This window comes from Chiroxiphia lanceolata, chromosome 17 (genome assembly GCF_009829145.1).
Source record: "Chiroxiphia lanceolata isolate bChiLan1 chromosome 17, bChiLan1.pri, whole genome shotgun sequence".
Lineage (NCBI taxonomy): Eukaryota > Metazoa > Chordata > Aves > Passeriformes > Pipridae > Chiroxiphia > Chiroxiphia lanceolata.
In genome coordinates this window covers 9743947-9814426 of record NC_045653.1, presented here as the reverse complement: position 1 = coordinate 9814426, position 70480 = coordinate 9743947, and the positions used below count along the sequence as shown (strand labels likewise).

Below are 70480 nucleotides of genomic sequence, written 5' to 3'. Positions count from 1 at the left end.
AGAAATGCCTCCTGGAAGGCATTTTTTTCTGTGAAAGAGAAGTTATGAGAGACTGAGCTTCCCCAAATCACAGATCCTTAAAGCCAGAGTCTGTGACTAACTTGAAGCATTTGTCCAACACTTCACTTTGCTTCAGGAGAAGGGAGCTCCTGTGGGAACCAGCCATCACCTCTGCAGATCCCTTGGGAGCTCCCCTGCACGCAGTGAGGCCGTGCCAGGCTCAGAGTGGGCAATCTGCAACATGCCAAATTTCCCCAGGGCAAGCCCTTCCCACGCTGGGAGCAGACACCCGTCCTTCCTGATGCCTGCACCGCTGGAGGTGCTCTGTGTGTGGATTCCAAAGAGCTTATCCAGACATACAGCACCCTTAGTACCTCCCAGAGAGATCCCACAAAGCACAAGGGCATGCTTTTCAAATTAAAGAATGTCATCATTTTAAAACCCAAATCCCTTCGGAGGAGGGAATCCTGAGCCCTGTGGGATGAGGGAGTGGCAGGCTGAAGCTGAGCGGAGTATTTTGGGCATTATGCATGTGAAGGTGGCACACAGCGAGGCTCAGGCACAGAGGCGATTGCTCTGCACTTTGCATATTCCCTCTGTGCACTGGGCTGGGATTTTTCATTTCATCCATAATTCATGTTTTGCTGCAGCGACTCTACAGAGGCAGCACAGGACCTCAGCCTCAGTGATAACAAGGGAAAGAGGGAGTTGCTTTTTGTTGCCAGACTGCAAACTGTAGAGCTTGGGTCCAGCCAGACACTCCACTTTATCCCAATTAACCTGTGGGCAAAGATGTGAATAGACAGTGAAACAAGGGTTTGCCCTTATATATAAGTGGCTGCAAACAGTCACTGCCAAGCCCACATGACCCCTGTCTGGGCTCTGTTTGCAGCCAGCAGAGCTGTGCCCAGCCCAGAAAAGGGCTGTTATTACTCCAGCCCTGGAGTAATAACATTTTTTCCCACGTGCACATGTGATCTCTAAACAAGCTCAGTTATTGATGCCCATGCACTGTTAGATTTTGGGGCCAGGGTGCTTTTCTTTTTCACCTGACCCCAGCAGTGCTGCAGGGGGAGAGTCCTTGCTGTCATTGTGGACAGGGAGGTCACTGTGCCACTCTGGCTGTACCACACACACAAAGCAGCCCACGCTCACTCCCAGAGCTATAAACCTTCCTCTGCAACCCTGCTGCCTTTCCTCTCCATAACACACAGACCAAGAAACCCAGTTTGTCAGAAATGAAAGTGTTTCGGGAGATTAAAATGTAAATGTTGCACTCGGCTTTTCAGAGGGGGTTTGATATTTTACTTGTGACTCTGAGAGGAAATAGATTTTTGATAACTCTGCGGAACTGCTGCTGCCCAGCCACTGCTGCAAACAGCCAAAACCTTAATAAATAAATCCTCTGTCAGCTGGCTTGGAAAACCAACTTGCTGGTGGTTTCAAGAAATATTGGGAATTTCAAAGCAGTCTTGCACAAGGAGACCTGTAATTACAGCAGCCTCTCCTACACTGCCTGAGTTTGAGAGGAGACGGGGAATGCAGTGTCATCTTTGACAGTGCTGGCAATAAACACTATATATGAATTTTTTACTATGTTTATTAACTTGAAAATCTGGGGAAGGGCCATGTCAGGTGTCATGCTTTGCACTAGGTATGGCCCACAAATGGGACACTGAAAGGGAATGTGAAAATAATTCAGCAAAAATTCCTGCCTGGCTTGGCTCTAATTTGCAACCTCATCTCCTTGGAAAACCTGCAAAAACATCTGCCTGAGCCCAAAACTAGGTCCCTCCCAAGGCAATCTTTTTTCTTAACTTTACATGGTACATCCAGGACTCTTTTCTCTGGATTCTCTGAGCCTGCAGAATCTTGCACCACCCTCAGCACTCACTGCCATGCACAGCTTTGGCTCTGTGCTAGCAGACACATGACACCATGGTCTGTGCATTATCCAGGCACCTTGTTGGTCCAGACTGCTGTAAACACTGGGAAAACTCAGGAAAAAAGTGATCAGGAGGAGTTTGCTGACTTTCTGCTGAACACCAAAGCTCTTGTCCACCCACCAGTGCAGCCAGAACTGAGTTGCTGGGATTTTTGCATCCCCAGTTAGCACCTATTTAAATAGTTGAACCTCAGTATAAGAAGTTCTTGGCTCAAGGCTCTCAGCTGAAAACTACGACCACATAAATATTCACAGCTTCATTACCAAAAACCATCATGAGTTTAAATTAACCTTTTTTTCCATAATACATGTAATAGCCTGAACATCACCACTGCACATGTAGGCCAGCAGTGCTCAGAAATGATCAGCAAGGCAAGAATCACTCATAGGATTAATTTGGAAAATAATTTCAAACAATTGAGAGCCATATGAAAATGAACAGACCACACATTAATAGAGCTTGAGCCTGCTCTGTAAACTTAGCTACTCACTTTTTATCCCTTAAGTAAACTAGGAAGAGTAATGTATTTATAGCCTCTTGACGTAAGTAGCCTCAGTGAAATATTGTATGTAATAAATATTCTGCCATCTCAGAGAGCCTATAGGACAAAGCGGTACCAAGGTACTGCAAAGGCAAACTGTATGTGGCTAACGAGTCTTGGTGAGCTGCCAGCCAGCTGAAAACACTGCAAATGAGAGAAAGCAATGAAAATATACACTTTATTAATATAGGAGAGAGTTTTATTAACACAACCGCAATGCGAGGGCAGTGGGTAAGGAATTTTGCCTTTCAGCTTTGCAGGGCGCCTTTAATCACTCCTTTCAACCATCACCTTGGAGTTTACTCAGCTTTATCCCAGTGTTTTGTTGTTTGTCAGTCATTTTCTCCACTGTTTTTTCTCCCCCCTTTCTGTTGCAAGGTTCATAAGATCTTGGCCCCCTTTCCCTGCCCCGCGCTGCCAGCACTGCTTTTTATCCAATTACAAATTACACAGTGCATCTGCATTGAAACAAAATGTGTTCATCACCAGTTTTAAATAAGGATGTCATTTGTAAATGCTTTATTCATAATTAATGGAATTATTACTGGGTGCAGCCACATTCTTCATCCATGTGCTGTAAGATATGTTGTAAAGTGCATTAGTAAAAAGCTTTATAGATGAGGATATGACAACCTGACTGTGAAGCACATTATGTGATGTACTGTGGCTGTTGCTGTAACAATCTTTATGCAAGATTTTAAGCTATCGGTCAGCCAGGGGCTGATTGATAGTGTAAATGTTAATAATTAATAATAGGATAATGTTGATAACTGTGATTCTATGATGAGTATGGATTTTTTTAGTTAGAATTATGCTAATATGCATTATTCACTGAATCATGAAATCACATTAGAGATGAGAAAGTCTCTCTGGCTTTCCCCATTCATATCACTGACAAGTCAATGCTGCTGTTTCCTAACATTTCCAAAGCAGCTCTTTCCATCTGCCTTCCTACATGAAATCTGTAAGTTAAAATGTATATTTTAAAACAAACTTAGAGCCCTGAACATGTGCTTACCAGAGTAACATGTGAAGTCATGGCCTTCAACAACCTTTTCGGGAAACCCCAGATCTGAGGGACCCTCTGCTAGGTTTACAAGAAAATAGTTCAAAATGAAGGAATTTCCACCACAGATTCTTTTCACTTTGGCACTGGAAGCCCCCAGCAATTTAAACCCCCCAGGCACTTACCTTGTACAGTGGGTACAGGAACATCCTCGAGCTGATGAGCGACAGGTAACATAAGTGAGGTGTGAAGATGGAGACACAGGAGAGCTGCAAGGCTCAGTAGTGATGTCATTTTTTTCAGCTGACATTATCGTTTTTTATTTACTAGACAGGATGAAAGCAGGCATTACGTCAGGCCGGGAGAAGTGAATGCCAGTTTGCTGCCGGGCACAGACTCCTCAGAGGATGTGATATGCCAATAGCAGCCTCAAAACCAGGATTCAGAAATGGATACAGTGTAATGGCCCCTGGGATATGCTGGGTTCCAAGGCTCCCAGCGGGGAAATCTCCCCTTCTCCACCCAGCAACATTGTCTCCATTGCCTGTCTCACGGCTGCCCTTGCAGGATCAGAGATTTAATTTTTCCTTCTCCAATTTCAAAGACTAAGATGCAGGAGAGCTCCTTCCTGGTACTCAGCTGCTTGTAGATAACCTAAGCCAAAGGCATCAAATATACTGAGCTCCCTGGCATTTTCCTGCCAGCACGGTGTCCAACGAGGAGGGGTGTGCTCCATGCACCCCCTTAATGACATTTTAATTCCTTCAACTGTGCTAACACCCACCCATCTCTCTGGCAGTGCAGGAACACAGCTTATGGACTAGTGTGAGAGCAATTTTTAGGGAGAAAGTGCTAGTTAGTGCAGGAATTTTCTTGTTAAGGAAATTATTATTGGTAGCTTTTTCTTAGAGAGATGCGAAAGCTCAGAGCTGATCACAGGTTGCCTTTCTTATCCCTCTTCCCTCCCCACCTCTCAGATTTTGTGTTTGGCTCTTCAACGTTTTTATTTCAGATAAATCCGCAAGCACATTTCCAGGTGGATGTCACCAGGATCCACTTCCTCCCGGCCCACAGACAGTCTGTCTCTTATCTCCCTTACATTAGTATCAATTATTTACAGCAGGAATGCTAAATCATGAAAACAAAGTTGCAGCAAAGCTCTGCCTTGGCTGAGTACCCCACACTGGTTGCAGCTTCCAGAGCCCCTGTGCTACTTGTGCTTGTCCTTGCAGAGCAACAGCCTTGATTTTTTTCCCCCTTTCACAGCCACAGAGAAGAGCAGTGTCTGGGCACCCACGGCCCATGTTGTTAAGGGGTATAAAAATCATAAAGGAGTGCATTGAGCAGCATGTCTGTAGGGAAAGCTTAGGTCTTGGTGCATAGGACTTGGAGCAGCACAGCGCTTGCCAGAAGGTTTCCTTTGATGCTTCTTTTCCCTCCTTCCAAAAACACTTCCTGACACTGGAAGGTAACATTTGGAGGAAGGATCATCTCCAGTCCGTGAAGCTGGTTGGTGATGGAGCTGACTCCCCAAAACAGGGTGCAACCAGTCTGCCTGGGGGCTCACCACCCTTTTGTTGTCATTTCCCTCCTTCTCCTTCCCATGGGTATAATCTCTCTCCTGGGACCCCATAATTTGGGGGGAAGAAGCTCCTCCCCCACTCGTGGCAGCTGGTGCCCCGAGCTTTGAACAGTTCTCACACTCACACACAGTCACTGATGAGCTCCTTCAATGATTGAGTGCATAAAGGCTTTTTTTTTTCTTTTTTGAGTAATAGTATTTAAATATGACTAACTAAAATCTCCGTTAAGTGAGGGTATTATACAGATTAGGACAGTATAAATAAAAGTTTCTGGGTTCTGTTCATGTCTGTGCTTTTTGGATACAGAACAGCAGAAGTACTTTACCCCTGTTGTTAAGTTCACTGCTAAGTGAGGTGATGCTTACACCCTTGACCTTGGAACACTGCCTACATTTACATTTCCAGTAATTCTCAATATTTTTCAGATAAATCCCTGCTTGCTCCAGAGAAGCTGTCCTTTCCTAGGTTTGGTTCAACTGCTTATCCAGCACATTCCCACTTTGTTCATTACAGCTCACAAAAGTGAAAAGAAACCCCCAAGAAAATAAAAAGAACAAATAAACCTTCTGAAACCTGGTTGTAGAGAATATTCAGAGAATGAGGAGATCCCCTGAGTAAAGACCGGAGCCAAAAGATGCTGAGCAAGCTGGTCTTGACCCACGGTGGGCTAGCAAGCTCCAAGTCTACAACACAGATCCTTAAAGGGATCCTTCAGCCACCAGTGGCCAGTGCAGCCCTGGAGGGGTGATTTTGGGCACCTTTGAGCCTCCCTGGCTGTGTGCAGTGGTTGTGGTCCATGTCGTGGTCATGACAAGGGGCTGAAGGGCAGGGCTTATCTTGGCTGGAGTTTTCTATCGCTCAGCAGACACTGCTGGAGATGGAAACCTTCAGCCAAGGCAAGTCCTGTGCCCAGCCCCAAATGAAGTGGGTTGATCCACCTTGGCTGGTGCTTTCCTGTTGTCCATGGGTGTGATTTTGGGCAGACACTTGTGGAGGAGAGGTATGAAAGGTAGGACAGAAGAAAAGGGAAGGGTGTTTTAATTCCAACTTGCTTTGAGTCACTTCATTAGCCCTGACCCCGTTTGACCCTTTTACTGTTATATCAGCCTAACTGTTTATTTTCCTCATAAAACTAAACCAAATCGATTACCTCTGTCTCAAAGCCCTTTATGTGTCTTGGCGCCCAGGAGCAGCCCTGCTGTTAGCAAAGGGCCTAATGCAAAGGAAATCTTTGGGAAACAGGGACAGTTTGGAGCAGACACCAAGCCAACCTCCCCATCTTCCTCCTTTTCCCTGATTAAGCTTCGTCTCTTGCATTTAAAAGAGAAACTCTATTTATTTTAAAAATATCTGTACAATGTTATCTCTATAAATGTGGTGTGTTTCTGTTGTATGCATCTATACAATCAATAAACTGTGTCTTGCTGGGGATTTAAATATTAGTCTTCAAAATCCAGGTCTAGAGCAGCAGATTTATTTGTATGAACACATGCCCTTTCCTGCTTAAGGAAGGATATTAATTATAGATGCAAACCCATAAATCTCCTGGCTTTAGGTGAGATATTTGCTGGATTATAAATATGAATTGGAGATGAGGGTCCTGCTCTTCCTATTATTACTATTATTATTACTTACTGGTTATTATTTTCTGCATGATCTGTATCTTCAGGTGGGTCAAACACCACTGGGGAATGGGGAGCTAAGCCTTCAAAGGGTGCACACATGTTGAATTCATTAAAAGGTTTTCTATCCCAGCCTTGCTCTCTGCTGCATTTCACAGTCGGGTGAGTCATTAAACACCCTGTTCAGGTCCTTTCCCCTCCTCTCCATCCTGCTTTTGGTACCTCATTTCATTGTACTGCTTTTGCCTGATCATATCAAGCTCTCTAATGTTTATTAATGATGTCCTGTGCATCCTATTGACAACATGCTATTGTTTCTGAGGTTCTGCTTCAACACCAATCTCGGAAAGCAGCCAAACCAGGAGACACTAGAGACCCCAATATCACCCAGAGCTTTGTCATAGGGGACAATTTTCTTCTCCCCCATTTATTATGGTAGATCTGGGAACATCAGTAATAAGCCACAAGGGCTTGATTGCCCAAGGAGCTGAGCACCCTGAATACCAAGTGGAGGATTTGCTTCAGGCGGGACGTGGGAGCTTTGATGTGACAATTGTGAACAGTCCTGATGCTGCTCAGCACCTCCCAGGGCAGGGCTGGGGGAACCTCACTACACATGGCCCCAGAGCTGGTGAACTGAGTGTCTCGAGTTAATTCAACATCAACTGAGACAGGAGTGCATTGCAGTGGATCTCACAGACTTTATCACATGCTCCAGAGCCAGGAATGCCAACTAAGGAGAGTTAAACTGAAGACATCACTGATGGCCTCAGGGCTCGCTGCAATTTGTCCCTGTTTCCCTGCTGATCTGCTACTCCAGCCATGCTGGTTGCTCTGTGGTCCATCAAGCTCCAAACCAAGCCAGATGACAAATGCAAAGGACTGGATGTTCACCAGCGTTAGCAGAAGCAAAAGGCACGGAGCTGCTCTGGTGTGCACCAGGAGGGATTCCTAAATGTAGCTCTGGCAGGTGCAGCACCACAGCAGGCTGCTGACCAGAAGAGAACACATAGTGGGACCTCAAAATAAAAACATGTAACACCCTACTCTGAAATTAATAGGCCCTTATATGCCAGGTCTGTAAAGACAGGGCTCTGTATAAGGTCTGCTTCTTTGAATTAGACTCCTGTGCTTAAATAAATTAAGTGAGCTGTCAGTATATTAAATGATTTAATGCCTTCTTCAGTTTTGCAGTGGAATCCTAATGAAAATACTCTTCAATATAAAATGCTGAATAAATTAAATGGTGAAGTATTTAAATAAATGGTCTGTTGTTACTGTGAACCACATTAAATTAGTGTTTGCCTCTATGGTAATGATGTTGCTTTAAAAGAGTTTCTGCTGGTTCAGGCTTTTTCTGACAAAACAGAATGTTGTGCTTAAGATGTTCAGTTCAAAAGCATCTGCACGGTTCCTGGGCCAAACCCCGAAATCAATGGAAATCTTGTTGGCTGGCTAACGTGGAGCTGGATTAAGTGGCATTTGGAGCAGAGGGTTCTTACAGGCTGAATTGGAACTACTGAAGAATTTGCTGGGTGATGCCCTCTGCCCCGAGCCGGAGGTGTAGAGGTGTGTCAGAGGCAGGTCAGCATCCTGCAGTGCTGCCTCCTCCCCACTCATTGGTAACCTGGATTATCAGCTGTGGCTCTCGGGTGCTGGTGACAGCAGCAGAGAGGTGGCAGGTGGTGGGGACAGCAGCAATGGCTTGAATCATGCCGGAGGTAAACCCAGCACAGCTGAGGACTCAAAGTCTTTGGTGGTGCTTTTGTGTGCAGACAGCTCCTTAGTGTGGGCAGAAGGGATGAGACATGGTCCCAGACTCCCAGATTACAGCTGGATATATTTTGCTATTGAAGAATCACTGTGATATCACGAATAAGCTGTGGAGGGGCTTAAAAGTCTCTCTTTCCTGATCTCATTACAAGTTAAGATAACAAATGGCCTCTCTTTTATATCCTTTATATAAGGTAAAGACCTACTTTTAAAGGTGAAGACCTCAGCAGGAGCTAAAGTCCCTTATATATATAAATCAATTATGAAGCAACTTTAGTTGTCTAGCTTTTGGATATAAGTTCTTATCTAATCACCTCCCCCAGTCACAGTATTTCTTTGGAAGGAAATTTTTTTATGACACTGTTTTCAGAGCTTTAAAACCCAGAAATAATGTCACAGTACCCAACCAAAAATAAGAAATAAATTCTATTTGTGTGTATATATATATATATATATATATATATATATATATACACACCTTTTTGTTCCCGAAGTACATCTGGATACACAGTAACACATCAGCTGAGCCTTGCAGACTAGTCCCAGATGGCTCCTGGAGCTTCCTGAGCGAGGAGTCTGCAGGCAGGACTCCTGCTGAAGAATTTCTGTGAAAGGAGAAATTTCAGCTTCCAAAGAAGAGAGCAGAGATGTGATGGAGCTTCTGAAGAAAATCCCACAAGATTGTGGCTCTCTCTCATTCTGTGATTTCCTGGGAGTAGGTGAGTCTGTTATCAAACTACACAGTTTTACTCACAGTTTTATCAACCTTTAAGGAATATGGATGTGTCATTTCCCTGAAAAGTCTATCAAACTACAGCAGCAGATGGGGATCAGCAGGATTTAACTGAACCACTGGAACGCAGGTCCTTCATGTACTTACTTTGAGCTGCTCTCTTTGGCACTGCCTTTTGGGGTTTTTTATAGCAGAGGGATGCAGGCTGGGTTTGTTTTATTGGGTTTCATAGTACTTTTCCAGCCTCTCCACTTGAAAAGATGAAGTACCAATAACACGGAGGTGTCTGTGTGTCTCTCCACCAAGGCCAGATCAATAACTCTGGGAAAAGGGAATGGTCCCATCAGTGCTTGAGGATGACAGCTTACATATTCATTATTAAGAAAATTAAAAACCCAAAAAGGACCACTCCATCCCTGTGGTGTGGGTGTTTGTATGTCAATTCACAGTGATCTTTTGTGCATCCAGGGAATGGCTTAAAAAAACCCCAAAAACCCCCCAAACATGAATTTGAAATATCCAGTGATGATGAAATCAGCTGTTGGGAAGTTTTCCTGATGTTACTTCTCCCAGTTATAAAGCAAAGCCCCTTCCCAGTTTGAATTTAACAGCATCAGCTTCCAGTCACCAGCTCTTTTTATCGCTCTGTCTGTTAGATTGAGGAGCACTCCCTTTCTGCATTCCTGTACCCTGTCTGAATACATCTGGGTTGTCATTAAGCCATCCCTTAACCTTCTCTTTGTTAAGCTAAGCGTATTGGGGTCCTTGAATCTGTCACTATAAGGCATGTTTTGCAACGCTTCAGTCATTCTTGTGTGCCCTCTCCCATTCATCACCATCCTTCTTGAGTCGCAGGCACCAGGAAATAGCTGCAGTGTCCCCCTAGATGTTACACCAGAGATATTTCACTCCACTATTTTATCAAGTTTCCAGCATTGTGCAAGAGGATCCCTCCTCCCCGCAGTGAAATCCTGGTTCCTAGAAGCGTGGCTTTGTGTGTGCCCACGTTAAACAGACCGGAGTTCGCTTCCATCTGGTTCACGGAAAGTGCATCCAACGTGCCAGCTGTGGTCCGGCTCCAAATCTCATCAGCAAACTTTGATTGTAATGAGTTTTGATTTTCTACCGTTTGCTAAAAATGATGAACCGAAACGCAGCCACTCGGGATGCTCCTCTGATATGTTTAAACATATCAGCAGGGTTTTCATCCGTTTAGCGCGTGCCGTGTTGATTTTACATTGTTTTAGCTTCCTAATAAATGAGACAACATTAAGTTAAATGCCTCGCAGAAGTCAAACGTAACAGTGTTGATGAAATGTACTAAATCAATCAAATCTATAATCACATTCTTGAAAAATTATATCAATTTCGTTTAATAAGATCTATTTTCCATTAACTCGTGTTGATTGTAATTAGTTATTCTCCTTAAATTGTTATTAATCAAGTCCCTTATCAGCTCTTCCATTATTTTTTTTTCACAAAATCAACATCAAACAATCAGATTTATAATTACGCAAGTCATCCTCCTCATCGACATTTATGCATTGGCACAAAGTCAACACTGCTTAGGTCTTCTGGAAAACTCTGTGCCGGCCTGGGGCGCTCCTGGGACGGATTTTAAAACTCACAGCACTGAATATTGAGAGCTGCCGATCAAAAAAAATCCGCTAGCTGCAGCAGCAGCTGTTTAACATCCTGAGTTGGAACAGAAGATATTCCACATCATCATATTACATGGCTATTCCACTTAGCATTTTTTCCCCCCAAAATAGAGAAATTAAATAGTCGGTGTCTGCCTTTTATGCATTCTTTTTTTAATGTCTGCTGTTCTGTCTAGACAACTACTTTTAGTCTCTTACATCTAAAGAGCACTTCCCTATTGCCCTCAGCCCTGCTAGCCACAGGTTTCACCTAACAGCCTTCTGCTTGGGGCTGGTTTATGTTCATTATCACTCGCTTTCCCTTCCTTCTTTTCTGCGAGTTTACCTACTCTCACTCCCCTTTGAGCTTCATTTTTTAGCCAGAATAACCTTCTCTTTCCCAACGTTGAAGTTTTACTAGATTTCCTAGAAGCCAGAGTGCCTTTAAACCAAGAGTTGTTAAATATCATTCACATTTTCTCTTTAAAATCCTCCAGGTGACCTGGCTTACAACACTGAAAAGCAAAGGGACCTACTGTCAGCTCAGGCTTTCTTCTGTCTGTGCCCAGCATGTATGATTGAAACAGGGTCACCTCTGTGCTGGCTCTAGCTGGTTTTTGGATCTGTGAACAGTTCTCCAGCTGTCAAGATGATCCTGTCGAGGATCCTCCTGGTTTTGGTTAGAAAATACTCTTCTACAACATTTAGAAAATCCCTAAAGCAGCAGCATGAGCACTGCAGCTCACATCATTCGAGTTGAGGTTCCCCAGGAGAGCAGAGGGAAATTTTCTTGAATATGATATGTGACTAAGGAGCTAGTAGTCCCTGTTTTCTAGTGAGGGCTGATTGCCTGGAGAAACACTTTCTTTTGGCTTTATTTATATTTGAGGTCACTTTCCCTTCAGTTTCTAGTGGTGCTTGGAACGCAGCAATGTCACTTCTGATATTGATTGTCCCTCCTGCACCTTCTTTGCCCACTCAATTCTTTCTAAATAGGTTAAAACTATTGATTTTAATATTCCAGGCACATGGATTTTTCTCCCTAAGTTTAAGTCATACTCTCCAGATAGAATTTGTACTCATAAATTAGTCACTCCCAGTTTTTTGTGTTGCTCAGACTCTGCACTGCTATACAGGCAATTAATGTCCCTCTCCTCACTTCCTTAAGTGTGTTCATTAGTTCTTTTCTCAGCTTCATTTCTTACTTGGGCAAGGGATGGGGATGGATGCTGAAAGATTTCTGTGCTTCTTCTTCACACTCTCCAGTGCCTGTTCCTGCTCACCCAGTACAAGTGTCTAGCTCAGGACAAGCTGTGCTGACCCCATAACACAGAATCATAGAATCACAGAGCCATAGAATCATAGAATCATTCATGTAGGAAAAGACCAAACCCCAGCAGTCCTCTAGATGTGGCTGCAGCTGCGCTCTGTGCCTGAGGATGTGCCTATCCCTGCTCTTGAAAATAGCCCCTCCATCTTCTTTGATCTGTCAGAGTATTTAGGGGCAAATCTCTAAGTGGAGAAGTGGTGAAGTACAGGAGAACAGGAAGTCTGTAAAATAAAAAAAGCTACAAAATGCCTCCTGGTTGCTCTGAATTACACATCCTTCCTGTTGGGAGATGTTCAAGGTTGTCTTTTTCTCTCCTCCTAGATGCTCTCCTTCCTTTTCTGGGATGCCTCTGCCATGTGTTTAGGGTTACTTTTCTTTCCCTTTCATTGCCTTTTGAACAATTTCTTTGCTGCCTCTTAAAATTCAGGACATGATGAGCGAGGTCCACCCTTGGCTGTGCAGTGTAGGAATGGGAAAGGGATATCTGGTCTGTAGCAGAGGTCAGTGCCTTCTGCAGGACAAGCATCACCCCAAACCCCTCGGGGTGGTTTCCTCGTTTGAGCCCAGGACAGATTGACAGTGTGGTGTCTGCAGGGACCCTGCACAGCCCCCTGTTCCTCTTCCATCATTTGTGCAGAGCCAGAAGCTTCACTGGGACAAAGTGGGCTTCCCTGCTTCCTGCCAAAAAACGTTGGAGCTGTTCTGAGTAAAACCCTGAGCTGCTCATTTCCTTAATGCAGTTGGTGCTCAGCTCCGTAATGAATTTCATTTATAAATTGTAGCTTCTACTTTTCTTTCTTTCTTTCTTTTTCTTTTTTTTCCCCCCCTGTTAAAATCTCTAAATTTCATTAGTTTGCACTTACAAAAATAAACCTGGCATCAAGTAGTGAGCTCTCCTTAGATTGTGTCATCAATTTACCCTGCTGCTGAAGCAGCCCCGTGTCACGTCTGGCACCGTGACAGCACCCAGCTTCAAAACTGCAGCTGCCTGCAGTCACCTGCCCTGCCTGGGAGGGGAGAGGAACTTTCATGGACTTTTCTGATCAGGAACTTTGGTTTCAAGGTTTCGGGGGGGGGGAAAAGAAAAAAAAAGGGGAAGTTGATTGTAAATTTAATTCCTGCATCTTAGTCATTTCTGAACCACGGGTCATTAACCACACATTAGTGCTGCCACCCATTTTTCATAGGAGCTGCACCAGCGACACGGAGCGTGGCTGCTGCATCCTGGAGCATCCTGCCTGTGGCCCGTGGGCTACTCAGGGTGGTGGAGGGCACCTATAGCCTAGATTTTCACCAGGCAAATCCCAGAGGAGAGCCAGAATGGTGGTAACCTTGAGTGCGAGTGTGACTGATAAATATCCTGGGAGTGGTGACTTCTCTGTATTTTATATTAAAACACTTCCTTGTCTTATAAAATATCATCTCCATTTCTTATTCTCTCCCAATCTCCTGTTCATTTTTAACCCTTCCAGCTAGCAAAGGTTAAACAGTTTCATGCTCCATCCCTAAGAGAAACAGAACTATTTGTTGCCAGAGCAAACTGAGGTTTTCTTTTAATCAAAAAAGTCACGCGTGTCCCACAGCATGAAAGATAAATCTATGAGCATGTGAAAGACCCATCCAGAGACATTCCCAACACTGACCAGAGCCACAACACCGGCGATGTCAGTCTGTCCAGGCTTGACAAACAGCCTGAGCAAGCTGGCTCCTTTAATAGGCTTCAGGGGTTTATTTATAGCCCCTTGGAATAAGTGCAGCTGATACTTAAGATCGGCGGATTTAATGACAGTGAGCTGGCGAAAGGCCAGGTCTGCAAATAGTGCCACTAAAAGTCTTCTCCACCATAAAATTTGTTTAATGTAAGGAATCATATCGTGCAGGGTTTTGTCTGCCATTTTTGTAATTAGCAGGAGAAATCTCCAGTTTGCTCCTAAGAGGAGCCAGCGCTTTCTGTGCCACGGCTGTCTTTGGGTGCTGGTTTGGATGTTTATGTCCGTGTTTGGAGGGACCTTTGTGCTCTGTGTCCCATGGGAAGGGGACCTTGCCCACCCCAGCTCTCCTCGCACTCCCCTGGAGATGTGGGGAAAAGAGAAGAGAATCAGGACATGTGCCACTGTTCCATGAGGCGGCTGATCAGGGAGGGATCACACCCTGAATGTGCCAAACCCCAGGATCAAATCCTGGCCAAGGTGCTGCCAGCCAGTGCAGCGACATTCCCCTGAGATTTGACCAAAAATCCATCAAACTAAACAAAAAAGCAGCTTCTGGGCTGGGCAGACCATAGTGGGGCAGTTTGTGATCACCAGACAGGCAAAATGCATTGAAACCACCCGTTTTGGTCTCACGTTGTTGATGTTTCATAACTTTGAGATGCTTTTCTCTGAAGAGTCACATTACAGTTTTGCAAGTATTCCCACTTTTTACAGACCTCTTGACCATGCGCAAAATCCCCAGCGAATTACTTCAAAATGAGTTATTCTATTCCCTTTTTTTCCTTCCTCTAATAGAACAGAAATGAGCTCGGGTGGTTTTGCTCACTAACCACAACAAATGACTCTAATAACCCATGGAGCAGTGTACCGTGCTGTATGGGTCAGCATCAGCCCTCCCAGCACATACCTGGGAACAGTCTTTGCAGGTGAGCATCTACCCTGGGGTTTGCAGAGGGACCCCAGACTGGTTTTGGGGAAGAAGAGAGACCTCTTCAGCCTGACCCACAGACCACTCCACTTCAGAAAAGGTTTTGGGCTGTTGCACAGGTTTTCCCTCTCTGAGGGAGCAGTGCCTTGAAAACACTCTTTTTAGGGTAATGAAAATCAAAGTATTGGAAACCCCATTAAGTTTTGAATTTAGTTGTATTTCAGGAGGTCTACACCCGTGATCTAGACACAGTGCAACAGCAAGCAGGTCACCTGCTTTCTCTTTGCTGAGGTCACCCATCCAGCACCCACCATCATCAGAAGGTCTTTTGCTCATCTGATTTTCTGAAGGGTCTCCTCCAGATGTGTCCTCTACCCTCACACCTCTGGAACAGCCATCACTGCTTGCTTGTGCAAGTACCTCTCTCCTGAGGTGCCCATGGGGCTGTGAGACAACCTGGAGAAAATGGGATTATTCCAGACATCTTTATGGGAACACCTTTCCCTGGTGTTTGCACTGCACATACCCTCTGGACCTCCTGCCATCTTACCTATATACAGATTTTGTCCAGCTCCCTCCCACTACAAAGATTAACCACTGCTGAGCCCCGGTCAGCTCCATAATTTAGGTTACCCATTTCTGTAATGGATTGAGTGCTTCACTGGCTGATATTTATAGGCACAGTCAGGATCCCAGATAAAATACTGTATCTTCCATTGAAGATGCAAGAGATGATTAGTGTCCTTTCCATGGGATATGGTTTAAAGTCGAGGGACTTCAGGAGCACACTAATGCCCCGCTGACCTGGGACCTACATTGGGAGGAAGATTTAAAATTAAAATAGCCAGAGAAAGAAAAATAATTGGGTGGATTGTGCTGAAAAAGGTGTTAGGTATGGCTGTTCACTTTGTCTTTTTTTAATTTTTAGGCTTTTCCTATCATATTTTCCCTCCAGGAGGATGAAATATTGTAAGAGCCAGGCACATGGTATCTCCTCTTCAGATACAGGCTAGAAGTGCACACACAGACATTTATTTACTGGAAGGAGGATAACTCCATCACGCAGAGATGTGAAAGTGTCTCCTTCAATTCCCTCTGCACACATGGGGCCTGGGAAGTCACAGGGGGAGCTGCCAGTGCTGGGGGGTTTCAATCACAGAGAAAATGAAGCTTTTGCTCTTACAAGACACCATGTGCCCCATTTCTGGGTAACAGCCGGGTGTGAAAGAGGCACCTTGTTGGCTACACATGTGTTTAGACCTGAATTTCAAGCTTTGTTAGTCTTAGGAGTCCCAGGAGGCTCCATCATGCTGCCTGGGGGGATTTGACCTTGGGAGAGGTTTGTGGTGCTGTGCAGGACAGCTGTGGGCTGGTGCTCACAAGGTCCCTGCCATGGCAGGATCCACAGATTTTGTGCCTTCCAGGATGCTCAGCCCCCCTCTGCATCATCCAGGGCACAGCTGTGGAATCCCCTCTGGGAGAGGTTAGTACTGCTCAGGAGCAGCTGCTTTCCAGACACACCTTGGAGCAATGCCCTGACACATCTGAGAAATGAACCCTCCCCTGGCCCTGTGCGGTCAGTGGGGTCAGGCAGCTTTGCTTTTCACTGAACACCTTCCTTCCAAATACATGTGAGAGGTGTCTGCAGTGATCTGATTATCCAGGGAGGCTGGCAGTTGTATTTTGAGTCCCAAAAAGGTCTTTCAAGATTCCAAAATGGGCTGCCAAAATCCTCCAAGAGACCTGACCCCTGAGCAACCACCGTGCAGCTGCTTCAGCAACCCTAATTTCAGCAACTCTCTCTCCTACTCTCAGAAAATACTACAAATCCAGAGGCTTTTCACAAAAGATGTATCAATTCAAGCGAGTTCTCTGTACAGTTCTCACCCATGATCCAAATCCAGTGTTCAGGAATGTGCTCTTCCCCCCCTGTACCGTGGGGTGATGCAAACCCACCCACAGTCACTCTAAACAAGGGGAGGAGCTCCCAAAAGGATTTCAGGATCTTTCTGGGGTGCAATGACTGACCCTGCACCCACGGAAGATGATGTTCCCTGTCCCTCTGTGCTGTCCTGCAGCTGATGTGCACCCAGCAGGGATCTCTGGAGCGTGGTTACTCCGTCACTCTGATACTTGCAGACTCACAGGGCGTTTTCAGTGACTGGGGGTTGTGCTGATGTTTAAAAATTGAAAGTATCTATTTAACGGAGGGCAGAGGGAGCAATCCAATGGAGCTCCTCACGGATCGACACAGGACCTGTGCCCAGGGGCTTATCCCTTCACAGACTCCAGTGCATCCTGTGTCCCGTGCAAAGCACCAATGCATCCTGAGCATCAGCCATAAATGGTCAGACGGAAATAAAACATCTGCAGATCAAAAGTAATTCTGCTACAAAATCTACAATTTCAAGCAGTGAAAGCACCGATCAGAGCATGTTGTATTTTGGTAGCGTACAAACCACGAGCAGAAGAGGGCATTTCACTCCATAAAGCTAAAAGTGTCAAAATAACCTGGATATTTCTGTTCCAAATTACTAATTGCAAATTATTCACCCAGTTCTCATAGAATGTCCTCTTTTTGCTGAACTAAACCCAACTGTATAATACCCTCTTAGCCTACTGGGCTTATCTCCAGATCTGAAAGCTGTTAAACTTCCTTGTCTCTCTTTTCTCTCTCATTTATTTTCCAGATGATAAATAAAAAAAAAAAAAAAAAAAAAATTAAAATCAGAATAAGAACAAAATTTTATTTACTGTATGGTTTGCTGGGGATGAGGAGAAGGATGGAGTACCTGAACTATTATCAAGAATGCCACTCAAATTACAATATCATTGTTTGAAAAAAAATTCTGGCAGCTAATTCTGATTGCAGTGCACATTTCTGTGCCTGTGACAAATGATTTCTAAAGTTAGACTCAAGGACACCAAGCTTCCAAGAGGTCACTCATCTATGGTGTTTATTTTATTTGCCATACCAAAAGAATTTTTTAAATAGTTAAATTAAGAAGAGGGAAAAGAAAAAGTGAAGAAACCAAAAATGATCTGAAAAAGATTGAAATGTTTTGTTTTAAAAGGAGTGATGCTCTGAGACATATAGTATGAAATACAGAAGGAGAAGCAGATTTGGGGCTAACCTGTGATATCACATTAGACTTTAAAGCTGTTCCAACAGACTAAGCATTTGAGAAAGAATTGGAGCTGTTGGTGATAAGTTGCTCCTCTTATCGGCAAACTGTCATCTGTCTTGAGTGAGAACATTTTGTCCACCCTACCAAAACAAGTCAGAAAAATTGGATAAAAACAAAAATATAAATCAGAAAGGTAGCTGGGAGCAGAACTGAAACGATGGCAATTTCCTGGCAAGGATCTGTGCACAGCTAAATGTCAGATGTGGCAGAAAGAATTATACTTTCGACTTGGGGTCGGGAATTATGTGTGAGCATGTGGTGGCCAGACCCCGGCCAGCGCAGCCACCACGGGACCTGTGTGGCCTCTGGTGACAGCAGTGGTGGCTCCATGGGCAGCTGTGCCCTGCGTGTCCTGGCTGCAGGTGGGCAAGGGGCACCCTAGCTCTGCCCCATCACGGGATGCTCTGCTCCTTCCCTGGGCACAGCCCAGCTCCACAGCATGACCTTCTCTATGATTTCGACAGGGTCTGCACTGCAGGATCAGCCCCTTCCTGCTCACAGCCAGGAGCAGGAGCCTGTGGTGCCAGCAGCATGCTGAGGGTCTCAAGCAATCTTTGTAACTGGAGCTAAATGTTGCTGGAGACGTCCTGCCCTGTGCCTGGCTCCCCACAGACACTTTTCCATGGCACAAGAGCTTCAGATAACCAGAAATAAAGTGCCTCCCAGGCTCCTTCTAGATTTTTTTTTTTTCAATTAAAATTCAAAATTTCCAATTTTAGTTTAGATTTTAATTTACTTTCTGAATCATAATTTCACTGAATTTCCAAAGCACACCTAGAGCTCCAGTCAGATGGAGAATGGTGGCACACCCTCTCCCCAGTGTGCACGTGTGCAGGGTCACGGGGACCGGCTGCACCTGAAATGCTGGGCTCCCTCTCTCTTCCATGTCTCCCTCTCAGGTCAGTGGAAAGCATCAGGATACAACCAGCTCCTTGGTACTGATAGCCATGGATAACCCCTCTGTCTGCCCTCCCCTCCTAAGCCTCGTGGAGACATTTAACTACACCCAAAATTCTTAGTGCTTCGTGGCCGCAGGCCAAGGAGACAGGGCATGGAGAGGTCACAAGTGCATGTGTGCCTTGGGAGCAGGAAAAAACATCCAGGGATATGGGCACGATATCACGGCAGCACCTTGGCATTTGAGCAGGAGGCAGAACAGGGTGTCCGTGACACCACCGGGGATGAGCTGAACTCCTCCTCTCCAGGGAGAAGCTCAGCAGCCCAGCAGGGCAGACATTGCTTTGGGGTCAGGGCACGCACCAAATTTAGGCAGGCCAGGGCAGTGCTGGTGGAAGGGAACCAAGGTGCCGCCTGCCAGCCCTGTCCCTGTGCTGCACCTGATGCTCCCAAGTGTTCTTCTCCTTCACTTCAACACATTTAACACAGTGTTCCCACTGCAGCAGCCAGGCTGATATCACTGGAGGCAAGACCTGAATCAGATCCTGAAAAAATCAGCTATTTAAATGCACCGTAGCCGCTGCACTCTGGGCGGCAGCTAAACCACAAGACACAAAATTGCGATTTGGAAGCAGAGGTACAAGGAGGGGAGGGTAGGAGACGTCCTTTTACAAATTCACCGAAAGGGAAAAGAGAGCTGTGGGGTGGAAAAGAGGTGTGTGGTCCTTCAGGCTGTGAGTGGTGGAGACGTGGCAATGTCAAAAGGCTTGTGCAGTCTGGGACAGGGAGCAGGACAGGGAAGAGACTGTTCTCTGCCCCTCGTAAATGAGCAGATGAAGGGGAGTCATTGGAAAGCTCCCCAAAAGCCTTTGTAGGTGAGGAAGGAGGAGCTAGAGTTGCTACAAAGTCTCACAGCCCTGAGCACTTCCCTCCCAGCCTGTCTCAAGGTCACTGCACCCCAGTACTCAGCAAATGCCTTCCCCAGCCCCTGGTGCTGCAGGAGTGGAGGACGCGATACCACGGGGGTTTGGGGGCTGTGTTATTGTGGGCTGCCCTGTTTTGATCTAGTTTTTTTTTTTAAATTTTTTTTTATTAATTTTGCGACAGTTTGGTCCTCAGGGCACTGCGAGTGCTTCTGTAAATCCAGATGAATGAGCTGAGCTTTTGCTTCAACCCAGCTGGCAGCAAAACATCCCAAGAAGGCTGGACTGCAGGGACTGCAAAGCCCTGGTGCAAGAGCTGACAGAGTGTCCCTCTCAGAAAAACTGAGCAGTTTGTAACAGGGGAACTGGAATAAGAAACAACAATTTATTCCCTTTTGGCAATATCCCAACTGCAGGACATGAGAGCTGCCCTTTAAGCAGGAGCTGCCGAGAGGTTGGTGCAAACTCCTCTCCTGAGGGTATCATTTAAAGCACGTTTTGTTGCAAGAAGAGGGTGACCCAGGCAAGGGTTAATCAGGGCTGTGCTGTGCACCTGGCACATATACACCACATTTGCAGCAGAGTGGGTGCATATCTATCTATATATATCGTATATAGATATTTATTTATCTATGGCATGCGGGCTGGGGAGCAGACAGGCTCTCCTCTCACCATGCTGGGGTGTGGAATGCCACACAAATTCTCTTTATCAGTTCTCTGGAAATCCTGGCAAGCCCAGGGGAGCCTGCAGTTGATCAGCACTGTGTACCACTGAGGGAGTTCTCTGCAGCGTTTTGGGACACCCTGGGGCAGCCTTCACTCAGACAACCACATCCTCCACAGCACCCCAGGGATGGCCGAGCACTCAACCCCTCCTGGGCTTCACCTGAGGGTCCTGGGTTTGCTGATGAGACCTTCCAGTTCCATTTAGAAGAATTTTATTGGCTTTTTCTTTTTTAATTGTAATGCCTTTAACATCATGGTTTGTATAAAAGAGCTGGAAGATCAGCCAGGTCACAGCCATCAGACACACAGGGCTGAACTTCTGCTTTGGCTGCTTTTGGTTGTGCTGTTTGTTTGCTTGCAGGGATTATCATCTTCCCTGCCTGTATTGTACCACTGACAATAAATTCAAAGCAACCAGGGTCCAAATTTTTGAAGAGGTTTCCCTAAGAGAATGTCAATTACTTTCCCTTCCAGCACTGCTAACATCCCCTGGCACTTACAAATCCCAGTTTTATTTTGAGAAATGCAGCCACTTGCTCTAATTATTTGTCCTGCACTCTAAGGCAAGCAAAAAAAAATTTAGTAGGTAAACTTGAAAATGCAAGGGGTTGATTTTATTTGGCATGGTTGTGACTCTGGGCATGGAGAAGTACACTCCCTAGCAAAGAGTCTGTGTGTATGCAATGGTTTGTGTAGGAAAGTATGGAAGGAATGGGAGAGCATTGTAGACTGACTCTGGAGGTCTCATTTTGGGTGAAATTCCCATTGGAGGCGGCTGGTATTGCTTTTGCTGCTGGGGGTTTGGACAGAGAAAATAGTGCCAGAGCCAGGGTTGGAATTTCTCCCTCTGCCCAGCACAGTCACTGCATTCCAGCCCACTGAGAGCCCTGTGCTTCCCTGTGCTGGTGGACCTGACACCACTGACTTAGGAAGGGGAAACTCAAGAGCCTTTGGGTCCAGAAGAGGATGGAAGAAAACTTTCCTTCTGCTGATCTGCTATCACCACAGGGACCAAGGGGTCCTCCTGGTGCTGGTGTGGAAACCCAAGACAATTCCTCAGGGAGGACCTGTCCTCCTCTGCCTTTGGGTGACATGTTACCCTCTCTTGTCCTCCAGGTGCTTCATATCATTCCATCCCCACCCCTTCCCTTCCCCATCTTTCTCTTTGTGGGCTGCCAGGCTCCTTTCACATTTAGATGCCAGTCTGTCCTTGCTCATTGCTATTCCCCACCCATCTTAGCTCAGCCTAGTTTCAAACACAAATACTTTGTCAAGGTGCCAGGATTCCCTGGTGGAGGTGAAGGTTGGCAGATCAATGCCATGAATGCATCCCAGAGGATGAGCATCTCTGTGCATCTTGTGCCCAGAGAGAGGGACCAGCCCTGGGGCTTGGAGGAGCTGAGGACCCTCTCTGCAGTGGCACTTACAGGTTTGCAGCCTCCCCCCAGCAGCCAGCTTTACTCCAGCACTTGGCTTTCCCCTGGGCTCACCAACCCAGCTACGAGCACTGTGGTGTTTGGGAACCAGCAGCCTTAATTATCCTTTAAACCTCATTATCTTCTTTCCTATGATCTCCTCTTTGTTCTTCCTTCCACCCCTCTGTGTCTGCGGGCAGTGGAGAGCTCTGCCTCTCCCTGCAATTCCTCACAGCACCATCACGTTCCCAGACAATATGCACATGGAATTTTCATCTAAATCACCCCAAAATCTAGGATAAAATCCAAGGTTCGTCACCCTGAATCACAACCAGACCACAGGCAGTGACAGCAACTCAAGAAGATGCAAATGCCTTTGTAGAAGTGCTTATGCCAAGAACATGCCCCAGTCCTGATAAGGGCTTCCCAGAGGTTTCCCATGGAAGAAAAAAGTGCTATCATCCCAGGACACAGACTCTGGCTTTGTGTTACATATTATTTGTGAGCAAAATAACTTTGTTTGTCTTAGACCAGCTCGTTGTGGAATCTCTGAAATCAGATGTCATTACTGGGTGGCATAAAGTTGTACCTAGCAAGCAGTCCAGAGATCTGCAGACAGATGAGAAGGATAATTTGATTCCATCTTTGGAAATGTCAGACTTTATGGATGAATCAAATACGTTCCACTTTCTTCTGTTTATCAATATTGGGTGAAAACAGACTAGAAATTGCTTATATATGGGGAGTGTCGAGAGAAAGGCAATCTATTTGTTACCCCTTACAGAGGCACAGCACTGCCACAGCCTCCTTAGTACAGTGTGTAAGAACCACATAAAGCCATAAAACCAGGCCCAGACAGAAGGAAGAGCAACCCTTGCTACCTCTCCATTTACAGCTATCACTGTACAAGCAGGTCCAGATCCTGCAGCCAACAATCATGGTCACACAAAATAAGATGTTCTCAAAGCCACTGCAAATTCTTGGCTTTGAAGGGGAATTTGAAGAACCCTGTGAGGATGAGCTGACCTGAGCTCTGAGCCAAAGGCAAAGCAGAGATCTGGGGCTGGATAAGCAGAGCCCTGTGCAGCAGCCAAGCCCCCAGTCAGTCACCCATGGCCAAAGCAAGAGGGGGCAGATGGGGCTGGTCCCGGGAAACATGGATGTCTCACGTGCTTGAATTGTCAAGCCCAAAACAGATAAAAATCTGGGCACACAGCAAGGATGCAGACCCCAAGAGCACAGTAATGTTAAGGGGAGAGGTTTCAGGAAGGGGAATAGAATAGCAGTGAATGAACTTTTCAGATAAATTATACCTAAAGAGGAATGAAACATTATAGTTTCAATTACCGCTGTGCCCAGCCACGCAGGTAGTAATTCAAACAAGAAACAATTGCTGGATTGTCACCCTCAAATCAGACACATACCATTTAATTCCATTTACTGAGGGTTCACTGACTGTATTTTGAATCAAATACAGCCATTAATGTGCAAAGATCTGAAAAATGCATGTGTCCCTTTTACAAATGTGACAGTGAGACTGTAATTCCTGTAAAATCTGTTTTCTTCAGGTTGGGCTGTTCCTATTGCCATTAGTTTTGCAGATATTAAAAGTTTCACTCTGCCAAGCTAGCTCTTTTGAAATGGCTTGCACCTTTTTGTTCAGGGCACACGAAAAGCACAGCCAAATCCAGCCTTATATTCCATCATCCAAACTTAGCAAATTGATTCGAACGCAGAAAAAGCTACTTTCATTAAAACAATTAAATCCTTACTATTATGGCCGTATCTGGTTATTACAGCACAAATATAAATCATCAGTTACGGGAACTAAAAGCTTTCAGATGGAATTACTCTAACACCTGCCTCATGCAACGGGCACAGGAAGGATGATGTGCACCCGGCTTCTTCGGGGGCTGCGCTGCTGCCTAAATAAAAACCTGTCATATTCACAAAGTGAATATTATTGTGCTGCCCTGGTTTGCTCTGGCAGAAAAGCAGCACATGCCTATGGGGAGGGCGAGCAGAAGGAACAGTGCTTGGGATGAGAAGAGCTTGGGGTTTGCATCATTTGGACCGTGCAATAGCGCTACACAAAGCTAAACAATGTCCTCCCTCATTGAAGGAGCAATTTCATGGATAAAAACGTCCCTTTCAATGTGATACAGTGGAATGATTTTGACACAAAGTTTGGGGATTGTCTGGAGTCCTTTTCCTTTTCTTTTTAAAATAGTGCCTGCACGTATTCCATGTGTCAGCACCATCACACGCTCTCCATGGGGTCACAAAGTGTGTTGCCTAATAAAACCAGACCTTTCCGCAAAACTGCACTTGCCCTTCTGATCTGGCAGAGGATGCATCAAAGGGCAGATTGTTTAAATATAATTTCACTGGATACTGTGTGGGTCATCAGAACTGGATATATGTAATTTCAAAGGCTTTTCTCTTCCTGCTCCTCACATCATTCCAGGTCACACCTCCCTACAGGTGCTCATTGTTGACTCAAGGACACTTCCAGGCAGCAGAATATCAACAGAGCAGGGATGGACAGGCCAGCTCATCCTACACATTTTAAATTGCTTAAAAAGACCCAGAAGCTTTTTTGCAAAAAGAATCTGTGGCAGGGACTGAAATCAGTGCTCAGCATGTGGCTTAGACAAACAGAATGGTCATTAGTGAGTGTTGTCATTGTCACACCGGTGTAGACTGTTAATTCAGCACAGGAGTCATTAAAAACAAGCCTCAGTGGAGAGAGGAGTTTTTGTCAATGCTAGATGACTTGGCAAAAAGTGAAGAAGACCCTCAATATCCTACATTGCTCAGCTTGTAAATTCAGAACAAAAACTGCCAGGAATTTGCTGGCGACAGGATTAGGTACTAATTATTTTCTTATGCCGAAAGCTGTTAAAACCCAACCCTGCTTTTCCTCACCCCCATAACTTAGTTAAGCTCACCGGTCATTCAACAAGTTCCTCTCTTCCAGAAGAATGTCACCACTTCCAAAGCTTTCCCCTGACTTTGCTCCTGGGTTGAGAAGGTGGTATCACCCTCACACTGACTGTGATTATCCCATGTGTCTAAGGACTAAGGACTCAATCTCCCCCACCCCTGCTCCAGCCCCAGGGCTTTAATTGCCTCTGAGCTCAAATTAAAGAGCAGCATCCTCTCTGCTGCACGGGTGTCCCTCCCTTAGAGTTCCCCCCACCAGGTGCTTTTAATTTATTTGTATTTCCAGCAGCGATAATTGAGTTATCAATTTTGTGCTCTTTTGGGCCAGAAGCAAAGAGATCAGAGAGCTATTTTATACACCTAATTATAGATTATTTCCCATAGCTATAAAACCACAGAGAGACAGATCCAGAAAATATGTCATGAGGTGATCTGTGTCCTCTTCTTCTCTACTGGCTTCTCCCTATTGCTTCCTCTTAGTCCAAGCTGAATGCCCTCCAGACAAAACACTTGTCAAAAGCTAGGGATACCTATTTCCCTACAGGAAAGGGAAATGTCTCTTTGCCCCAGCAGAGAGCTGCTTAAAATGAAATTCAGCTTTTACTGAAATGATCTGTTAAAGCCTTTAGCACCTCATAGAGTCAGGCTGAGATTTATCCCATTTCTGTGCAGTTTGGCTATAATCTGGCTCATAATGGTGGCCCAGGGTCCTGCTGAGGAACGAAGAATTTGATTTTCTTTCCCACTAATGGTTTTGGGGTGGGGTTGGACTAGATGATCTTTAAGGTCTCTTCCAACTCAAACCATTCTGTGTTTCTATAAATTTGATGTGGCTCCTTATGCCCCCCATTATCTCCCCACTTCCCTGGTCCAGAGGCTCCTGCAGAGCCTCCCCCCATCCCATGCAGGTCCGAGCTGCCTTCAGCATCCTCAGTTCTGCCTGAGCTGCCTGGAGCACACTGCAGTGCAGAGCCAGTGCTAAAGTCCAGCAGGTCCTATTTTTATATTTACAGAAAGGGATGGGAATCATCTGTGTGTCGGTATTAGGTTTCTGGTGGTGACATGAAGAGGCCATCCAAGATGTATGACCTAGCAAATGTACTGTAATGCACACATCACATTTGTCCTCCAAGTAAGTAGATATTGCCTAGGGTATATTACATCTGTGCCTTCATGTTTAATTTAATGTAAGTGAACTGCCTTAATTTCTCTAAATTGTAGTAATAAACATAATGCTAACAGTGATATTGCTAATAATTTATTTTGCAAGTGATTAATCAACAATGAACTATTTTAATTACCTGTTCGGAAATGCCAAACTCTAAATTAATTATGTGTCATTATATGAATTCATATGTATAAATATATACACTTATATATGAATTCTGAGGCTAATTAAAATGAATAAACCATCAGATTTGGTGAATTCATAGAGCTGAGGGGAAGGGGGGGGTCTGCTCTCCCCTGCTTTTCTGGCTTTTTGCATTTCACCCTCAGCACAAAGAGAATCACATCCCAGTGCTTTCAGTAAGTCATTTGTGATCCTAAAAAATATATTACCCAGAGAAAGTAGCAAATTCCCTGGGTCCCACCCTGCAAAGAGCAGTGTGGCCACATGGCAAGGGCAGGGGTGGGTGGTGAAAGCAGGGGTGGGTGACAGGGGCTGCAGCACCTCTGTCTGCAGGAAATGCAGAGTGGGACTCTTTGGGGTGATCTCTGTGCCTGATCTTGGAGCTCCCTGGAAATAAAATCCAATGGGAACTTGAAGGGGGGAGAAGGAGATGATTCCCTGGTCTCAATTGTTTACAGCATTTTTTTGCAGGGAAATCAAGGAATAAATCAACAGATTTGGGGCACAACCACAGAGTTTTCCTTTTCACCTGGTGGAGGAGACTGCATCTAGAGATGCTACAAGGCACAAAGCTGGCAGTGCTGGGGTATTTAGCACTAAGAGCACCCCCATGTGCCCCAAAATGAGACTGAGCAGAAAGGGGAGAACATCTCTTTACAAAAGACTCAAGCCAAGAGACCCCCAGCCATCCAGCCCTGGCCGAGCCAGCAGCAGTGGTCCCCAGTGAGTTGGTGGCCCCTGCAGCACAGAGGGACAGGGGACTGCAGGGGAGGGAATCTCTAATTTAGGGGTGTGGAGGGAGACAGTTCTAATGGCTTGTAGCATCAGCTTGAAGAGCAGGATGATTAATGAGAGCGATGGCATGGAGGAACCAGAATCTAAGTAATGAGACCTTTATTTGATACATAATACCACTGGGACCTTCTATAAAGAGAATACCATGAGTAGGGCTAAGTTTTGCTGGTTTGGGAATGCATCAGGAAGGGGGAAAGTATTGCTGACTCTGCAGTCAAATGCTGGGGCTGTACGCAACGGGACTGCAGCGCTGTTCAAAGTGAGCCTGGGACATGTTAATTCAGCCATATATTTTCAGATGCTGGAAAAGCACCCTGACTTCTGCTTTAGTGTGCTGCGTGGACATATGCAGAGTTGTGGGTTTAAAATGCAGCGTCCAGAGCCTGATTCCATCACCTCGTGGTTGAATTCAAGCGGGGAGATGAAGAAGCCATTATATACACAAGAAGAACTTCCAGCCAAAAAATTACTTATGGTTTCAATTGAAGGAGAAGTTGCAGATAGTTTGGGTATGGATGTCAGAAACACAGCAGTTAACAGCAGAGATGTATGAGAGATTGGGTGGTGATAACTTAGATAAATTGGTGTCTCATCCATATTAAGGAGACAGCTCATCCTCAGTTGCTGCCGGATGACATGAACAGTGGAGCGTATATGGATACTAAAATATATTGGTCTTAAAGTTAAATCCCCAAGAACCATCAGAAATAAGTCTCAGAAGCCAAAGTGAGATCTGATGCACACTGCAAAAATATGTACTCTGTCAGAGCACACTGCTCTCTCCATATAACTTCCACCATTTGTGGGACAATTATAGGGAAAACAATACTGTGATCTGTAAAACAGTTCCTGGAGTGGTTTTATTCACTAACTCAATGCTATGCATAATCATTGCCAGCAACATCTCCAGAGGTGTGTGCATAATAGAGAGACATCAAGTCAATGAGTCAAAACATCAGAAAATAAAATTCAGATGAATCTCGCATTCAAAAAATTATATCATCTGTCATTTAACACTGTCTGAAGACCTCCTTACTGAAATAATACATCTAAAGCAAAGGTTACCCCAAGCAGTAATACAATATTGTGCTGTGTTTAGGACCTGCCAGGAACAAGGGTTTTCTGCACCTCGAGCAGCTGCCAAAGAAGGGGAGCTGGAGTTACAAGTCCTGTGGGGATCTTCAAACTGAAGCACCCAAAAGATTCAGAGACAGAAGGTACTGGGAGGGTCTTTTCCTCTCCTGTACCCTGTTAAAAGCTGCCAAAGCCATTAGTGACCCCCCAGCATCACCAATTCCCTTTGCTTTGTAGATATGCATAATTTTTTTTTTAAACACTCAAATTAGCCTATAAAAGAGGGTTTGTATCCAAATGCAAACTTAATTTGCCCTCGCTGACGTTACACTTCCCCGGATTAGATCTTTCATTCCTCCTGTTCCAAAACACCCATTGTGATAAGAAGTTCCCCTTTTTGAAAATGCAGCTTTGGAAGACCTTTAAATCCCCTCACTAAATTCTTATCGTGCTGTTTTCCCAAAGCACCGTGTGTAGCATCATCTCTGCACTGCAGCTTGAAAGGAACAATTCCCTGCAGATGCAGGCGCCCGCGGCCAGGAATATCTGCTCCGGGATGCTTTGGCAGGGATATCACAGCATGGGCCATAAGGCAAGCATATATACATACATATACAAAATGTAGAAAATGTATATGTACATATATAACCTGGTCCTTGTTGCACCCAGGCAGGTGCAGGTGGGAAGAGCGAGTGCCGTATAATGAGTCCGAGTTGCTCCAGGGTGTGAGAATGAGCAATGAGCATCTCTGCTGGAAGCAAAATCAGGAACTTGGGTGAGCTTTGCTACTTAGACAACAAATCACTGGGTGTGCTTGAGGGTTCATTTTTCATTGGGAAACACCGGTGAAAAGAGTACTTTGCTGCTTATCTCTTTATTGCTTATCAGTGCTTCTTTGCCCTTCATTTCTTGGAAAAGGCATGGTGCTTAAATGGGTTGAAGGGTGGATGCTGTGAAAGAACTAAGCCACCTCTTTAATCCCAAAGGCTTCATCAAGGGTTCATTTTGCTCTCTGGGAAAATCTCTGTCTTCCCAGATCACTCGCCTCCCTCACTCCACCATCCATCTAGGTTGCCTCGTCTGTATCTGAAGGCATGCTTGCCATCCTTTGAAGAGGTAGTCTCCTCTAAAAAATCAATAGTTAACATTGTCTTTAAATAGTCTGACATTTACCTTTACTGCAGTTTTCATTTCTTTCTGGGATTGCTCAGACATTTGTATTACCCATGCACATTCCTTATTTCTCTGCCTGTAGCCACCGACCAGGAGCTTTGCAGGGATGGCAATCCTGCTGGTGTAGCTCCCAGCCACAAATGAGGAGACTTTTGCAAGATAATTGAGAGGACTGGAGCTCACTAATAGAAGCATCTTTAATTTATGGAAGACATCAAGTGAGAATAATTACAAGAAAAAGGGTAGCATAAATCCCTGAAGAAAATACATGCTGAATGCAGTTTTCCCAACAAGCAAATTTGAATGCTGGCCCAAAGGTCAAAATAAAAGACTCTGAGCTTCAGCCTCCTGAGCCATCCACCTTTCCTTTGGCTCTTGTCAAGAACTTGTCTGGGGGTTCATTTAGAAAGCTGCTTGCACAGAGCAGGGCCGTTTGCAATCTGGGAAAGTTAAGCAAATTAGCAGAATTATTAGGTAAGAGGCAATTCTCCACAGCCTGCAAAGCAACCGCTTGTTAAATTAGCTCACACGGGAGAATTGCACTGATCGAATGATGGTTGCAGTGTTTGCAGAGAGAAGACTGTGCAGGCATTTCCTTTGAAATAACACTGCTCTACTCCAGCCTAAGAATAAAAATGGAGAGTTTGTGCAGATTCTCTGGCAGGCTGGGACAGGCTCCTTGCACAAATGTACTGGAAGATGCCTTTGTCTTTTAAACACATTTCTCCTATCCAGTTCCTTCTGCCGTAATAATAAAAAAACTAATAAAGAAGAAGAACCCAACCCCCTCAAACTATTTACTTCTAAAAATAGGGAAGGTTGCAGAAGAACTGATGCCACCAGACCCCTGGAAGCAGATGGCTCGATGCACCCAGTCCCCTCTGGGACTTACAAGGACACTTAGGGTTTTGCAGCCTTGCTGTCCCAGGGAGACTTTGGGAACGGGGCTTTCAGCAGCAGAAACAGAACTCAGAGTCCTCCAAGAAGCCAAGGAGAGGGTGGTTCACACACAGTTTCTGAAATTTCAGTCTCATTTTTATATACTCATTGGCTATTGATTTGATATTTTTATACCTTATATAGTACACTTAGTACAGGAAAAAACAAGTAAATGCGTTTTATTAGTGGGTCTCTGATGGAAAATTATGTCAGTTTTCCATTTAAAAGATGCATCAGATTAATCCACCTATGAATCAATCTCGTCCACACTTAAAAACCTCCTCACACCCCACGGTAAATTTTCCAGTGTGACACTGCAAACAGCATGTAACAGTTGAAGTTTTAAAATGATGAAAAGGTATTATTGTGAAGTCTTTAGCAGTTCCAAAGCAGCTGAGAATGAAATGCTCATCCCCAAAGTGAAGTGAGGGTGTTACACCAGACTTAGCTCCAGATTCCCTTGCAGGAGATGAAGCTTTTTCATAAAGTCATGTACTTGAATCCATCAGCATCAGCATAAGCAGCAAACCACTGAGTTCCTCCAGCCTCACCCTACTTGAAATTCCGAACAGCACCCACAACTGCAAGCAGGAGAGTCCTGGAGACCAACAGTGTCTAAAACAAGGGACAAGACACCTTCCTAACTGCACTACATGGTCTGACACCCCGTTACCAGCCCCAAGACCTGGCAGTGTTGCTGCAGTGGACATTGGCTGAATCCCGCAGGAATTGCCAGCAGATCAACGGGGAGATTTCATCAGGCACTGGCTCCCGAGCAGCCCCAACGCAGGTGAGGCTCCCTGGGGTGTCAAGGGAGAATCTGCAAAGTCAGGCTGAGTGCAATCACCAGATAAATCCTCTGCAGTTGCCAGCAATGGACCTGAGCCATGATGCAGAAGTTCTGGTTCCAGACTGAACTTTTCTCCCAGGTTTAAGAGATACAGTGTCTGGAGTTGCTTTAAGTCTCTGCCAGGCTGTTGGCTAATTTCTGGTATCTCCAAATCCCTTTTTTTTTTTCCACACTCTATCATCTGCTTTATAGGATACAACACTTAAGCCTACCTAATGGCGGGTTTGGAATCAGGGTTATTAAATTTGCCAAGTGTTGGCTGTTGAACACTGCCCTATGGAACAAATGGCACAGTTTTGGTTTTTTGTTTCTTCTCCTGCTTCTTTCTATGACTGACAGATATCCCAGCACAAAGGGTTGTCCCAGGTTTTATCCTTTGCAGGCTTGTTTTGGCTCACAGGACCATGCTCCTCACCATGGAAAGATGGATTATGCCTTTACTTTCCAGGTGATCCACAAAAGGGCAATAGAAAATAACTCCTTTCCCAGCACTGAGGAGCAAGAGTGGCACGGGGCCACCTCTTACCCCTGACAGGATATCAGCTCGTGGTTGGACTCCTGGGAAATAGTTTCAAATCTCTTCCCTTCTCACTCTTTTCCCTCTCCCTCTCCCACTATGCAGGAGACAGCAGAAGCCACCTGTAAGATACTGCACAAAATAATTTACAGGAGGGGTGGGCAGAAAGAACTGGAGGCAGATCTTATCTGAGGGAGGTGCTAAGAGATGTGACATACCTATCCCACATGGATGTGGAAAAGAAGCCCTTGGTGCTGAGTCTCTGGTACCTTCAAGAGAAGACTGGCCATGCTCTGCCTCCATCACTGGGTTACTTAGCTCATTGTAGCCCTCCTGTAGCAGATGGTGCTTGTGGGCTCAGCCCCAGCTCTGTGGTGCAGTCCTACCTTTCAGCCCCGGGACTACATGGAAGATCACAGTGTTTATTTTTGGTGTTGTAGAATAAAAGACAAGTACCTATAAGCCAGCTGAGATCCTCGGGCATACACTGGTAGAACAAGCATAAGGTAAGAGCAGTTGAACATTAAAATAGGGAGCCTGTCACAGAATTGTAGAATAATTTAGGTTGAAAAAGACCTCTAAGATCATCGAGTCCAACCATTAAATCCATGTCCAATCCAGGCAGACCAATTGCATAAGTTAATTTACATGGAGCAGTGACAAGCTGTTTTCTGTTGTAGTTCTGTTTGCTGAATACCCCAAAACGAAGGCTTTTATTCCTTGTGAGAGAAAGGAGGACTTATCCACACCCCAGGCTGGGTGCTACTACACCTCAGCACTGCTGCAGTAGCTGAGGTAATGCATGAACCCGCCAAGCTGCTACGACCAGCCACGCGCCTGCTGTCTGGCCACGTCAGACACAAAGGAAAGGACATCTGCTTTAAACCTCAGCCAAAGAAGTTCACGTGGACACGTTTTATCTCGTGGTTGCAAATAGCTCAGGCTGTGCAGGCGGTCGCCGTTCACCAGGAGGGGTGGCAAACAAGCAGCCCGTGTGTAGGAGCTGAAGCATCCTTCTTCTGCTCTTGCTTGGATGTACAGGAGATACCATCATCCAGCCCTGTCTTCCCTTGGAAAACACGTGCAGCACATCTCACTGTATATGTTTAATCCAAACTAATGTCCGACAGCTATGATATGTGTGATTATGGCAGTCATTTTTAATTAGGGGTTGTGTCAATAGTATTGACATTTTTATCGCTTTTGGGGGAAGCAGAGGATATTTTCCTGCAGGTGAACTCCTGTCTTTGTGGTTTTCTATCCCTCCAGCTGCACCCATGGTACGAAAAGGCTGTCCATCTTATTAAACAATGAAATGTTATTAAGCCCATTCTCTGTACAAGTTAATTACAGCAACTTACACAATATCAAATCCAAGGAATGCAGAAATTCAAAATCCCTTCGTCCTGTGGCAAGATTTATAATCCTAGCCTGACTGCAATGTTCATCATTAACAGAAGCCCTGTCAGGATCTGGGAAACACTGATGGCCCTGTGAGGAAGAGGATGCATTCAGTACCTTGCTGGGAAGTGGAGTTAGACAGGAAAGGCTCAAGCCACTCCTTGCCTGCACTGATAAACATCCTACAGGAGCTGTCATCCACCCAGAAAGAAAAAGGAAGGCAGATCATTACATTTATTGGTCATAGTTTTTCAAGAGTTAATGAAGACCTACTAGAAAAGGCATGGATAGTAGCAGTAATATATATTTTTCATCTATCTCAAATATACCTTTGTTTCAACAGCTTTACATAACACCAGTAGAAGGTCTGACTGCTGCCTGATACGTCAGAATGAATCTTCCTCCCAGATGATGGTCCTGGTGTAGATGGTGCTCATATGGTAGAGTTTTTAATGTCTTTAACCATCTTTAGCTTTGTATCCTGATAGCCCCTTCAGGCTACATGTCAATGCCATCTGGGAGGAAAAGAAGAGACTTCTGCTCAAGCGCTGCTGTAACGCAGATCTCTTGACTAAAATTGTGCTTCCTTCACTTGACAAACCGTCAGCACAGAGCAATTATCTGCCTGTTGGCTTGCTTGTCCTTTCTTTTCTCTTCTCTTCTCTCAGAAAAAAAAAAAAAAAAAGCACACGAAGGAAAAGGATGCACAGGAAAACTCCATGGGCAGAATCCAGCTGATCTGATCGCACCACTCAAGATGTGCTTGCAGATGTATCAAAGGCAGAAGTGATCCCTTCCTTACCGCTCTTGTGCCCCCTTCTCTTCCTAAGCTTGACTGGTGAATGCTCTCAGGTATTTGGGACAGATAACGTGTCTGTTTTTATCTGTCTTAAGTCCTGTACAAATATGGATATTAGAGTATTAGTGTATTTAGGCTGATGTGTTCAGCAGCTCTAGATTATGAATTGCTCCTCAAAATAACGTTTGCGTTCGCCGACAAAGATCTTTATTACAGAAGAGGGTCAAGCAAAAAGGGTTACTCCTGCTAATTTTTCACTGTTATTTAATATTTGCACAAGAGGTTTGCGGGACTGAGTCCTCAGGATTGCCTTGTTTGAGAAGCTAATAGGGTTTCCGGGAAACCAGCAGTGTCTGGTGAGCCATCAGAGCAGCCTCTTAGAGGATATGGAGGACAATTAGATTTGAGGTAGTTAAGGATGGTTGGCTAAAGGTTTCTAATTACTTAGCCAGGACCTGGTCCTGGGGTTTTCAAAGTCAGCAGTAAGACTTCCCCTCAGAGCTGTGCTTTAAGGGAAATCGACTGAAGCAGATCCAATTTTCAGACCATGGGTGGGTTCATGATCTGAGCAGCTCCGGGCTGCAAAGGGCAGACATCAGTCAGCTCCATTTGCACCAAATCCCTGCTGTTGCATCAGGAGGTATTTGGGGGTGAGCAGGGCTGAAACACAAGCTGTTGGGAGGGATATTTACAATTTTTTGGCTCACGCCTTAGGTTTGTCCCTATACAGTAGCAGTCCCTAGAGAGCTCCCCTGAAGTCTACCTGCTGCCTTCTGTTGGGCCTCATATTTCCTTGACTAGACCATAATGGCTGTACTGTTATAGGAATTCCATGCTAAGTGAATTGAATTTCTCATTCCATAAAGATATAATTAGGCAATAAAAACACTGGCAGCAATCTTCAAGCATGGCTGCCTGAAAGTGGGATCCACATTTAAGCACCTAAATACATGGCCCAACTTTTGGGATCCTTGTGCATTTGTATCTTCTCTTGCTACAAGAGAACTGGAAGATTTCCTGATATTTGAAGCTCAGGTGGCTTTGGGGGAACCTAAATACGGACCACATTTCTTTAAGGAGAAAACATTTTCATTTATATTCCATGGTTTTGTTCAAGTTGCAATGCCTCCAGCTTTCCCATTTGACATTTTTTAGTAACTTAATTATCATTACCAAGGAAGAATTTTAATAATGGTGTGGTTTACATTGGATGCGGCCCTGGGGAACAAGAGAAAACAACCCAGATTGTGGGAGCAGGCGGGAGGAGAGTGGTATTTTGGAAACCCAGGCCACAACCTGCTGGCAGCATCTGTTTTTACTCAGCCTTTTCCTCTAGAGTCCCAACATCATTCACAGCCCAGACTGCCAGCAATTAGGGACTTGTGCTGAGGATTCCCCTTCCCTTGTGCTTTCGTCCCCTTCCTTCCTTGTTCAGGAATCTCAGGACTGGCAGTGACACCGTTGAGGTTGATGTTTGCTCAGCGACTGCTGCTCTGCTCACACAGTGATTCCTGTCTCAGCAGATGCCCTTACCTGGTGTTTCTGAGATGGGAATTAGGAAGTGGGATTAAATAGCGCTCAGAAACCATCAGGACCAACTGCAAAGCAATTAATCAGCCTTGAAAGACACTGTGTCAAGAAGTGACTTGGAGCTACCTAGGTGGTGGCCACTTGGCTGTTTTACCAAGGGCACAGCTGTGCTGCGTGGCTGGGACTGGAAAGCCATGAGCACCCTCTCTACCCACCGCAGACTGGCCCCATGCTAATACAGGGATTTGTTGGAGCTGCTCGTTTTCCTCTATTTGCAGGCACAAATGTCAGCAAATGCATTTTGCAAAGGCTCGAGTCTCTTCTATCAGGCCGGGTCAAAGCCCTTTTGGATGCATTGTTGGGCATTTGGAAAGATGCTGCGTTTGTGAAGATAAAGAAATGAATAAATAGAACCAGTAATTTCTTTTACACGTTTTCAGGAAATAGGCTGGTGGCATGAAGGAAAAAGTGCCTGATCTGATTGAAGTGTATGGGAAAAAAAATACATGTAGACTTCAGTAGGATTTCGACATAGATGTTTAGGCACTGTTAAGGGGCAGAAAAATGAGCTAGCAGGATTGAGTAAGTACTGCTTTCCTTTTAGTTGAGAAAAGGTGCTGCTGCAGTAACATTGCTCCTCATGTCTTTGCCTTTCAAATACCCAGTGACATAAATATTAGATGCATGTTAAGCCTCAGATCCATCTAACAACTCCTTATCTTGAAGCACATGAATACTCTTGGCCCTAGTAAGAACATTTAAATGGTACCTAAAGGACCAGAGATGCGGAATCAAGTGAACCAAATTCCTGGCGTGTGAAAAGAGACAAATCTCTGCACACTCTCATGCCAGGGGTTAACTTGGGCCAGGTGTTGTTAAGAAGTAAAGACATGAATAATCTCCCATCAGACTTTTGCATCCAAATGGCTCATTATGCCTGCAATATTCATAGCTTGTGAGAGTCCTATAGATTTACGATTGCTAGGAAAGGATGACGCCCAGCTTACTTTCCCACCAATCATTATTACATGAGAAAGGGAGTGATTTTCTTTAAGTCCATTAGCATAACATTAGTGCTTATAAGGACCAGACAGGATAGAGAGTTTACAAGCCTTTTAGGCCAGCAAAATCAAACTGGGGACCCTTTTTCAGGAGCACATCTTTTATCTCATTAACAAAAAAAAAAACAACATTGGTGGCTAGTACAGGCTGTGGATATTTGCCATTTGGGGCAATGAAGAAGCAGCTGGTATTCCCAACTTCTTCCCAGCTCTGGTATCCCTGTAACAACCCATTTCTTCACTAGAGCTGTTGAAGGAGCAGCTTGGCGCATGCTACAAAACACAAGGAGGGAACTTCAGATCAAAACCTTTATTCTTCGTTGCAGCAGATGAAACACTGAGGCACAGGGCTCCTGGGTGGGTGTGAGCAAATACATATGAAAACGCACAGCATTTGCAGTGGAAATACACAGTCCTGTGTTACAGCTGAGATCAATATTAGGAGGATGATAGAGATTATCAATCTTGAGTGGTCTCCGTTAGGCAGAATTGACTGGCAACCACATAATGACTCAGGCTCAGCCCACCAGTTTAGAGCCCGAGTGATAGATCTGCAGATGCCAGTCATCATCATGTCCTTATCAGCAGTGTTCACGTCTTCTACCTGAGTCGCCCTGGTCGGGTTCAAGTGTTTCAGCCTCCAAGGTGCATCTGAGAGATCAATGCACAGCTACAGCTGGTTGAAGGGGACCAAATCCATTGAACAGTTGATTTGGTTCCATTTTACCAGCTTTAGCAAAGCATTTGGCCTCATGGGCTGCGGCAGCAGAGAGGGGAATTCTTCAGGGTCTTTTCTCTCCCAGCTGCCTGGACCTCTTCTGAACTTGCTGCCTGATGCTGCACTGGTTCAAATGGCTTCACTTTCAGGCAGTCAGGATTTATTTAAGCTTCTTAGAGGCTACGGCTGAAGAGCGGGTCTGAATTAAAGAGGCAGGTTTAACAGCAGTGGAATAGTCTGCAGCAGTAACCATCAGCCTGGAGCATTTTTAAACCTGATATTTGGCTCTGTCTGTCTTGAGAGCCACGCTGCTATTACAGCGTGACAGAAGTAAAGGCTATTGTTTTAATCCAGATACTTTAATTATCACTTCCTGACTTATTCCTCTCGGTGTTTTATGGTCTGCTGTCATCCTTCATGCCCTATGTTTTGTTATCTAAAATGACACCTAACACACAGCAGCAGAGATGTCCTTTCCTACAAGCAGCCCAGCCTACAGCCAAGGAATTCGGAACTGCAGAACTCTTCTCCTCTCGGGTTCTCCTTGGCAAACAGGAGGAAAAAGACTGAAACACCTGAAATCCTTTTTTAGAGGTTAGCAAAGTTTGCTTCCCTACCATGCAGCCTCCCATGTCTTCTTATCTGGCATTAAAATCAGCATTTTCAGGAGGTTTAAGATCTGCTCAAGACAAGCAACGGTTGTATTTGACATCACCAGAAACCAACAGGAAAACGAAGGAAAGGAAGTGAAAGGTGGGGTAAAATGGAAAAAAAAAAAAAAAAAAAAGCCTTTTCTTTCTTGCAGTCCCATAATCAGGCAATTTGTCCCCAAATGAGGAAAGCAAACCCCTGCTACGTCACCGCTGTCCAATTCACTTGCGCCATGGTTCATGTCGCAGAGCTGGGGAGCTGATTTCTCCTGGAGAGCCCTGCAGCATGAACACCCCACTGCTAAAAATAACTCAGTAAATCAAATTTAAAAATCACAGCGGCTCCGATCATTTCTGCAGTGGGAGCCAATAAAGTCAGGCCTTTCCTTCTTAACCCAGAGCCACGCGCAGATATTGCACATTGCCATGTGCATAACCTATTTAAAGAATTTATATGCGTCATAAGGCAAAGGTGACTTTTCCCCCCTCTTCCTCACAGCCCACCACGCTGCAAGATGATACTGGGGAAAAGCACCTGTGCTTAGAACCACTGCACACAGAAATACTGCAAGTGGGCCAGCATTACATCTCCCCAAGAATTACAGGCTTCACATTGTCACGGTAAGCACTGCAGATCACTTAACTGCCCAAACCTGTTACTCTAAGCTGCCTATAAATAAATGGAGGGAGAGATGGAGGGAGAAAGAGAGAGAGAATAGCTTTTAAAAAGAGCTCCACAATTAATTTAATCAAGTTATCTCTAGGTACCTTTTCGAGAGATGATCAAGCCAAGGAACTAAGTGGAAACTTAGACAGTGAAGACCTGGAAGTTCAATTCATCCATTGGTGACTTACAGGAGGCAAAGGAAAGTAATTATTTACTGGTGATTGGGTGGAGGTGGAAATGCCATCAGCGACTGAGGCTGTACTGAGCTAAACCCTGATGGGCACATGGGTTTTTGTTTAGAGTGCACCAAGCTGCCTTAGCACCACCACTTAAAACACACTCTGCTCCTCAGGTACTCTTGTTCTGTTCCAGCCCCGTTGATTTGGGGTCAGTCATTTGAAAGCACTGCCGTGGGAGAGTGGCGTGGGGTTACACTGAGCATCCTCTGCTGGGGACCAGTGCTGTCCCCAGTCCCCCCTTGCTTTGCTTCAGGGAGTGCCTTGGAACATATTTGAAATCAATGTGAGTCGGCGTGGATGTTCTATAACATTTTGTTTAAATTCTCTGCAGTGAGTTATGGGTGAGGTTTTCCTTTTTAGAAAATTAGGTTTTCTCTTCTGGATGCCATTAATCAAAACTAATGATGTCTCTCTGGTGGTGAGGCTTTCCCAGCAGCTGAGAAAGAGCAGCCCACGCTACAAGCTGGAGAGAGCTGCAATAGCCTCCCAGCAGGAAGGGCACAGGCAGGCACTACCAGGCTGGTCTCTGGAGCTGTACTGGCCACCAGGCACCCAAGCAAGATGGATTACAGGTGTGGATAGAGGTGTGTACTGTGTTGAAGCACCTGATCTCTGCAGTGAGGCAGTGCCCATTCCCAAATGCCTGTGGGCCCCCACTTCTATGAAACAGGAGGTACGGGGTTCACCTCTGCCTGCTGAGCGCTGCCAGGTTCCACAGGCAGAGTCTGGCAGGGTGCTGCTCTCCCTTCCTGCCTGTGCCAATGTTGCAAGTGCAGTCTGCAACAGCACCATATCCAGGTCCAAAACCTCAACCACTCAACACCAGCAAGTTCAGGCTTGAGTCCAGAGAGAAGCAAGGTCTAGTCTTCTCCTTGTGAAATAGGGTCTTACGCTGGAAAGGCCCCCAGGGCCAGGAGCAGATGCTCCTGCCCCTGCTCAATGCTCCAGCACATCCCGAGCTGGGAAAAGCCTACAGGCACTGTGGGATGGCACTGGAGAGCCATGGGCACCCTGAGTGAGAGACATGGGCTAGAGGTGAATCAAAACCAAATTATTAAAACAAACCTGTGCATCACTTTTCCCTCTCTGACAACCCTTGTGCAGTGCCTCTGCTTGGCTTTTGGCTACGTTGGCAATGATTGCAGGCAGGAAAAGGAGCAAAAGCCCCATTGCTATGGCAAGGAGGATCAGTAGTAGGCAACGCAAGAGAATCTGCTCTTTTGCGGATCTTTCTACTTTAGCCTCAATATTCTAATAAAGACGTGTTATAGACAGTACAGAAAAGCCAAAGAATTTATCAGCATTTGTCGATATTCCTAATGAAGCAGAAGATTCAACATGCAATAGAATTAGCCTACAACAAACCCTTGCATAGGGCCCATCCTTCCGAGTCCAGAAATCTCCTGCCTATTCCAGTCCGATACCCTTTTGAAAAATGAGCAGCCCTCCAAGCCATTATCATTATAAGCTAAAAGGCCAAATGAGACAAAGTACTGTTGCTCTTCATCTGAATAAACAAATCATTTTTAGATCAAATGCATTAACAATTTATCATTCTAAAATCCAATCAAAAGGAAAAAACAACAATACAGAACATTGATTTCCTACAGCTTTATCTTAATGAAGTGCACATTCCCTTCGTAATTAGCTTTGCAAGGGTTTTTTTTCCCCTTTCCTGCAGCTAATGTGTTATTTGATTTCCATCCAAACATTAGTAAATTGGAGGAAATTTCCTCAAAATGAAGTGGCTTTTGATAATACAGGAAAACATCTACTCTCTCACATTGCTATTTTTTCCCCCCAAACAGCCATACTTATACTGCAGATGATTCAACTTTATTGCATGGTGTCTTTGCGAGGATGTTTAAATCAATGCCACAGTCATGGGATTCTGCACAATGTGCCATTTGTAAACCAGAAAATACAAGCTTGCTGCTTTTATCCTTTTCCTTGCAGACATCAAATATTAATTGAACTTATATTATTACAGGGAAAAAGTGGACTGTGTTTTATTAACATTTCTAAAATTATAGATATTCAACCCAAAAAGTAGACTCCAGACAAGGCTCGAGAGCCTTCCGCTTGGATTTTATTTGACTTAATTAAAAAGCACTCAGTTCCTTTGTGCACTAAAGTAGTTGCTGACATCGCAGTAGCCACTCAGTCTTTCAAACACCAACTATTACCTGAACTTAATAAAGTGTCTATTTAATTTATACACCCTCATGAACTCACCTGTCTCCCACAAACACAATGTGGTTCTTGCTAATGAGCAGCGAAGGCAGCAACTTGACAGCAAACTCACCAGCACCCTGGGGTAACTCAGCTGCCCCAAAACATTATTTCCATCTCCTTTAATCTGCCTTCTCTACCATTAATGCCACTATCCAACCTCCACGAGCCAGTGATCCACCATGCATTGCTGGAAATACTCTTTGCCAGGCCACCTCTCCCTTTCTCCCCTAAATCTCTCTTCTAAAATCTTTTCTTCTTTAAATGATGCTGAACAAAGGACTGTTTCTTTCACCCTGCTTCACTGAGTACTTGCTGAAATGAAATGGCTAATTTGATAGCCTGGTTTTATCTGGATATATTGCCAAGGTACACGGCAATATCTATGACAGGGAGTGAAGTCCCAAACCCTACAGTTATCACCTTATTCCTTAGTTATACAGAACATCTAAAGTGACCTTATCTCCGTCCTAATCCAAATTTTGGTCCTAGGCCTCTTGTAAAACTAACGGTCCCATTTCAAGCACAGACCTGCTCTGTTCTGCCAATGAAGGGCATCGTTACCTGGAGGGAGCTGGCTCCATGTGGGATAAAGATGGTCCCTCCGAAGCTGTTTTCCTGAAGCACAAGGCTCCAAGCAGGTCTCTGGGAGCTGCAGCTCCTGAAACCGGACATGGAAATAGTTGTGGAGTTGGATTTTTTTTTTTTCTACTCACACTCTCAAAAGAGAACAAAGCCGCTCCCTAATACAGTTTGTGCATTTTATGGACCTAACAATTAAATAGGTTTTAAAACATGTGCTGACTGCATAATTCCATACAGGGGAGTGCGCTCAGCGTTTTTAAACAGCAACTGATACGAGATACCACTTAATAGTACAAAACACCAGCAGTCCCGTTAAAATCAATAGAAAATTAGATGCTATGAAAATGCAATATGTGTCCAATTAGTTATAATTGGAGCAAATGGTGATGCAGATAAACTCCTGGAGGAAGATGTATTTGTCCGGAATGCTCCCTGCCTGCTGCCAGCACGGCGCAGGATCGGCCATGGCAGGCTCTGCCATACCCTGGGCATGAGTGATGAGCCATCTCATATACGTGCGTTAACTGTTATCTAATTATGGAGTTGCTCCGAGCCGGCAGGACGGCTTTGGTGCACCACTGTGCGTGGTGAGAAACGATCGGCTGTCACATGGAAACCTCCCTGTTGGACTTGACAAATTATGCCAGCAAACCTGTTTAAGGACTAAAAAATCCTTGGACGCGGTGACAGGCAGAGAAAGATGCCATGTTATTTATTTATTTATCTGTCGGAGTTTAAGAATTGTGGCTCAGTCCCACCAATACTCACTTTTTTCCCTGCCTGCCTGTTGTTATATCAGTTCAAACTCCCTCTCACCAATTATTTTCCAGGCTTCTTTCAACTCCTAAAAACTCAGCTGCACGGCGAAACGGGAACTAGGTTATGCAATTCTAACGCTTTATTTTTAACATATGTGGTGCAACATATTGGCCTCCTCTTTGTTTCATCTTATGACTAAAGAAAATGAGCGAAGATCCCCTGTCACAGCAGCACAGAAGGTACATCCCCAAACAAGCATCGCTCCAACCCTTTCATGCTCTCACACTGGATGAAAGCACATCACTTGCAGTACAACAATTATTAATTTGCAGTGATTTTTTTCATATAAACGCTGTAAAGTAACAGTTATTTTGCCAAAATCATTGGCTCAGAGCTAAGGAGCAATATCTTTCTCCAGGGTTCATATTTTATTCTTGTTTTAAACTAATAATTCAAATTATTACAGACTTACGGCCACAAAAAAAAAAAAAAAAAAACAACCAAAAAAAACCAAAATCAAAACAAAAAAAAAAAAACCAAAAAAAAAAAAAACCAAAAAAAAAACCCAAGGCTGATGTTTACCCAGACCTGAAACCTTTTTACATTATTGGACACAGTTACTTACACTGTTAAGGGAACTGTCTCTCAAGAAAGGGAAAAAAAAAAGAAGTGGCAGCTTTTATTTGTTACGCTGACTCAGCTGAACAGTGGAACAAGAAACGTTAAGCCCCAATCCATAACTTCTGTGGCCGCTCAAAGGACGTATTCTTCCTCGACACTGATAAAAGTTTAATATGTAGTTGCCGAGGTTTTTAATAAACTTGTCAACAAAAGAGCAAGGCAAATTGATGGGGACCTTCCCAGGAATAAATTCAGTTTCAAATAGGCCAAATGAGCGTGGAGGACAGGGAGGGGACGGCACATGGGAGACTTTTGCTGGTCTTTGCAAAAATGGCACAATAGATTTTAGTGGGTGCGTCTTATTGTCTCAAAGACAAGGCTTTAGGACAAAGCTGGCTTAATTTAAAGAGAGTAATGTGGTTTAGCTCCCCGTGCAGCACAGCCCTGACTCTGTGAGGGGTGGAAGAGGCAAAGCCTGGGTATAAATCCCTGTGTTGCACTTGCTGCCCTCACATCCCAGTCCCCTTCCCGCAGCCAACCCATTCAGGGACAAGCTGCAGTGTTGCTCCACATTTTTTATCCCCAATCTCCCATTGCATACATTTCAAGACTTCCCCTCCAGGCATCATATGCACAGCCATCTCCTCTGCTTGGCCAAACCATCCCCACTCCTTGTTCCAGCTTTTCCCTTCAAATACTCTGCTTGGCCAAACCATCCCCACTCCTTGTTCCAGCTTTTCCCTTCAAATACTCAAGGCTGAGCTTAATTCAAGCACAACACAGTCCTTTTCCTCTGCTGGTTCACACTCCTGCAACCCATAACTAAAAGCAACCCTGACATACAGGGAACAGTCATCCTGCATGTGCATGAGCTACACACACTGCCCATCCTCTGCAAGGTTAGGAGTGAAATCACCACATGAGATTCATTATCTTCTCCTGGTTTCAATCAAGTTTGTGCCTTAAATTATTAAGACTTGAGGGTTTTTTGTTAATTTGTTTACCCAAAGTAAACACAAATATTAAATCAGAGCTTCCAATAATCTCACTGCCAGCAAATTAACAAGCAAATTAACCCATGGTGTCCCAGAAGGGGACACCAATCTCTTAATCTCAGTAAGTCCTTGTGACACGTTTCTTCCCATGTCACCAGCTCCCTCCTGACACCTTCTTTTGCTTAAACCAAACAGCTTGAAGAGCCAAAAGCCGAGTCCTGCCTCCCATACCAGGTCACTACTCAGATTGGAAGCACTGCCCTGACTGTTGTGGTGAACTTTATTCTTGATTGCTCTTAGGTCACTGGATTCCTGCTCCCATGGTTTTATCCAGCTCCCCAAATGCCAGGGTTGACTTGCCTATGTAAGGGCTTTGAAGGGATGGCTCCTGTCCTTACAGCTGCTGGGTGACTTCTGTGGTTGGTGGTCACGAGTCCCACGCCTCTTGGCTGCCCAGATGCCACCTAATCCTGTCCCCCCAGAAGGGCAGCTGAGAATGAGCACTATTTATAGCAGTTGTTCCCCAGTTCCCCCAGGCTCATCAGTCTGCCCAGGGCTTTTTTAGATAGCGGCACAGGTCCCAGCACAGGCCATATCTGGGCATGGAGAGGCATTTACAGGCACGGCCCTGTGCTTCAGGAAAAAAAAGAAAAAGGAGGAAAAAAAAAAGGAAACCCCCGCATCTGTTGGAGATGTCAGTCGCCTGCTTCCCCTGAGCCTCCTGAGCACCACCAGCAACTGCTCCAAGTGCTAAAATCTTTGACTATCAAATTCTGCTTTATTCAAGACATATCTGTGCCTGAAAGCCTTCCCCTTGCACACAAGGGTGTCATCCACCAGCTCTGCTCCTCCATACAGACCACTCTGGAAAAATACAGACTAACCCAGGGATGGTGCTGGTTACACAATGCAAACAAAAACGTCTTCAGAGCATCACGGGGATCTGCAGTGGTGGGGAAGAGACAGCCCACAGGGACACCGTTCCACCTGCACATACAAGTGCCCACCGAGGTGCACAAAGCTGGGCATGTGGACAGCTGGGCAAGCTCGGGGGCCAGGCTGGCATCACACAACCTTCCTGGTGCCGGCAGAGTGACCCGGCAGCACCGCGCAGCACTGCGCCCAGGCTGGCAACCACTGAGCAGCCCTGCAGTGCTGGAGCACCCTACAGACCCCATCGACCAGCTCACTCCTGCTGGGACATCCCCCAGGCAGTCACAGCCCCATGAGGTCCTGGCTGAGGTCCAGCCTCTGCACCTTGTGCCTTAAGCCTGCTCAGAGGTGTGGGGAGCCCAGACAAGTCTTCATTACAGCACGAGCGCAGCGGGGCACAGTCCAGACAAGCTGTGCCATCTCCCCAAAATACATACTGGGCATCACTGTGCAAGCCAACACCAAAGCAGGAAAGTCCTTACAAACCCAAAACCCTTGTCCTCAGGTGGTTTCGTCAACCTGCCTTGGCTGTCTCCAGCTTCAGCCTTGCAGTGCAGGTACAGCTTCAACGACTCCACCGCGAGCACCTACTTTGCCTCTGAGGGAAACTGAGGCAGGCGAGCCAAACAACTTGTCTGCAGGCCCAGCGAACCGGCAACGGAGCCCATGTCCTCAGCTCCCATCCTTGGAGTGCTGGGCTGCTCTCACCATGACCTGCTGCATCCCAACGGGAAAGCAGCTGGCAGCATCGCTGCCCGCTTGGCCGAGGTCAAGAGCAACTTCAGCGTCAAGCGGCAAACATTTAACCCAGCATCTTCTCTGGGAGGCAATCGCCAGTGCGGTACTTAAATCAGCCCTGGGCTTTCCGGGGAGGGATCCGAGCCGAGGATATTTCTCTTGCTAGGAACACACCACCCCCTCGCCCACAGTCACTGCTAAGTGCAAGATGTGGTGAAAGTCTTTAAAAATAGATATATTCCCAAGCAATTCATGCCGCTTGCATCTGGCAGGGCAAACCTAGCATGGAAGCTCTTTCTTACTGACTAAAAAGGATCGTTAGCAGCTCGAGGCTCGTGCAACCTTGACTCTCTTCCTTTCTTCAGGGCCTTCTCTTGTTCTTGGCCTAAACTAGTCCTGGGAAACACAAGGGAAGCCCTGCCCAGCTAAGCTGGTGTCAAAGGCAGGGAAAGATACTGCAGTGCAGTGCTGATCTCTTCTGCAATCGGACGTGCAGACTAGCCCGAATGCTGAGTCAGCACAATTTCTTTTTTGATTGGTTGATCTGAGTAACATATTTTCAATGTATGCTAAAGGGGCAGCAATTAATACCTTTTCCCCCTTTCCCCACTTTTCCAAACCACTTCGAATCGAATGCACAAATCTCACCCCCAAAGTCACTCTCTGGTCCTAAATATTCTGAGGCTCTTTCATTTTTAATTTAGGGCATTAAAAAAAAAAAATTTGCAATCTAAGCGATGCTCACTTTGATCGACTTGTGCTGCTGCAGCTAAAATATCTGTCCTGCAGGTCAATCTAATCATGCTTAATAGCAGTTTATTCTTCAACGCAACATTTTTCACGTTGGGTAGACAGTTTTAAATGAGATTGCTGATGCACCCCTTTACTAATGCTTTTACCAGGGCCAGCACATCCCTTGAAATACTTGTGCAATAAAATGCTTTATTGCTCTTGATGAATGCACTATTAAACTTGAATTGCAAACATGGCCCCCCCTTTTTAAAAAAAAAAAAAAAAAAGAGGGTGCTAGAATTTATGGGACCACCTGTCTTCCAACATTAAGTAATAGTAACAACGGTAATAATAGATCATCAATGTAACAAACACACAAAAGTACAAAAAAAACAAAAAAGAAAAACCCGCCTGGGAAATCCGCATGGCACAAATTTGTCCCTGTGCTCTCATGTGCACGTGCAAAATATCCATCTTATACCTGCCGGTAGTTCCGCTTACATGCGGAGAATTCATCTTGAGAACGGCTGGATTTTGTGAGGCATAGAATAGAAAAATTTAACTAATTTGGTCCACTGGATTTATGGCTTTTACAATTCTCAGAGCTCCTGTTTCCATGCCTGGCACCGCGCAGTCCTCGGCTTGCAGGATGGATGGGCGCACCTGAGCATCCCAGCGCTGCGGGTCCAGCACAGATGCTCCCTTGCAGCGCGCCCGCCACGGCACTCAAGGCCAGGAGATGCTCACCAGTTTAGGAAGAGTGTAAGAGAAGTGGCTTTTTTTTTTAGCTATCAAATAGAGCGGACCTAGTGCAATGTAACAGCCACAGTTTTAATCCGAAGAGGTGTAAAACGGATGAAGAGCTGCCATGAAGCGGAAGAACGGCACAGACTGGTTGACAAAGGCCTGTAGCCATCACCTGCTGCCACTGATGTCAACAGTAGTGGGCTACTGTGGCTCTTGGGGGGCCACATACACCCCAAGTCATTTTTAGCACCGCCCAAGCCCAGCTGACACAGGCCATGGCAAACCCTCCCCTGCTACCTCCGCTCCCATGCTGCGAGACAGCGCTCAGAGTTATAGCTTTGAAAATATTTACATAAAAAATAAATCTGAGCACTTAGTGACTTCCTAAAGTTAGCAATTCCATGTGATTAACAAGCATATTAATTCAGAGAGGCGGGGGGAAGGAGATAAAAATTGCATTACAAATGCAGGTATCTACTGTAAATCAGACCGTGAGCACCTTTGCAAGAGGAACACAAAGTGCCACAGGGTTTTTAGTAAACCCTGCACTGAGGAAGAAAAAAAAAGGAAAGCAAAAAGAAGAAAAAAGAAAATTAAAAAAAAAACAAACAAAAACCACAAAACAAAAAACCAGAAGGAAAAAAAACAACAGGAAAAGAAAAAAAAAAAAAAAGGAGAAAAGAGAAAAAAGATAAAAGATAGAAAAGGAAAGAAGAAAGGAAAAGGAAAGGAGAAGAGGTGGGACAAAGGGTCAGCAAGGAAAAGAGGGCAATTTTATATATAAATTATATATAATATGTAATGTCATGTTATATCCAGAATGGTGACAATTGTCCTCTTTTTTTATCCAGAGAGTCAAGGTAACATTGGTGATTTAGAAGGGAGTGAAACTGCAGTCCTCCTTGGACACCAGTGCTTTCCTGCTTGGGCTCAGCTGATTTCCCATCATTCACCAGCTTCATATTTAAATATGACCCCAAAATGGGGCAGGACACCCACAGGATCCCATCCTTGTGGGAACATTGGGGCCAGGGATTGTCCTCACTCAGACTGACTGCTGGTGGGACTGAGCCCAGGGATTGCTGCATCCCTGCAGCCAGGTCCTGAGGGACTTCACCGCAGCCAGCCAGGAACACCCCAGCTTTCCAGGGCCCAGCACAACCAGAGCATCCAAAAATGCAAACAGGATGATGTGCAAACCAGCCATTCTCCACTACAAACTCGGCCTTCCCAAAGCCAACTGGCAAAGCAAAGACTCCTCCTCTGCTGGGAAGGGGTCAGCGCTGCCCACGCCCCCATCAGTCACGGTATTTAATTTAAACAAAAACCAGCCTCAATAAACCCCACCAAATCCTACAGGTAGGAAATCTCCCCCACAGCCCAACCTGCCTTTTCTCACCCGCTCCTCACGAGCACCTGACTACAGTTAAATCCCCTTTGGCGTACCTGTGACAAGTGATGACGGTGCTCACGGTGAATGGAGATGGATAAAGACTCCCCAAAATCCAAATTCAGGGTCTTGCCTGTTCCCCGTGCTCGGGGGGAGGGTGCTGCGATCGGAAAGACCTAATTAACCTCTGCTGCCATGCCATGGCACCACGCCTGCCAAACGATGCCGTAGGAGCCCATGAGCAAGACGAAGATGGGGTTGCAATTGCAGGGAAACCACTCCAAAGAAAAACGCTGCCCTCAGCGGCCCCATGGACATGGAAAAAGGAATTTGGGCAGCTGGGGAGCGGCTTTCTGAGGAGTTCAACTTTGCGCATCGTTACAACGTCGTAGAAACGCGAGGAAATTTGGGGATGAAAGCTTTAAACCCTCAGATGCGGCTCCCATCTAGGCAGAACGTTAAACTTGTCTTTAAACCAAATTTCTTTCATCTTGTCACATTATATCATACTATCCTGGAAAAATAGCCAACTCTTTTACATTGGAAAAGGTCAAAAAGGAAAAGGCTTCCAGAATGAAAGGATCTAATTTTCTTGTTTTCCCTGGGGAAAATAAGATCCCTATATTCAGAGCACTCCTTTGGCTTTAGCTGTGATCCGCTGACTGGATGGCTCATCACACAAAAAGGAATATCTCCTTCTCGCCAGTTTTAAGCACAAAAAGTTTTAATGTGGGAAAGATTTGAAAAACGGAGTTTGCACACCAATTTAAAGCTAAAACACCGCACGCCCGAGTCACAACTGTTGTATCCTTTTCCTCTCTCTTCTTCTCCCCCCACCCTCCATCTCCTTTTGTTGTTCCTAGATTTAAAGATCAGCCAGCTCTATTTGTTATCTAGCCTTAATATCTGGGGTAAAAAGGGTCGATGGGGAAGCAGGAAAAAGGAGAGGTTGGCCTGCATCCCTGTTAAAACCCAGGAGCGGACAGCCAGCTTTCCTCTGGCATCGCCTTTCAAAGCCCATGCCGCAGTCAGCATATTGAATATTTAATGTCCTGATGAGCATTTCCACCTGCTGACACAGGCAAAGTGACAGAACAATACACGCGCTGGAACAAGATCATCAATTGACTCCCCAGTCGGTCTGCCGGGTCAGGCAGTTAAAAAAAAATAATAATATAAAATAATCTGTCTGTCTTTCTCCCCCGCCTTGGCCGGGGTCACACACTGCTCCTCTGAGAAGGATTCCCACCTGAAATACATACTTCTTTACATTCCATAGCTTGCCAGGTTCATATGGGCATATAAAGAAGTATGTCTCTCAAGCAGGTAGTTTCAATATGCGCATTTATATGGTCACAGGAGGAAAAATAACGCTGATTTACAATTTACATCCTGAGAGTGAGTTACGGCTCAGTTCAAACCAGCAGACTTTCCTCCTGCCCAGCCCATGTGCAGACACAGACACACACCCCAGCTCCCGATCCTGGCTGGTAATGCTGGGCTGAGCCCTCAGCAGATGATGGATTTTGGATCCTGGGAAAGGGGAACTGCGTAATTCACTGGACACAAAGCAGCAAAGGTCCAGTTGCTGCCCTGGCAGGGGCTCCTTGAAACATAAAAGACACAGGGTACAAGCCAGCCTCCCACTCCACTTAAAAAGTAGGTGTTTCATTCAAAATCATAAACTTTCAGCATTTAAAAAAGACCAAAATGTGCTTTAGAGGAAAGGCTTTCCTGTATATGCATACAGGTATAATTTCAGACAAAGCCATGTGGGAGAAAGTTACATACAGATCAATTCCCAGTTGCCTACATCCTACAATTTGGAAGCAAAAAGCCAGTTTGTTTTCAGAAAGCCCAAAATCAAATGGCCATCTACTGATTCACAAACAGACACCGGGAAGGACTGTTCCATTTGCCAGAGTAAGAGAACTCATCAGCCCCAGACAAGCGATTGCTTTATCAGTAAGTAGAAATTAAAGCATAGGAAGAAGAAAGCATCTTACCTAGTGAATCCAATGATTTTTCCTCTTCTGGTCACTGGAAGTGAGACACTACCCGCAGACAACCAACCCCCAAAAGATAACACATGCCTTTTGGGGAGATCAGGGCGTTAAAAACAAAAAATAATTAAAAATTGCTCCTGATAACTCATCCGGTTGAGCTCCACGCCAGCTAAGGGGCTTTGGGAAGACCTGCAGATATAAAAGGCAGCCAAAGCGAGGTTCTGGGAGCTCGGGCCAAAGTCTTCCCGAGTTCTTCCCGCAGCCCCCGTGGGCTGCGCTCCCCGCACGCCGCCGCACTGTGCACCCGTGGGGCTCGGTCCCGCACGCAGCCCTGGCTCTCCCCCTCTCTCTCGCCTCCTCGCAGTCGTGCTGAGCTTTAAAGCTCCCTGAACAATGTGGGCCGAGTGGCAGGGCTGCGATCGCCGCCCGGGCTGAATGGGAGACTATAATGGGCAGGATTTAGGCAGGAGCGCGGCGGAGGTCACGCCGGGCGCTGCCTGCTCGCTCAGCAGGGCGGGCAGGGTCCCTCAACAGCGCCCGCCGCCCCTCGCCCGCCGCTGCCCACGATCGATACCAATTTACAGGCAAATGGGGAATGGCTGCCTCCGTGTTAATGAATTTTACCGTTTCTCACAGTCTTCTAATGAACCCTTTAAAGAGGGTTTAAGTAAACTTAGCAAGTGGCAAACTAAGCACTTTGGAATACCTAATTGCATCGATGCTTTTCACTGCTTTTTTTAAAATATCACTGCCAGCTGGGGAGTAAATACTTCCCTGCTGCCCATCGACTTCCAGCACCACTGAAAAGCAAAGGCCGCATGGAGCCGGGGTGTAAATCCGCTGTGCTCAGCCCCAACCCCCAAAATGGCTTTACACCCCTCATGCAATACTGGCACATGCCTTGGTCCTGGCTCTGTGCAGCTTCCCCCTCATTCCCTGACTTTGTTGGCCGTTTTAACCATCGTTATTTGTCTCATTTAAAGGCAAATTTCAACCTTTAGTTTGGATTAAGGGGAAGAGAGATGGAGCTGTGGCACTGGTGTAATGCATGACTGCAGTGAAATTAAAGCAAAGGGAGAGCTGAGGAGTGTGAGGGAAAGTCTGAGTGTCTCAGATTAAAAAAAAAAAGAAGCCCAAAAACCCCAACAAAAATCAAAGTGCTGGTGGTGGGGTGTTGCACAGCCAAGGCACTCCATGGTATTGAATTTTCTTCAGACCAACAGCAGTAGAACAGCTACTGGACTTCCTGGAGCACTAAACACCTGCACCTCATACCCTATTTGATTTCTTCAAATGCATTTGACATGGGCTGTCCTGAACAGTTCCCAACTTCTGCAGACAAGTGAGACAGTGACTGCCAGCCACTAAAGCAAGTACTATGTAAGAGCTAAAAAAATGACCTTTTAGATCCTTACTAGAACTGAAGACAATGACACAACCACAGCAGTAAAGTTCGTCCTGGAGATTTAAACTTGCTTTGAGGTTCTGGGTGTAAGCTCATGCTTTCCAGGGTTGTGCCTTTTGGTGGAGAAGCAAGTAAATGGTGTGATGGTGTTTTTAATGTGACATCAGAGGCACCCTGTGGATCCCTTCTTCCAGCTACCACCAGGAGTAAGTGGTGGTGGGTGAACATAATCCACCATCCTCAACCCACCTGGGCTCTCTGAGCTCCTGTGCTTGCTCTTGGCCAAAAAAACATGCGCAGTAAAACTGTGGCTGTTCTGGGGAGAAAAATGGATGGAGACTTGGATCATGCAGAGGCAAAGGGGCAAATAAAAGGGGAGGGAAGGGCCTGAGATATTTCCTGGAGACAGAAGGGGAAAGAGCATGGTGAAAGGCATGGAAAGCAAGGTCCTGTATATTATATCCCTGTTCTGCCCCAGGCTCCAGGCGCTGCTCAGGTCCAAGTGGCAAAGTCAAATGGAAGATGTGCAGCACAAAAGTTTGGGGACAGCCTGCATCTAGGGCTGGGCACCGGAGAAGGGAGACACAAGCAGGGCCAAGGTGGAGGCATGCGCTGGCCCCAGTGCAGCCTGTGGCAGAGAGACTGAGCTCAGACCTTGGGAGCCACAGACACAACCACCCGCTCGAGAGGATCCCAGCAATTAAACTGACAGCACAAATCACAGATTTCTGCCTAGACAATTACACACGATTGCTGAGTGCACGCTCCCTCTGGCACAGACATATATACCTGTATCCATACTCCACACACAGCCTGGAGATGTGTTGCACCTGAATGATATGTTACACCTGCTTATACATAGCATTTATATATCTATGCATAAAAATGCGTAAAATATCCATATGCGTGCTATAAAACAAACCTAAATCTATGTGTGCATGCACCACAGTATCCATCTCACAAAACTGATGTCTATATATTCATGTGACTAGGTATCACCACTATCATATAAAATATAATGACCACAGTCAACTCTGAGCTGCAGAAGCAATAACAGTCAATTGATGCTACACTTCATGTAACCTGAATTCCAAACCCTTGCAGGAAAGCCTAACTTCTCCTCCTCCCCATATTCCCTTTCTGATCGTCCACAAGCCACGCACCTGTAATTAATACTCATTTCTTGGCATTTTAACAGTTAATCACCACAGCATTGAGATTATTGCAAGTTAGGCTAAGTTTAACCACATTTCACCCTTTTGCTCTGCCTGGTATCAGCTCATAGCACTAGTTTGTTGCAAATAAATAAATAACGCCCCAATCCCCCCAGGTGTCATTAGCCAGCCTGTGTCTGAATTAGGCATTTAAAGGCCGGTTTAACCTTGCAGAAAGGTTGCATGTCAAAGTTCTAACATTTCAGTTCAGATTATTCTAGTGCACTGCTTGCTCTGCAGTTTGTTAGGTGGTGTTTTTTTTTTTTTAAATGCGGAGTATGCCACAGCAGAACAAAAAAAAAAAGGGGGGGAGGAGGTTTCCTAACCGATCCACAGATTAAACACACATCCAGCACACCCCACACAGATACACACACACACATACATTTGCTGGATGCAGAAGCCCACATTTAAGTCCCCGGGTAAGTTGGATGGGCACTCAGTCCTGCATTGGCCAGGAAAAGTGTTTAAACCAAGCTGAGCTGGTAGCAGTTAAAGGCAAGGCAGGGAGCAGAAGAGAGGGGGGGAAAAAAAAAAAAGACATACCAGTTAGGAGCTTCTGTTGCAGCAGAGGACTCACCAGAGCACTAGCTGAAAGCTGAATCAGCTTTCGAGAGTTAGGGATGCATAGAGGAGGGTCATGGAATCACAAGGTAATAATGCGCTTCATGCTGCAGCCGTCAGCCTTCTCCTTATAGCCAATCTCTAATGCAGGAAGGGAACAGAGAGCAGGCCCAGGGATGGGATTAGTCCTCACTTGGAGAGAAAAAAAAAAAAAAATTAAAAAAAAAAATCGCCAGGCAAACCCTCCCCTCCCACCCACCCTTACCTCGCCCCCGCCGCCCGGCACCGCCACAACTCCATCCCTCCATCCCCGCCGCTGCACCGCATCGCAGCGCGGTGCCGCGGGGTGCGGGGAGGCAGCGCGGTGCCGCGGGGGCTGCGCGGGGCGGGCGGGGAGCGCGCTCGGGCAGCTCCGCGGCCAGCCGGGGGTTAAGGAGCAGCCACGGTGCCCGCCCGGATTGCAGCACACCTTGATGCGAGAGGCTGCGCCGGCACAAGTGCCTGCGCCCCCCCCCACCCCTTCTCCTCCTCCTCCTCCTCCTCCTTTTCCCATTCCTCCCCCCCCCCCCCCGGGGGTCAGCCCGGGCTGGGGGTCAGGCTGCGGGGGGATACACAGGGCTGGGGGGGGGCTGGCTGAGGGAGGGGGAAGCTCTGGTCAGGACGCGAGTCCACCTTTCCAGTGCTTATATACCCAGCGAAGCATCCCAAACACGCACCCCCGGGCGAGCGGCCCCTGCTCCTGCTCTTCCCTCCCTGACCATATTTAGTCAACCACGGCAAAAAATAGCCCGTCAGCTGGAGCCTGCCGAGCAGGGCTCGGAGTTCAATCGCTCCTCGCAGCCCATTGACTACTGGTCCTGCAGGGTCCTGACTCTGCCTTTTTTTTCCCCTCCGCTATTTTTAGCTAGGCCAAATAAAGAGGGAGCTCATCTTACTATTCTCCACCGGCCCGAGGTTTCTCGGGGCCCTGGCTATGTTTGGTAAGCGCCGGTGTTGAGAGACACAGAGCGGAGACCTTGTCCGTGCCGGAGAACCTTTGGCTCTCTCCTGTATTTGTTCTTTTCCTCTCCTTTTCTTTCTTTCATTTGTATTTCTTCCTTCATGGCAGAAAGGATTCCGGATGAGAAGGTGGGGAAGAAGCTCAGTGGATCCTGATTTTCATGTTACAGAGGGAAGAACTGGCTTTAAAAGACCTCACGCTGGGGCCAAGTCCTTCACCACAAGGTCCTGGGCACCTCGTTGTCTGGCCACGTCTGTCCTCCTGTGTCTCTAAAGGTGCTGAAGGTTGGGAAGGCATTGGATTTTCTGCCCTACATGGAGAGCACTAGGAAGCCTCATTGCCAGCCAGGGAAACCCCTCTGTCACAGTGGGTTAATGTGGGTCACCAACACAGCGGTGTCTCCTGGGTCTCGAGGTTATGGGATCTTTCCAGCCTCCAAAGTTTCATCCAGCAGTACAGCAAGGAGGGAAAATTTTGGCAGTAGAGGCACTGCCCTTGGCTGGCATCCAGAGAAGCAGGTGAACAACCATAGAAACTTGAGTTAGACCCAGCTTCAAAATAAAGATGTCCAGAGACCTGGGGAGGTCACTTGGGGAGAGCAGATAAAGGATGACAGACATGGCATTGGCTGCGTTCAGCCAACCCGTCCTTCTTGCTTGCAGCAGATCCCTGCTCTGGACAACCTCCTGAATCCAATGGCTCCCCTTGCCCTGCTCACCCCAGGTCTCTGCACCTCATCAAGGCTCACCCAGAGGGACCATGACACCTCCTCAGACCCCAAGAGCACCTCATGCTGCTGGGTGACCACTCCTGTGGGCAGGCTTTGGGGGATCAGGGCTGGAGAGAGCAGCATCTGCCAATGGATGTTTGGGTGGTGGCTGGACGTGGGACTGGGGTGGGAAGTTTACATGAATTCCAGTGATGTTGCCAAGACCCTCTGCTCCCATCTGCGACCCATGAGCGTGGAGTGGTGTGTGACAGAGACGCCCACCCACAGGGTCTGTGCCCTGCTGCACTGTGATCCCAACGGATACCTCCACTTAGGACATCCGTGTGAGCCTGTCAGGCAACACTCGTCTGAGGGTGTTGTACTTGCTGGGAGCTGATAGCAAGTCATCTAAGGATGGGAAATGCCTGCAGGAACCACCCCATAGTGCCAAGAGGTGGGGAGGGCTTCCAGAAGATCCCAGAGGTGCTTCCCTGTGCCCTCATGTCTGAGGTCCCCAGCTCTGAGGACGATGCCAGAAATAGCCACTACGGATGACACGTCTGCTCTCTGTCCTGGGCTGCCTTGGCTCTTTCTCTGTCTCAGCTGACGGGTCTCCTGAACCCACTCTGGGAACTTGGATTTCCCTCTGCCTCCTGGTCCCAAAGACAGCCTGTTCCCCACTGTCACTGTTTGGATAGCCCAGGACAGGGTGTGTGGCAGCAAAACCATGAAATCTGTTGTCCCTGAGGTGCCAGGTGATGACAACATAGAGCTCTGTCTGATGCCAGGGACCAAACCTGCCACTCCCCACAGGACTGGCAGTGGGGACAGAGCCTATAGGAAACCCTCTCCCCCTCTTCCTCACTCCTCTACCCCAACATAGTCCTTGTGACCACCAGTGTCCCCTCTGTACCTTCAGCTCATTTCCCTCTGGAACAGATGGGAATTTCCCTGCAATGACATAAACCGCTGTTGGGTTTTTTCCTTCTGTTTTCCATCACTACAGGGATGTCCAAGCTGCTTCCACTCAGATATCAGACAGGACTGTCAGTGCTTTCCCAGCCCATGCCCTTTCTATAACTGAAGCCGTGGAAGCCCTTCTCCACTCTGACTCAACCCAGGATCACCACAAATTCATCTGGGAAGGCCTTTACCCAAAATACCAGCCCAGCCAGCACAGGATAACATTGCCAGTAACCCTATTGGGAATACTTGGGGTTTTGAGAACCCAAGTGCCAGAAGCGACAGGCTCTCATGCTGTTTTGGGGCCCATCTGAAATCACAAAGTCCCCGGGGTGTGCAGCTGCCTGTGCCCCAGCGGGACCCTGCCCCGGCGGCAGGGGAGCTGTTAAGAACCACTCACTATCACAGGCACAGTCGTGCCCTTGTTTGGATTGAGTGAGTTGTTATCACATCCCTGACAGGTTCCCCAGGGTTGAGAATCCATCCCAGCACCAAGATATGTTGGGAACAGGAGCAAACTATAAACAGAGATGAACCAAAAGCAAACCTCTGAGACGCGAATTAAGAGATCATTTAAAACCCAGACCTGCTTTTTGCACACTGATTTCTTCCCCTCACTACTTACTTTACAACCACACTCGCCCTTGAGCTCTCAGGGACTAAAATATCTGCATTCCTCTCCAAAATGTGTGGCATCTTTTTATCAGGACTTGGTTTGGAGCTTGCTCCATGAGCCGATAACACTGGGAGTTTGGCATGCAGAGTCTGCCGGGAGAGATGGGGCCTGAATGTGCAACCACCACAGCCTGACAGGCTTTATATATATATATTTGCACATACATATACATATATGCCTAATAATAATATATTCATGTGTGCACATAATAATTCTGCATTTAAGCTCCTTTAACCAAAGGAACCTGAGGAAGCCGCACGGCAGACTGTAAAACTGAACCAGTTCAAAATGATATGTGAGAGATTGCAACACTCCAAACAAAATGCAAGTTGTTACTTTAAAAGAACCAGGCTTGGGCTTTTGAATTTATGTAACCTAAACTGATTTTGTCTGTTTGAAATTGTTGTTGCGTGTTGGGAATCTCAAAGAGGTGAGGAGCAAAGCTGCAGACTTTTCCTTTGGAGTCCAAGATTACAAGCCCCTTTGCCTCTCCCTCCAGCTCCAAAGCTGTTAAGGGTTTGCTTCATTTTATTAACAGCAGACAAGAAAAAAAAAATCTTCCTCAGAGCCTGTGTGAGGTGACAAGTTGGATAATAACAGCTCCTTTGGAAGTTTTTATAGTACATTAGGCAAATATAGTGGAGGTTTATAGACTTTTAAAAATGCTGATTATATAAAAATGCATTTATAGCCTTCTAAAATACCAAGCTACTGTAATATAAATATTTCCAATAATAAAAAAACTAAAAATGCAGATTACTGGCCCAATTAGAGACATTTTTTAATTGATTTCTGGTTTTCTTTGGGCCAAAATCTGATCTCAAACCAAAGACTGGCCAACACCCTGTGATATGAGTCAGGTCAATCAGGTTTTCACATCCTGCAGAAGATGCTGCACTGTCCTGGGATGAAGCCAAACTGACTGAACCATGCACCCCACTCACTTTTCCAGCACCCCCCAACACCTCCAGCTTGAGGGAGCTTCTGGAAAAGCTAGGCATCTCCTGGCAACCCGCTGGACCAGCCACCTTCCCACCTCACTGGTGGTGAGGAGGCGCTTGGTCACCCAGTGGTTGGTCTTCCTCTGTTCTCTGTAAGAACTTGTATGAATAATTAATTTATTATTGGCACAGAAGCTCGAATGTGGCTCTGTCCTGTTCCTAGCTGATAAGGTTGCTGGGGATGTGCCTTCTCTCTCTTTTGTCTTTTTTTTCTTACTTTGACCCGAAATTCCATCAGTAGGTAGAATTAGCTTTTGCCAATGGCTGTTGTCTCAACACAGATAAATTCTTTCAAGAAATTGAGGTCTTGACAAATTGGCATGTCCCTACCAAAAAATGCCCCAAACACTTAGTGAGAAATGAGTTGTTCTTTATTTTGTAAAAACAGTCTTTTTTTTCTTGGCTTTGTCTTTTATTAATAATCGGAAAAGACCAACTCTGAGCTTTGGAGCTGCCTGTGAAGTCCTCCAAGTCATCATGAGATCGGGCTATTACATCATAACATATACATTTTGACTGTAAAGAAGAGTGTTTATTTCAATTTCATCTTCCTGAGGCAAAATGTTTTTCTTTGGTCATTTAAGTTCTTCTTTTTTTTTTTAATTAAAAACACCTTTTTTTATTGTAGTGCAGTGTCCCACCTCTCCATTAATGGAGCACATTGCAAATTTTCCCATTAATTAAAAAATCTCAGCCCCACTGGCGAGGAAGGATGGAGGGAAGATGCTGCCTGCAGCTCTCCCACCAGGTGAAAGCAACAATTTCATCACCATTTCATAACATAACCATGGTTAAAAACATGTCTCCTAACTTAAACATGTCTCCTAACTTCTCCCGGAGGCCAACTCCAACCTTTTCTGCTTCACATGGATATAAGACATCTGTGACACACACAGCTCATGTAATATGAAGGAAAAGGTGGGTTGGGTTTTTTTCCCATTGTTTTTCCTTTCATTTGGCATTTCTGGCATGAAAAAGAAAGTGAAATTGTTTTCAAAACTAATGGCAAACAGAAGTGATGTTCCTTGACAGCACAGGAGTAACAGCCTTTCCTCTCAAAATCCTCATGTGGGAGACAGCAGTGTGATGTTCTCCCTTATTTAACTGGGAAACTGAGGCAGGAGAAGGGATTGCTTTGCCTGATGAGCAAGGAAACAACTGGGGGGTGCCAGGGCTGCTTCCCTCCATCCTCCCAGTGAGCTCAAACACCTCTGGGTTTATCAGCATCTCACTGTTGGCGGATGAAACGGTGACACGGGAGATAACTGAGCCAATTACCCACCAGCTGACTTGAGTTCATTCGCGTGTTGTGGGCTTTTTTTTGGTTCAGCAAGATGTAAGGGTCAGGTTCTTTCTTCAGCTTTTCAGAAGTTGTGAAGTACAGCTGTCGGACGCTCTCATAAAGATGAAATACGGCTGTTTGGGCTGGTTGGGAGGTTTTGGGTATCTCTGCAAACCCAGCGTGTTGTGTCTCCAGTTTGGCTGTGGAATACAATACTCTTGTTTTGGAAGGTGTTTCTCTGAAGGCACTAACCACCTTACCTCCCAACACAAATGTTTTTCAATTATTTGAGGGTTTTTTCCTTCATTGTTGGAAGTGCTGTGTTTTTAAAGCACCTGTCTTTCAGGTATTTGGCTCTTATGGTAGTTTTAAAAGATTATGCCATCATACTCAAAAAGAAAGAGCAAAGAACCACTCATAAATTTAACCAAAACCCCCATATTTTCCAATCCGTCTGATCTCTCTGAAACCTGGGATCTTCTTTTGTGCCAGGGACATTTATGTCTTCTCCAGCGTCCTTCCAACAATAAGTGTTCCAGCAACAGGGATTGCATTATATACTGTGGTTTTGTTTGTGGCAGAACAAAATTAAATGAGTACATAAATTACTCTGCTCCTGGAATAAAGAAACAAGCAAAAGAGCGCTGTTGCTTTTTTTTTTTTTTAAGTGGCTTTTTTTCTGATAGGATGAGTTAGATTTCCTGAAACCATGTGCAAATTAAAAAGTTCACAGTTCAGGCTTATTGTGAAAGCTAAATCTCAGCCTCATTTTGAGAGGCGGCGTATTTAGGAAGACACATTTGGATTTATATAAGAACTTGTAATTGGTTTCCCGCATCTTTCTTGAGCGAGCACGCCTCCCGCTCCCTCACAGATTAACACTGGTGGTGCTTAACAGCAAAAAAGAACACTTGTGGCTTGGTGCATGCTACAGAAATGTCTTCTGATGATCATGGAGCTCTGCAAAATTCATCTGAGGAGACCCACTTCCTTGAATAACTCATTCCCAAAATGCAGCGGTGTCCTTTGCAACCCAAGTGCAGCCTGATGCAGGGCACTGTCCTCACAGAGGTTGTGAGGAACAAGAAGAGCCTCCTTGGAGGGATGAGGGCTGCAGCAGGGACACACTAGTGGAGATGGCCCAAGTCTCCTTGAGCACCTCGACACCACCCACTGAGCACAAACCTGCTCAGGTTTCTTATCAGGCTCCTCCACTGCAAATCTCAGTGCAGGAGTGCCTGGGGTCTCTGCTGATGGCTGGCCAGAACCGGGGCTTTACAGACTGGTTTGGGAGCAGAGAAACTGGGGGAAGATGGGAGAGAAACCAGATCAGGAGCTGACACGAGAGAGGCACAGGCTGGTGGGAAAAACAAAGTGCTGGAAGGGCTCTGCGCTTTATTGCTCAAACACATCTTTTCCGTGCGCACAGGATAAGGTAACAAGATGCATGATTTATTTAGCGCAGGGAAAGCAGCTGTTCAGAGGCAGTGCAGGAGTTTTTAGGCAATCATGTTCAGTTCCCGAGGAGTCCCATTTACAAATGCTCACTGCTTCATTTTACCCCCTCCCTTCCTCTCTCTTCCCTGCGGTTATCTCGCCGGCAGCCTGTGCTGTGCAGATGCCTCAGGCTCTCACTCAGCTCTGGCTTCTGCCTTCCCTTCAATTCCCTGAAGTTCTTGGGACTGCCTGGCTCTGAGGGTCACCCTACTACCTTTATCTAATCTAGGAGACTGTTTCTGAGTTCCTCTCAATGTGTGAACCAAGGAACTCCTGCAGCACCATGTGGAGAGCGTTAAAAACAAGCCACCCACAGCCAGGGTCATCAGTGAGTCTCTGTGAGGGACCTGTGCCAGCAGCTTTGTGCCTGGTGCTCTGCTAAGCCAAGCCCTTGCTCAGATAAAACCCTCTACAAGTTCCCCTTTCCTACAGGGTCTCTGTTCTCACCCAAAATGCATTACACAGGACTTGGATGCATGGCTACGGATGGGGTCAACCTCATCCATGCAGGTAATAGCTTCCCCTCTTCTGTCCAGGGCTGGGAATGAAACCACATAACTTCTAGACAAGTGTCAGTGGTGCAGAAATCACCAGCTCATGGGGCTCAAGGCTTGAGAGTCACCTGGGAAGCACTGCACGTACCCTCAGCCCTTCTGCAGAATTTCTAAGCAATCTGGAATTAACTATTCTCCTGCAAGTAACTCACTAATAGACGTGATTAGCAATTAAGAAAAATATTATTATCTGTCATGTGGGAACGAGGAAATATTCATTGCAAACCTGTGCATGACAGCAGTAGGAAAAGGGTCCAGGGAGGCTAAGAAAATATCAGTGAGACAGTGTCAAGGAGGTTATCGTGTGCAAAGACATAATGATGGGAGAGGAAGCCAACAGGATGAACCATGAAAGATGGTAATGAACAGCAGTGCCAGACAGCAGAGTGTGCACCATGTTGCACTTACAGGAGAAGGTAATTTATCATCAGCTATGGGGAAAAGTTCTCCTGAAAGATCCAAGAATTCTTTAATAAGCCAGGAAAAAGATCAACTAAAAAAAAAAATAGGTGAAGCAATGAGCAAAAATAATTTAGCAAAACAAGGTACTCTGTATTCATCATTATAGGCAATTCAAGAATGTTCTCTTCTTCATCCCTGCCTTGTGCAAAGCCTTCCACACTGGTCTGAAATGTCTGAGGAGCTTTTAAGGCAGTCTCTGCCCCTGCCAAACATTCAACAACGATTAGGCACCAACCCATGAAGACAGAGAGGTGCTTGGTAAGATTTCCAAAAGCACAAGCAGTGAATTAGATGCTCATTTATGGCAAAGAGCTTCTGAAATTCAACTGAACTTCCTCACACATTATAAGAGACCCAAGTACCTTTGGAAATATGCTCTCTCCAGGCACACTGATGTGCCTCCAGCTAAGCATGATGGATCTGGACTAGTTGCGACCAAACCAGTTCTGGAAGACCCACGACAGAGATATCAGGTTGAAAGATGGACAGATGGCATCTAGACCACACCTATACCCTGGTCAGGTATCTCCAACTGGAGCTTTCCCAGACTATTGGGACACAACAGCCTGATGGGAGCTCGATTTCACGCTTGTTACATTTCAAACTTACAGCCACAGCCTGCGTTCCTTTTCCCTAAAAAAATATAAGGGAACATAAATGGTATTCTTTCCTGAAGCTGAAAAGGTTGGGTTAGTTTTTCATAGTCAGACTGCGCCAAGATGCTCTGTAGTCAAGAATAACTAATTTCCTTTCAGGATTGTTTGAATTGGAGCAAAGGCTGCTCTCTAGGAAGAACACAAGTAACCCTCAGACATACTCTGATTGAAAAAGACTATCTCATCTAAAATTCTAAAGAAATTTCCTTCTGGAACACATCTGGAGATAATGCTCTAATGCAAACCTTGCTAAACTGACTGGCATTGGAGCCAAACCTAAGCAAACCAGGTTTTGTTAGGACAAACCCCTTGCGAGTAGTTAGCTTACAGTGACAACGGGCTTTTGCCCATTCCTTTTGGTCATGCTCCTCTATTTATTTAGCATTAGTCAATTTATTCAAGTGTAAGTTAAGAACCAGTGGATTATAATAAATATTTATTGAATTTTAACAAATCTGTAGGACCTGTATGTATATTAATCCTCATTATAAGTGCTGCCACTTGCCACTTAACCTACAGTAGCTGTATTCCAAATTTATTATATTAAATACATATTTGAGATGACTAATTTACAGCATTAGCAGAATACATTTATGTCACATCCCATATTCCCTGCTTTTGCAGGCTCCTTATGGAGAATATCTCACAAAATAGCCAACATGCCTCAAAACTGGAAGTGAAATGATTGCTGTGAAGAGGTCACTGACCACCTTGTAAACCAGGAGTCCTAGAAAAGCAAACCCCAAACCTGTGGAGGATACTGCTAAAGACAGATATCTACTTGGAGGTTGGCGTGGGGAGCAGATGCCTCAACCTTCTCCTTCCTGGGGCCACCAGAAGTCTGTGCCTTTGCCTCAGCCATATGTTTTCCTGCATACATAGAAGTCAAAGTCTGCAATTCCTCCCATGAATGCAGTTGAATTTGACTTTTAAGTTCAAAACTTAATGAAATGTCCACAGGTCGTGCATGCCTAATCTACCTTTCTTTAGGAACCCATGCCAAGAAGCCTGAGGGTGCTGATGTAAAACTCACTGCAGTCAATAAAAGGCTCATTTTGATGCCAGTGACACAGACTCAGATTTTCTAAGTCCAGCCTCTAAGAGCACCTGTGAGTTACACTCTGGATTATGCTATAACCTCTAATTAACGTCACACACTCTTCTCTAAGAGAAATTCTTTTTAATTTAGTGAGAAAAATAAGATATTTTGGGAAAAGGTTTTTACAGGAGTAAAATACAACCAAAAAAAAAAAAAAGCATTTCACTAAAACATTCAGCACAAAGACCCATTCCACGGGAAACACACACTAAAACAATCCATATACCAGCTTTAGTAAAACACAATTCATCGGTTTTAAGTTATCCGGAAGAAAAGGAAAAGAGTAAAATAAGAAAACAGATTAAAAGGGGTAAAGAAAGAGAGAAGGTCCAGGCCCAGCCCTTCCCCACAGGCACACACACAGTGAGTTGGTTCCGACCTGTATCACTAATTCAGTGAGATTCGGATCCAGGATCCTGGGGTGTGGTTTTTTGCACACATCTGACTTGGGGCTGCAATTTTCCAAGCCAGCCCTGGATCTCTCCTTGATTTTTGTGCTGGAATCAAGCGTGCCCCACAGTGCATGTGCAATGAGGTGTGTGCCCATTCCAAGGTAGGGGTGAGGTGTGTTGTTCTGCTGTAATGGCGTGGTAACTCCATTAGAAATAATGGTAATTATATTGTGACTCACCTTAACGCTACCACATTATATCCTAATGACTGTTCAGTTAATTCATTTTTATTGTCTGTGTCTTGGAATGGAGTTTTGGAGTGTGCTGTTAATGCATTGGAAATTAAGAGTGTACGTGGGCCTGTGGGGTGATCTGTACCCAGCCACATATTAGTGTTCCTGCCTATAACAAAGAGACCGTGAAATCAAAAGGGATTTAGGCAAGGAATAGGAAGTGTAGCCCTGACATGGCTCCATCAGGAATGTCACCCTTGTTGGGAGGCAATGGGAAATGCAAACAGGTTCCTGCTCCACTGAGCTCCCCAGGAAACTCAACTAGGTGTCATTGGATGCAGGAAAAGTAGAGCAGCAATTGAATAATTGCCTGTTTTATAGGGGAAGGTGACTGTGGGAGACACACTGACGGTGTGAACGAAGACAAACTGCCTGGGTCTGCCCAAACTGCAGCCCCAGCCTAGGATTCTTCTTTGTGCTGAGAGATAACAACCAGACTCTTGGCTGAAGCTGGAACTGGAGCTTTCCCTCCTCCTACTTTGTTTACAAGGAAAGGGCTCCTTTTGTCTGTTGTATTTGTGGTTCATTGTGGCCATAATTTATCTGGGGACAGTGTTTTTGCAAGGTGCAAATTACATTTCTCTAGGGAGGACCTGGCTTCAGAGTGGAGTCACCACCTCTCCGGTTCGTAGCTCTCCATCCACCCAGACTGATCACCGCAGGTATTTTTAGAAGGTCATTCTGAAGCAGTAATTTCATCTAGTGATTTTATCTTCTGCCTTTTAGCAAATATTGTTATTTTTTTTTTCTCCCCGCTGTTTTAGATGGTGACAGGTTTTAATGTCAACTTCAAATTACCCCATATTTCTCAGCCCAGTTCCTGCGCCAGGACCTCTGCTGACACATGGAGTCACGCTGGTTGTCATTCTCAGCAGAGGGACCAAGACCGTGCAAGCCTGGATGAATAAATTTCTTCCTTCCCTTTTAGAGGTGGTCCCTCGAGACCATTTTTTCAAGCAGAGGGATTTTCCACTCCGCAGGACAAACAGTGCCATTCATAGAAAAAATATGTTAATGGAAGCGAGCTTCATGCCAGAATCTCTCTGCCTGTGTATCAGCCTCAGCAGCAATGACAGTGCAGCTCCAGCAACAGGCTGCTTCAGCCAGCCAGGCTTGGGAGCTGCTAAAGGAGAAATTACTCTATTTTTCTGTACCCTAACAAAGTAAATAACGCTTTTCTTTCTCTTTTAATCAGAATTTTTTTTTTTCATTTTTCTTTAATTGCAGACACTAAATTCACAAGGGCAAATTTACTCTGAATTTACCAAAAAAAAAAAAAAAATTCCAGATTTTAAAGAACTACACCATTTAGCAACAGCTATTTTAGGGTAGGTCAAACCTGTGGCCTGAAAACCCTTGACATGTGTGTCCCTTTGATACATTTTGTTAGCCAACAAAGAGTTTGATGTAAACTGACATACATCTTTTAAAAGAGCAAACTGAATTGCAACAGCTGATAATCTCATTTTGTTGAAGGACTTCTCTCATGTTACCTTTAGCTGGAGGCTGAGGTCTCCAGCAGGAGTTGGAGACAGCAGCAGGTTGCCAAGCCCAGCAGCCACATCTCGTGGGGCAGCAGAGCAGATCAATGCTTTCGAAATCCCTGCAGAGAGAGTCAGTCAGTCACCCAGTTCAGAGCTCATTTAACCCAAATTGCTTAATTCTCCTCTCGTTGGTGAGAACAGGACCTGGAGCCAGTCACAGGCAACTCGGGGAAGGCCTGGTTAGTTTTTCCTGCAGGGTCAAAGAGACCCAGGGAGGTGAAACACCATTTCCCCACACCACAGCTCCATCCAGGCAGTGTGAGAGGTACACCAGCCCTGGTGGGGTAGTGTTGGTGTTTTGGGTGGCCAAGAGGAAATGAGCTTCTGATGGCAAGCCTGCATGATCCTCCCACCCATCTCTCTTCCCAGTGCCACTGTGAGCAACGTGTCTTGGTGTCTTCCCCATGAGGAAGATGCAGAGATGGAGGCAAAGAAGACTGGAGGACATCACCGGTCCTCCCAGAAGTCTTGAAGTCTGGGTACCTGAAGAACAGGTACCACTGTTAGCAGTGACAGCTCTTTATTCAGAGCACGGCCTTGCACCACCATGATTTTCATGCCAGTAGTGGGACATGTACCTTGGTACTGGAGCCTTTTCCAGTCCTTGGAGCACTATGAACACAGAATTTTGTCCAACATGTCCTACAGGTATTAGTTACATTTACTGGTCTGCCAGATATCTATTTCTTTCCGGTTTGGCAGGGAGTATCTCATTCAGGAGAGAGATAATTGTCTGGCTCAACAGCTGATCTGTTTTCTACCCAGTGATGGTTTCCTTTTTTGAAAATTGATGATCGATCAGTTGTGTTAAGGATCATCAGGTGTTAATATTTACCACATATTATGTTTATTCCAGTGTGGGAGGAATGCATTAGGCTTCATATCATTCAAAGGGGATATTTCTGTTGTAAAACTGTGCTGCATTAATGAGACTACCCATCAAGATGGATGGGTCAAATTAAAGTAGAACAAATTGCAGACTCCTACTTAAAAGTCACACTGGAACCTCCAGCCTACATTATTTGTAAAATTCAAACTGAGGCCGGTTTTGGCTCAGACATGTTTACATTCTTATTGGAAAATATATTAAACTGTATTTAATTATATTCATGTGAAAGGCTGTATAATTTTTTTTGCTTGATGCCACCCAAGACAACTGAACCTTGAGTTCAGGACATAAAGATACTCCTGTAATTCAGATACTGATATTATCTCTGCAAGATAGGTCTGGGCATGAAAGCAAAGCCTTTCCTCTTTTCCAAAAGAATCACAGTGATTTAGGAATCATTTCACCTCCTTTTGTTACATATCAAGTTTTACATTATATTTTCATAAGTCTGTCACACTGTACAGACAAAAGGACGTTCAGCTTCTGCTGTAATTAAAGAAAATCACTGCAATGGATAACATCAACTCACTGCAATGGATAACATCAACTCAGCAGATTTCAATGATCTTGCTTTCAGCACTCCAAACACCACTGCCCCTTGCACACTGAACTAAAACAGCACAAGTCTCCAGTCTGCTGCTCTCAGGGTTCATCTCCCCCAAATTCAGCTTCTAAAGACGGGCACTAAGTCAGTCAGAGCCTCACTGCAGGATAATTTGACCCATGCCAGCTTAGCCACCTGTGTTCAGCCTATTGATGTCTCCTGCATTAGCTCTGGCAGCAAACTGGGCAGGAGGCTGACAATGTGACTCCAGCAACAGAAAAACTACCACTTTGATGTATCCCAAGGAAATCCCACTGGAGAATAAAGCTTTTGGTGCTCCTATTAGAATCCCTGGCTGGTATCCAGGATTTCTCCTGGAATTTCAAACAAAAATCAGCTTGTTAGACCAGGGCTACTCCTACCTACAACCACCATCATCTGCAGATGTGGAGGAAATCCTTCCATTGCCACATTTCACAGATTTAAATAGGCAGCAGAGCTCCCCTTTAAGATTTTATTTCTTCCTTTCCCCTAGATGAGTTAGCTGCAGAAAAAATCAGCTATAGTTAAAGTTAGTCCATTGGAAACTGTGAATATTTTATTGTCCTTTGTGTGAGAAAGGAATTAAAGAAATGGATTTGGCCTTGATTTTTTCATTTGAACTTCTCTGCTTGAGCTGCACTTTTCTATTACCTCTGCAACTCTGCCTTCGTTATGTTATTAAAAGAAAAGTAATTTATGATTGCCAGTCTTGCAGTCTCTAATTATTTCTGGCTGTGTATCACAATTATTAACTTGAGTATCCACCCTTTTCTTAACAGGATAAAAGACATTCATCCTCTTTTGGGTAGCCATGTATCTGTCCTTGCAAGTCACTGTCTCCAGCCAATAATGACACTTTGCCATTTAAACTTTGGTGCAAGCCAAACATTGGATTTACAGAGAAGATGAAACACAGTCACAGGTTACTTGAGGCTTGGGTTTAGTGCCTGGGTGTCCTAAAGCATCTTGCACTGTTCATAGCCTCATTCAAGACCAGGCAATAAAGTACCACTCGGTAACAACTGCAATATCAACATATCACTGCTGTTCTCCTTTTTTCCCCTCAGTTGCACTGGTTTTCCATTTGCTTCTGGTGGGTAATGAAGACATCTGTTCTCATCCCAACAGCACTCTGCAACTTGCTTTCTGGGAAATGGAATAGCAGTATTTCAGCAACTTTGATCATCTGAGAAAATACTGCCCTGTATTTATGGAGGTCAGGACAGTCATTATATTCAGGACATTTCTATGAGAAAGCTCAAGGAATGGACGATGAATGGGAAAATCAGAGTTCTGAAACAAGTTCAGATAGCCCAGAGATGTTTTACAGGTAGATCTCAAGCAGAAATGCCCTGGCCGGTTTTAATGCTCATGGAAAGCAGAAAAATTCTAAAAAAGGCTGGGGAATCCCCCACTTTTCCCAGCAGAAACGCCAGAACCACTGGGGAAACTCATTTTGTGTTGGTGAGTATGCATTCCCCAGTCTCCATGGCCCCCCTGCCCCTCCACTGACTCATGCTGGAGTAAAAGCCTGGGAAGTGCTCTGGTGAATTCCAGGTTTCATCTGTATCAATCATTTTCCCATGTACCAACATGAAAAATATGCTACCTGGCCCAAATACAGCAATCTAAGTGCTCCATGCCAAACCACACATCTCTGTGAGCAAAGCCAGGCTGAACTGCTTTTTGGGTCCAATCTCTCGCTTTTCTGTAAAAAGACCATTTGTCTATAAAGCACCTCATTTTTATCATCTTTAAGATAGCCTTTATGGTAGGTGTAACTACATGCAAAGGAAGGAGGGGGCAAACCCTTTAAGCATTTTGCATTTATAGTTATATGCAGCTTTATTGCATAGTCAGTAAAATTCTCTGCTGATTATGTCATTGCTGAGGCAATCAGGTGCCAAAAATATTTTTTTTATTTCATCCGAGCAATAATCATTTTCTGCCTGAACAGTAGACCCAGTTATTGTTTCTTCCCTTATGTTTTCATTAATTAGAAGGAAGTGGAGAGGTAACAAACGACTCCCTGGATGCTGAAGTGTACATTTTTCACTGTCAGGTTATAAGAGGCAATGGGCAAAGACAATATATCCTGTCAGATGTGAGAGTACTTATTGTCAGCATGGCTTGTAAAAATAGAAAGTGAGGTAGCTTTTCTGGATGGAGTTGAAGCTATCTATGGATGGAGTTTAATCTGACTAATTATAACTAAAGACTTTGGCAAACAGCGTCATGTAGCTGTGAGAACACTGGACGGTGCTTTTTTTTCTTATCAAGTCCGTGTGTATGTTAATGTGTGTAAGTGTAAAATCGACTTCTATTAAATCTTCTAAATTGCCATGCACTTCTTCACCCGCAGTGCCTCACTTCTTCATAGCAGTGCCACCGAGTTACTGGTAAAAGTATTAAAACTCTTTGAAACAGTCATATATCTTCTGGTTTACAGGAAGTGCTTCAAGTGAAGGGAAAAAAAAGAAAAAGAGTATTTTCCAAGGAGCAGAGAGGAGAAGGGAGTTTCATCCACAGCTAAACGTCTGGCCAGGCTCCATTTTATTGACCAGCTCCCTAAATTCCACTACAGTGAAGGCAGCCTTGCTGGTGGAGATTATATGCCCTACTGGAGATGTACTAAGGAGCAAACACTGGGGCCTATACCTTGTCATGGGCATTTCAGGGAACTCAAAGAGCTTCTTCCGACCCTCTCTTGCCAAGATGCCACCCCTCATACCAGTGCTGTGGGGTGCAGGAGCCCAAGACAGCCAAGACTCCCCAGTCTGACTCCCAGTTAACTGAGGATTTGTGGAGAGCCCTTGCTCCCAGGAGTCAGGTGACACATGGACATGAGTACTGTGTGGAGGGGGGCACTGCAAGGAGGTGAACACTGTCCTGTGCACCCTGAGCGTCACCCCAGCCCCTGTGCCAGCTGCACTGCCTGCACTGGGGTCACCTCACCGCTTCCCCGAGGTCCCTTCCAAGAGCTACTGCAGCATATGAAAACAGGCAAGAAAAACCAAGCTGAAGCTTTTCTGGCATGCAAACCATAAGTTGAGCTCTGCTTTTTTTCTGCACTGGTGAATCTTATCTTAATTGCATCAGCCTGTTTGAGATTCCCAGTTGAAGAACCTCTGTAGCTATAACCATTCTTAGCCCTAATGCTTTGCTAAAATCACCAGTCACCCTTTGCTTTGGCAAGGTCTGAGCAACCCCTAAGAGCTAGGGACAGGCTCATCTGTTCGGTGTGAGCTGTTTCATGCACTTCTCAGAGCACTGTGAGAGGGAC

General features: G+C 45.5%; 1 long non-coding RNA gene across 2 annotated transcripts; it reads right to left on the bottom strand.

Annotated features, from left to right (window-relative positions):
• Positions 1-28754: 28754 nt before the first annotated feature.
• LOC116795444 lies at positions 28755-54108 on the bottom strand. Of its 2 annotated transcripts, XR_004360055.1 has the most exons (5): positions 54064-54108; positions 53577-53786; positions 50412-50498; positions 30195-30318; positions 28755-29255 (listed from the first exon to the last, which is right to left on the bottom strand). It is a non-coding gene; the product is annotated as an uncharacterized LOC116795444 (long non-coding RNA). The 2 variants fall into 2 exon arrangements; XR_004360054.1 differs by lacking the exons at positions 30195-30318; positions 50412-50498.
• Positions 54109-70480: the final 16372 nt, after the last annotated feature.